General features: G+C 42.9%; 2 protein-coding genes across 2 annotated transcripts; one reads left to right on the top strand and one right to left on the bottom strand.

The window, feature by feature from the left end:
* The first annotated feature begins 42,045 nt into the window (after positions 1-42,045).
* HSP90B1 (heat shock protein 90 beta family member 1) lies at positions 42,046-58,266 on the top strand. The gene is made up of 18 exons (XM_058568544.1): positions 42,046-42,181; positions 43,143-43,245; positions 44,016-44,157; positions 44,701-44,817; positions 45,889-46,220; positions 49,973-50,084; positions 50,309-50,428; positions 51,206-51,322; positions 52,807-52,944; positions 53,042-53,119; positions 53,250-53,315; positions 53,567-53,836; positions 54,112-54,357; positions 54,886-55,022; positions 56,659-56,737; positions 56,829-56,984; positions 57,337-57,465; positions 57,974-58,266. Exons 1-18 carry the CDS (start codon positions 42,133-42,135, stop codon positions 58,001-58,003), a joined length of 2,421 nt encoding a protein of 806 aa, XP_058424527.1. The 5' UTR covers positions 42,046-42,132; the 3' UTR covers positions 58,004-58,266.
* Positions 58,267-61,229: 2,963 nt separating this feature from the next.
* On the bottom strand, positions 61,230-68,575 carry LOC131421743 (ubiquinol-cytochrome-c reductase complex assembly factor 6). The gene is made up of 2 exons (XM_058568543.1): positions 68,375-68,575; positions 61,230-62,342 (listed from the first exon to the last, which is right to left on the bottom strand). The coding sequence occupies exons 1-2, from the start codon at positions 68,480-68,482 to the stop codon at positions 62,211-62,213; spliced, it is 240 nt and encodes a 79-aa protein (XP_058424526.1). The 5' UTR covers positions 68,483-68,575; the 3' UTR covers positions 61,230-62,210.
* Positions 68,576-72,089: the final 3,514 nt, after the last annotated feature.

The raw sequence follows: 72,089 nt of genomic DNA, 5'->3' as shown, positions 1-72,089 counted from the left end.
CATTTTCTTATATTTAACTCACATCCTTCTGGAATTTGTTTTGGAGTAATGTTTCAGGTAATTTAACTTGTTAACAAATAGCGAACCATTATCACAGCACTATTTAGTCCCTAATCCACCTGACTGGAAAAGCTTCTACGACTCGCTAATTTTTTATATCTATACCTCAGTCTGTGTCTGAGCTTCCTATTCTCTTCCATTGAGCTATTTTTGTTCCCAGTAGTATTTTTAAAATTATTATAGCTTCATAATATGTTTAAATCACTTGACATGCAAATTGCCTTCATTATTTTAAATTCTTATTCTAACATATTTTTTCTCCAAGAACTTTAGAATCATTTTGAAAATCTAGAAATGTTTTCATAATTGTCTTATGTCTATAAATCAATTGAGGAAGAATTGATAACTTTACCACATTGAATTGCCCCATCCAAGAATATGGTATGTCTCCATATACACTGAAATCTTATTTTCTGTAATTCTGAAACTTTTTTTTTTTTTAGTTTGATCATCTTGGCCTTTTTTTTTTTCATTTTTTTGAGGAAGATTGGCCCTGAGCTAACATCCGTTGCCAATCTTCCTCTTTTTCTTTTTTCTCCCCAAAGTCCCAGTACATAGTTGTATATCCTAGTTGTAGGCTGAATCGTGTGTGTGCGCGTGTGTGAAAGGAAGATTAGACCTGAGCTAACATCCTTTACCAATCCTCCTCTTTTTGCCCAGGGTAGGGGGGGGAAGATGGCCCTGGGCTCACATCCGTGCCCATCTTCCTCCACTTTATATGGGACGCCACCACAGCATGGCTTCACTACCTGTGGGTCGGAGCGCACCCTGGGGTCGAACCACGAATCCCAGGCCTCCAAATCCGAGCCCACGCACTTAACCGCTATGCCACTGGGCCGGCCTCTGAAATTTTTTATAAAAATAAAGATCCTGCACATTTCTGGTTAAATTTATTCTCAGATATTTCATGTTTTCTTTTGTTCTTTTTATTTTTCTGTAGAGCTATTTTTAAAATTTTTTAATAAACGATTTTGTTCCATTTATCCAAAATATTTAGTTTTCTGAAGGCATCAAGAGCAAAGCTTCATACATCAGTCATGAAAAGCTAGTATTGTCGCATTTACCACAACCCTTTAACAAGATCCTGTACTGTAACGCATTTACCCTTTGCTCTAATAAGAAATCCTGCCTGTTAAAAACAAGATGACTCTCCCCACCCCACCACATCCGCCGCCTGGAGGGCAGCCAGCCATCGGTTAAGACGGAGCCATGCTGGGACCCATCCTTCTGCCACATCTGCCTTAGTCTGTCTCTTCCCGTCTTTGACATTGTCCGAAAATGCCACTGGAGCCAGAAACGAGTTTTGCTCACTTTGATGTTACCCAGAGCTCCAGCCAAAAACAAGAGTATCATGTCACAGAGAAGCTATAAAAACTGACCCGACCATAAAAGTTGTCCTCTCGGCTCAAAGACCTCTCTACTGGCCATCAATCAGAGATGCAGCTTCCCCAGATGCGTCCCGCAAGGAGCGGGAAATTCCGGCGCAGGGTACACCGGCAGGAAGCATCTGGGAAGAAGCGAGTTCCAGACTGTTTCCAACCGCGCGTCATTCCATCAACCTAAGAAAGCTAGGCTGCTCGTTCTCGTCGCAGCCACGAGGGGGAGCCAAACCACGCAGGCCGGCGGGAGGCACTGAGACAGCTGGGCGTGCGCTCCATCCAACAGCCTCCTGGAGCCGGGAGAGGTATCAGACGCTTCTGCTCGCCCCTCAAACTCGTGAGACTGGGCACCCTCGGAAAACTCTCCCTTTTTAAGGAACTTTCCAGAAGCAGGCAGGAGTCAGAAGGGTAAGTAGCCTAGTTATCTTTCAGGACAGAATGGGGATAATGAAGAATGAGACTCAAAATGGGAGTTGTTAATCATCTCCCTCACGGGGAGGGAGGCTAGGCTCTGTGGTTGGGAAGATGCTCCCACGGTCCCCAGGAATCCAGGCTTGCTTACTACTTCGAAGACTGCCTTTCTGGAAGGCTCCTCTCCACCCAGCAGGGATATGGCTCTCCCCTCCTCAGGCCTCTTCTTCCTGCCGGTGGATTTGGGGAAAGAAATTTCTGTCCTGCATCCACTTCCACTGGGCCAGTCCCGCTTCTCCAGCGATGCCCGGTCTACCTGTGCTCTCAGCCCTACACTGCTGCTCCCACCTGGACCCCACATCCCACCTAGGTTTGTGCTTCCCGTGGCAGCTTCCTGAGGCCGCTTGCTGTCGCCTCTCTGATCCACACTGCCTTAGATGGGGAACACCATGGATTCTCCTTCATGCCCCTAAACAATTTGTAACAGACTTTTACTCAAAATGTAGGGATATCAGAGGAGGGTTTTAACACAGCACAGAGAAGAAAATCATTTAAAATGGCATATTAGACATTTAATTAAATGCATGTAATTGAGATCCATCCTCGCTTTTGGGATTTCTAACTCCTTAGTCTCCTGGGTTTCCTCCTCCCCTCTGACTCCTCCTCCTCTGCTCACCCCTCTGAGCTTTGTCCTAGGCCCACCCTCTTCTTTTGCCCCTGGATGCTCTCATTCCCTGTCCTGGCTTCAGTCCCCACAACATGCATGTATCTCTGGCCCAGCTCTCTTTCTCAGAGCCCAGAGAATATCTCCTCCCAGCATGCTACAGTCACTCCAAACTCAGCCTGGCTTCCGCCCCCTAAACCTTCTTCTTTGCCAGTGTTTCCTGTTTTGGTCCATGGCAGTATCACCTACACAGTTGTTCAAGTCAGAACCACTGGAGGCGTCTTTGACTCCTCCATCTTCTGGACCCACCTGATGATCAAATCCTGCGGATTCTACGTCCAAACCTTCCTCTGCGTCCCCACTGCCACCCCCTCGTCTAAGCCAGCATTGCCTCTCACCTGCGTTACCATTAGCAGATCTCCTAGAAGCCATGCTTGTCCCTTTCCATTTCATTCTTCATACCACACCCACAGCGACCTTTTAAAACCTGTCACCATCTTGCTTAAATCCCCAATGGCTTCCCACTGCTCTTGGGATAAGGGGCGAATCCTTAGCATGACCTTCTGTACTTGAGCTCCCACCTGCCCCTGCAGCCACGGACTCCCCTCCAGTCCCCACCATCTCTTGTACCCATCCTGGATTTGTTCAGTCCTTCAGATTCACCCCTCTCGCTCTCAACTCTGGATCTTCAACCATGCTGTTCCCTCGGCCCTTTCTCCAATTAGCTCTCACTCATCCTCCAGTGAAATGTTACTTCTTTGGGGTGACGTCTGCTATTCCCGAGACAAGACCACCTCTCCCTGCTCTAGGCTCCGTGCCAGCACTGTGTACCACTCCTCTCAGGCTGAATTTAGAGTGTCTATCTTTTATACTCCACCACAAGCTACATTAAGGCAGGAACCGTGTCTGTCTTATCCACTGCTGCATCCCTGGCATCTAGCACCATGCTCGGCACAACGCAGGCACAGGAAATACAGTGAAGTAATTCGGAGGAGTGACAGCACGTGCCCAGACTCTTTATTAGAAAGGAGTGCAGGGGGGAACTGGAAAGCAACTCCTGAGACTGCAGATTATAAAACAGGATTTCTCGAAAACCTCTTTGAAAGGATATTCCAGTTAAGGGCCTTGACGCCAGCAGCACCCCAGGAAGACAGACTGACACAGGGCCGTGTGCGGCTACAGAACCATGGTAGAGAAAAAAATGTTGGGGAGGCCCAGACAGCCCACCAGACCACGGTAGTGCCTCCTGTGACTATTATAGGGGATGCTTGCTATAATTAAACAGTCCTGGGGGAACTTCAGGAAGGCCCCCCAAATGGCCATGGGCTGACTCTGCCAGCCGGGGGGGAGGTAAGACACAAAGGTGGACACGACAATATGCAGAGTGATTTGATCACAGCTTTGCTTTATGAAGATTATCAGAGAGAGGAAATGAGGGCCTGGGGGAGATGAGAGAATGGATGTGAGAGGCGTTATGGGAGTAAAATCTACAAGGCTTGGCCGTGACGGAACATGAGGGGTGAGGAAGATGGAAGGTGTCAGAGGCAGTGATGGAGGCCAGGACTCCCTGCTGAGGAGCCCCTGGGGGTCCGGAGTGACACGGAGACTGAGCAGCAGCATCGTAGATGATTGTGCAAACAGCATCGTGCTCGCAGAATCACCAGAAGAGCCCTATGGATGTCTCCAGCCTAAGGGACATATCCTGAACTAGGTCCATTTACACCCAGAAAATCCTCGCACACTGAAAGATTAGGAGATTTCCTCCCACTTTCAACCCCCAGCCCCCAGCCCCTTCCACCACCATAACAACCACATTGTGACAGGCAGTTGTGACATTATCAGGAGGACTTTACCCCCACCTGGGAGATCTAATCTTCCTCTGGTTAGCGCCCAGCTTCCTATGATGTACAGAACTCCCCCCACCCCGTCTCTCGCCGCCCTGTCTCCTTCCCCCGCCCTATATCCCTAAGCACTGACCCATTTCCAGACATTTCCTGACTTTATTCAACACACTGGTATCCTTACGAGGATCATCTGGTTCCTTGCACATAGAGGATTAGTGGATCAGACAAATTCCAAAACGACACGTATCATACATGGCAATAAGAATAAAGGCAGAGGCTAGTCTTTAAGGATCAAGAAGGACAGAGGGATGGCCCAAATCCACACCAAACTACCTGGAAGACCTTGGGCAACTTACCTCCCCTCTCTGAGACTTAGTCTCCTTAATGTCAACCAAGACACTAGTGGTATTATAGAGGCTTTATGAGAATTAAAAAAATAATACATGTGGAGTACCTAACTTAGAGCCTGGCACGTGGCAAATACTCAAACTCTGTTATTATGATCACTAGATGGTAAACCCCACGAGGGCAGGCATTCCATGTGCCGAGTTCACTGCTATGTCAGCAGTGCTCAGCAAGTCCAGGGCCCAGGGAAGGTGCACAGTTAGTATTAGTTGAAAGAAAGAATGAAGGTTATTACTGTTTGACAAGTCAGGAAATATAGGATGAAAGAGAGAGAGACAGGCAAAGAGAACAAACTATGGAGAACAAAGGGAAGAAACATTAACAGAATGCTGTCCAAACCCAAGCCAACAGGCAGATAGTCTAGAAGAGCTGTCCCAGTGTCAAATGAGGATCCCTCAACAGTAATTCCGTGTTTCCAGGACTGAGCGATGGAGAGAGTTAGTGGCAGCATCAGTAAATAGAGGGAACAGAGAAAGAAGAAGTTGTTTTGGGGGGAAATCTGAAATAATTTAGGGTTTGCATCTATTTAATTTGAACTGTCAACTGGTCACTCAGGAAAGCTGTTGGTAGAGCAATAATACTATTAGTAGCTCTCAGGAAATGGGGCATGTACCCCGATACTCCAAAAGGAGGTCAAGGCGGAAGTACAGATAAAGAAGGAAGATGTGAGGGGTGTGGTTGAAGCCATGGGAAAGTATAGAGAGAAAGATCGCCAAGGACAGACCGTAGGAAAACAGCCACAGCAGGAGGGTAAAGAGGAGCTGTTTCAAAATGAACACTTTTCCCCAATTTCCTATCTTCAGGAATTGTTGGCTTGAGTTGTGGGGAGGAGTATTCAGAGAAGTCTATTGGATTGATCAGAATTAGGTGAGTGACTCCTGGCCACTCTATATCCCACCAAAACGGACTATTGAAACATCACGACTCACTGTACCTGAGAGCGTATATTTCTTCCTCATTTTATGGCACTTACCTGCTTTGATCTTGGCCACTGTGAGTAAACAGGCCCCAGCAGCGTCATATCCAGCTTCCGATAATGCATTCCAGTAGTGGATGAGGTCAGCCTTGTCCAGAAGCTTTGGATTTTTGATATAAAGTCTGTGATACTTATAACACAATGTATTAATGTAAGTCATTTTAGTTTTTCACACCTCGAAGGAAACTATTCTATTTACCACAATCCATTAGCCTATTCGCAAACTTCTTAACTGACATGACTTTGGTGGGTCACTAGATAAATATGAACCTGTCACTCTTCAGCACTCAAACAGTGCTGCCAAAGGCACTGCCACTCATATGTCTAGCAGGCCCCCTCCTCCAGGCAGGCTCCCTGAATCTGCTGGGCAGAGCAAGCCCCTCCCTTTCCAAACTTGCACAGCTCTGTGTCACTGCTCTGGTGAAGCATTTACCACCATGTAGAGCAATTCTGTGGCTCCACATCTTCCCCACTAGATGCAAAGCACCTAAGGGCTTGGGCCTGTATTCCATTCACTCCTGCATCCCCAGGGCCTAGAACAGTGTGGGGGACAGACTGGGTCAATGAGAGATGTTTGCCGAAGGAATGCCTAGGAGGACGAGAAGGAAGGGGAAGGGAAGGGAAGAAGGTAGAAGGATCTAGTGTTACCGCCCAACGTGGGGCCTTCTGCTCGCCGCAAGACATGCCAATAGTCAAGAAGCAAGGTGGTAGGAGAAATAGGACTTTATTATTACAGCTTGCTAGCAAGAGGGAAGATGGCCAACTCTTGTCCAAAAGAACCATCTTAAGGGGGCACGAAATCTTACAGCAGTTATAGAGGCCATTGGGTTATTGGGGATGGGGTTAGGAATGTTGACCTTCTGGTGTTACAGACTGGGAGTGGCCACACTAGATTTTTGAGTTTTCCCTGATGATGGCTATCAGCATAGATTCTCTGTTCGGGGGTCATCACATTCCTAAGGAACTCAAAAAAGCAGTTATCATCTTATCGCAGCTGGGAGGTACATGCACAAGCAGGGGTTGTAAAATCTACAGAGCAGTTAGATCTCCTGGAGGGTGCGTATCCAGCTGCGTTAATTTGTCAGAGGTCATTCAAAGTTACAATAGAGTTTTTCTTTTCTACAATACGGCTTCCCTTACGTCAACCTTGTCTTGAGCCGGTATCACTAGCAGGAGAACATGGCCCATCCTTTATCCCTGCCCAACTACAAGTCCTCCTCTCTGTGGATGTGTCTTAACTTTGAGAGCAATCCACGGGGAGTCAGGAAGGGACAAGAACACTCTGCAGAGCCAGACGACCAAGTGGAGCAACCCTGGGGACCTGTCACAGCCATACAAGTTGATGCCCATTCCATTCCCATCAGAATGAATGAACGGGTGGTAGAATGAATAAATGAATGAATGTGTCTTGCTCAAGGGAACCCTGGGTATCTAAACACAATGCTTAGCAAAAGGAAAAGCTAACTCTGCCCAAACACAATGTAAAAACGACGAGACTTACCTGGGACTTGAGAGAAAGAAAGAGGCACCAATACCCCCCACGCCCCACCCCCACAGCCCCCACCCCCCACCCCGCAGCCGCTCATCTGCATACGCCCGCCGGGCAGTTCTCCATACGCTCTCCAGAGAGCAGTTTGCCGTTGGAAGTATGTGAGCCAGATTCGGTGAAAATGTGTTTTCTTGTGATTCATTGGGTTCTGAAAGGTATATGCATTGCTTTCTCTGACAGGAGTGATTACACCTATTAAAAATCAATTACAGTTGAACACATCTGACTTTTTAGTATATGAAAACACTATAGCAAACTGATAGCTCTGTGGTCATCATTAGAGAGGATAAAAGTCAAAGTAGCTTGAAAAAAATTGAAATATTAAAAATGTATCTTCTTATAAGTCAGTCTGAACTGACCAAAAAATTAGTTACAGTTCTGAACACTGACCTAGATTTTGAGAAGCTTGTGAACATGTTGATTTTTCATGTTGAGCCTTTCCCCTCCCCCAAGGAAATATTTGTAACCTACTTTTCTATTTTAAATATACAGCATGGTTACTGCTTAAATAAGCACTTTCAAATATTTGAGGGCATGCATTTTGGAGAAGTTAATCCGTTGCCTGGATCTCATCTAGGCCAAGGGCTAGCTGAGCAAACTCATGGCCAATTGGATGTTGGAGCCAAGATTACTATATTTTCATTTCCAAAGAGAAATGGTTCCAACAGATCATACTACCCAGAAACAAGCTTCTCAAAAACAGAAGTATTTTGTTTCATTAAATCTGGGAGATATCTATCCTTGAAAACTGAAATAGAAGTATTTTTAATTTTTCTGCTTGACACTTTTTCTTGCAAGATGAATGGGCCACACAGCTGGATGGCACACCAAGCCCAGCTCTTCATAAGAACTATAACAAAAGGGGACCCCATTGTTCACATCACCATTCTGCATTTCCGCTGAAATGATTTCCAGGTTTTCCACTCACTTGGAGAGACACCGCGCTAGCTGGTCTAAAGTGTGCGGATTTGTCCAGGTGACATGTGCTGTGCTTAAGAGACCCAGGGAAGAGAGAGAAGACTCCCCTCCCCCACTGTGGGTGGCTAAGGCATTTTGGTGGGTTGTAAATTGGGAAAGTGGGGGGTAGGAATGAGAAAGAGAACTGGGACAAATATTACCCTGAGTCCAAGATTTGGAGGGTTAAACACAATGCTCAAAGTGTACAAAACATTTTCATAGAAAACGCTGAGTTTAGTTTTATCTTTTTACAAAATAACCTCGTGAAGAGGATATGAAAATCCCTGTCATGGTTAGTTTTACATGTCAACTTCACTGGGCTAAGGGATGCCCAGAGAGATGGTAAGATATTATTTCTGGGTGTGTCTGTAAGGGTTTAGCTAATGCTAAAACATTAGCATTTGAATCAGTAGACCAAGTAAAGATCACCCTCACCAGTGCCGATGAGCATCATCCGATTCACTGAAGGCCCAAATAGAAAAAAAAAGGCAGAGGAAGGGTGAATTTGCTCTCTGCTTGAACTGGAACATCTACCTTCTCGGCACTTCTGGTTCTCAGATCTTTGGACTCGGATCAGCATTGGCTCCCCTGGTTCTCATGCCTTTGGACTTGGACGGGAGCTACACCACTGGCTTTCTCGGGCTTCCAGCTTACAGACAGCAAGATCCTGGGACTTCTCTGACTCCATAATCATGTGAGCCAATCCCTCATAATAAATCTTTTTCTATATATATGTGTCTATATCTATTGTTGTTAGTGCCATCCACTTGATTCCGCCTCCTAGCACCTCTGTGTACAGCAGAGCAGAACTTTGTCGCCATCCTCTCACCTCCCGGCGCTATATCAGACAATGCCCCACTGCTATTCATAGGGTTTTCATGGCCAGTTTTTTCAGAAGTGGGTGGCCAGGTCCTTCTTTGTAGTCCCTCTTAGTCTAGAAGCTCTGCTGCAACCTGTCCACCATGGGTGACCCCGCTGGTATTTGAAACACCCAAGGCATAGCTTTCAGCATCACAGCAACACACAGTATGACAAGCGACAGCCAGGTGTTGTGGTTTCCTGACGGGGAAATGAACCCAGGCTGCGGCAGTGAGAGCGCCTAATCTTAACCACTAGACCACCAGGGCTGGCATCTATATCTATATCTGTATCTATATCTATATCTCCTATTGGCCCTGTTTCTCTGGAGAACCCCGACTAATACACTCCCCATATGAAAAATAAAGCTACTTAAAATCAGAGAGACCAGGTGGCTGGCCTCTGGTCAAGCACATTACTGGAGAAGCAGGATTCAAACCTCCTGACTCCTTTCCAGAGCTCCTCTGATCCCACGCGGGATGTGAGGAATGGCTCACCCACAGCATCATCTGTGCATACAGCTCAGCACAGTTCTCACGGACAGACTCACTGGCTCACTACGTACATAGCGCTATCATCTCTCACAACGGGCTAGATTATGCTGTGTGGACAGAAGACCCCAAAATCTCAGTGGCTTCAAACAGCAAAGGTTTATCATGCCCATCACAGGTTGGCTGGACCTCCAAATCCAGGTCTCCTCACTCCAGGACTGACGGAGCAGCTGCCATCTTGAACACTGCCAGTCGCCTTGAACAACTCATTGGACAGAACTAGTCACAAGGCACCACCCAAGAAGAGGACCGGGAAGTGCTTCCCACGGTAGGGGGAGGGGCTGGAAATATTGGCAACTGGCTGTAATGGCCACCACAGTGCTTATTGTTGTGCCAGAGGCTGTATTAAGCACCTTACATTAAGCATACTTAGCATTTTTAATACCCTCAAGGTAAATACTGTTATTATCCCCATTTTGCAGGTGAGAAACTGAGTCTTAGAAAGTTAAGCACCTTGCACTAGGTCATGCCAGTTCTGTCAGATTCCAAAGCCCTTGCTCTTAACAAGAAATCATTTATAGTAGAAGCCGTGGTGATTGAGAAGGTGGACTCTTGTTTGCCAAACAGCATGCAGGCCTGGGAGTGAGGGGAGGGCCGGGTGAAATGAGGCTGCTCCTCTCCCATGACCACGGTGTCATGTGCGAGTGGCTCCCACCTCCTCTCCTGTGCTCAGCCCTCCAGATCCTGACTCTACTGCAGGCAGACACCAGAGGCTGAGGTTCTGTCCTGGCTCTCAAGACAGTGGATATGGAGGTTTCTAGAAATGGCAGGCCCCCAAAACCAGCAGCCAGGAATGAGATGAGGTTCAGCACTCATTCAGCAAGTATCTATTGAGTGTAACTGGAGTGGGTCCCAGGGAATTGGGGGGTGTCTGATGAAACAGAATAATCCTTAGGCCAACAGAATTCAGGATCACCAGTTGATTTGCATGGGTCATCTTGGGAAAGGTGGTGGGCAGGAGGCCACAGGGGAGACAGGAAAACAAAGAGGGAATTCATAATAGCTAATATTTCTTGAGAACATGCTATGGGCCAGGCCCAGTCTAAGTCTTGTAATTACATGAATGAACTCATTGAATGCTCACAAGTAACAACCCATTGAGGTTGGTTAGCTTGTTGTTTTACGAATGAGGGGTCTGGCTTAAGGTGTGGTTTGCTCACCAAGCAGGGGCGGTCACGAGGCACCCACATAGTAAGCAGAAACCAGAAGAGACTCTATGTGGTGACTACAGCCAACAGATGGGTGAGCACATGTGACACTGCCTGGGGACTCCCAGAGACACCTGGAGCAGGTGAGCACTTTCTAGGGGGCTGGTGGGAAAGAGAATTGATACGACCTAGCCTAGGCTGAGGATGTTCTGGTTGCACAAGAAATAAATGAAATAATGTATGTAAACTGCCTGGCACAGTGAAAGCACTAAAAAAAAGTGGTGGCTATCATGGCCAGTGTTAACAAGGTATGATAAAGGCCCAGGGGCCCTAGGAGAGCCTGTCCTAGCTTTTCAGCTCTCCTCTCTAAGGGTCCTTTTCCTTTGCAGCCCCACTGATATGCATGCATGCACACACACATACACACATGTGCGCACACACACACAAACTATAAGACCAAACAAGCCTCAGTTTGGGTAACAAAAGGAGAAAGACGCTGCTCCATCATAGCCCAGGAATCTGTGTCTCTCTAGATTAGCCAGTTTGGGGCAGGAGTAATTTAAGTTACAAATTGAATCCAGTACTAGACAGAGTATCAACTTCAATGGAAGGAAGTAAGCGGGTACATATGGCTAAGAGACCAGTTTGCCTCAAAGTAATTGATACGACATTTGGACAAAAGATAGCCGTTTACCAAAAAACGTCACAGCAGACTCAAGTCCAAGAGCTTCTGAATCTTTTCGTCCTTGTAGGATGGGCTTGTTTCTCATGCGTAGGCCCCATGAAAGTAAATTGTTGCCGTTACAATTCCTGGTGCCTCTAGCAAAGACTGGTATTCACGGCCTGATTCTGGAGCACGAGTTTTTTTTTTTTCCTGATGATAGTGAATATTGCCAGCAGTGCTTTATTTTGGGGCTCACAGTGCAGAGAAGGGGTGTAGCACGTACCCAGAATTTTAGCAGCCACACCACGACATTTTAGTCCCTGCACCTCCAAGACTGTTACTGTTTTTGGGAGAATGGAGAAACTGAGTGCGTTGCAAACCATCATAGACCAAGGGAACAGAAGAGCCGACATTACGTCTAAGAATATCCTCATTCCTCGCCCTGCTCTCTTCTCCGCGTTATGTAACTTACGAGATGGTGGGAATGATTACAATGCAAGAGGGAAAGAGTAAAAACTTTATCTTTTTAAAAAGAAAAGTAAGACAGAACATAGTAAACTTCAAAGGAAATTTGCACAGAGCTTAGAATCTTCCCAGAGGCTGTGAGTTAAAGGTTTTTAAAATCCTGACACCTGAAATTCTCTGTACAAGTAACTGTCCTAGAGTGCTCTGCTTCTAGGTCAGGTGTCTGTGATTGCCACAGTTTCTCGGATTCAGACCTGCAATCCTTTTCAGAAGGGGATAAGAATTTCATTTCAGAATTTGTACAGAGACTGCTAATTCCTATCCAATATCCGTTTCCCTCACCTTTGTTAGTAACAGACCCCACCTGGGTTTAAAGTAGCAACACAACCCGTTGAAACCTCTATTTCCCAACCTCCCTTGGCCAAATGATGAAGTTCTGGGTCAAAGAGACATAAGTAGAAATGTTGGTGGAAAACTTCTGGGAAAGCTCCTTAAAAGGAAATGCAAGCCCTTCTTCCTTCCTGTTGCCTGAAATGTGATGGCTGGAGCTCCAGCAGCTATACTGTTTCCAGCAGTCATAAGCATGAGGTTACCTTGAGAGTGCAAGCCAGTGTAGTGAACCAGGGGATAGAAGGAGCTGGCTCCCAGATGACTTTGTGGAGCCAAGAGAGCAGCCCTGGACTGACTGCTTCCAGAAGTCTTTCATGTGAGAGAATAAACCCTGAAGTGTGAAGCCATTGAAGTCAGGTCTCTGTTACTCACAGCCAAGTACAAGCCCTAATTTATATAACTATTTTAATACATGTTTATAGATTCATTTCTCCTTGAGAAATGCCAGCTACAAGCTTTCCCTTGTGTGCAACCTTCCCTCCCCCTAACTAGCAGGTATTTGCACAGACTCAAGCCTTACCAAGAAGCTCTACAGCATTTCTCCAGGACTGGTGTCAGAAATACAGGAAGTCATTGGGCTTCTAGATCCACCGTTTGGTGGCATTGCGGAAGGCAGCCCAGTGCCATGTGGTCACTTGGTAATGATTCCTGTAGCCCAGCATGTCCAAAATCTAGAGAATCTCATCCTTGGCCAAGCCTCAATGCGAGATGCTCTACAAGCACAGAGTGTCAGCTACCAGCCATCCAGCCCTATGCAGACAACATAATGACGACAATGACGAAAAGAAGAGCTCGCATGTGCCAGGCATCATTCTAAGTGCTTTATAGGACTGACAAACTTGTCTCCGTCAGTCACCCTACAGGCAGATACTATAACTGCCTCTGTCTTACAAGTGAGAAAAATGAAGTGCAGAGAAGTTAAATAACTTAGCCCAGGTCACACAGAAATAAGTGCAGAACGGGGATTTGAATTCAGACAGCCTGGCTTCAGAGCCCATACTCTTCGCCGCTAAGCTACCGCCTGTATTGTCCCAGCTAACACATCCGTGTTAGCTACGGTGACAAACTGGCAAGCTTTCTGATCATTAGACTTAGCACTTCCGCTGAGCAGCTTTATTAAGATTTCCAGCCGTCACATTTGCATTTATGGGTGTGAGTGGCTTTTCTGTACGAACGCTGTCCTGCCACACACTCACAGACACCACTGCAGCCAGCTACTCCTTACTAACCTGACCGGTCGATTTTTCCACCACAGCCGGATCTTCCACTGGCTTTACTGTCAACCAACACTAAAGAGATCCTTAAGACTCTGGAGAGAAATGACAACAAAGTCTATCATTCTAAATTTATTTCCTCTGCTAGGATTGGAGAATGAGCTCAAAATACCTGCAGTCTTTAAAAGCAGAGGCAGCTGTTCAGGCCCGGCTGTACCAGCTTCCTCTGAGGATGACCCCAGTTTGACCAGGCTCTTCCTGCCCTGTGGATGAGCCCCCGGGGCCCGAGCGGGGGTCAGTGGACAGTGCCCGGAAGAGGAAAGTCTCCTGGGAAAAGGAGCAGTTCTTGAGGGAGGAGGACCTGGGCTTTCCTGCACATCCGGAGATGTAGGGATAGCTGTGGGCGCGGCCATGGGCCACTTTGCCTTAGTGACTCTTCTTGGGGCACAGAGACCTTGTTTCCACCTACTTGTGGTGGGGGAGAGCCTACTAAATTTAAAGTCAATTTTCTTTGCAGAAATGCAAACTCTAGAGCAAAAATTAAGGGACGAAAATCATAGTACCAAGCAATGTGTCTTTCATTCCAAGTATTTTCTGCTTCTCTCTCCCCTCCCCCATGTCCCCATCCCTGCTCCATTCTAAATCATGCCCTTAAGAGAAGGTTATTGTAGAGCAGAAATGAAGAGGAAAAAACTCAAGTTTCAAAAGGGGCTTCTGAGGCTCACAGCAGAGACAATGGCCTGCGAGAACAAACTTTGACTCAAAAGCCCGATTGTTGCATTTCAAAAGACAAATTCCTGGCCAACTCATGGAATAAATTTTTGCCACAAACAGCAGACTCAGACAATTACAGAATGAGCTAAAGTGGTCATTTTTTCCTACCCAGGAAGAAGAGGGATTTTGCTAAACTGAGAAAGGTGTAGGAGAGAGTGAGAGAAGAAAGCAATGGAGTTGCTCCAGTGGGTTTCTGAGAGGGGGCCTGTGCCCTCTGCTGAACCCAAGCCGGCTTTGGGCAGGGAGGGGTCGACTCACCAGATGCACCTGGACCCAACAGCACGGGGGACCTGAGCTTGGCTTCCATGGGAAGCCTGGAAGGCAGCAGCTCTGCAGATTTCCCAATGCCACCAGGGAGAACCAGAGAGGAGAAATAGCTATGGGGACCACGGGGGAGCCCGATAGGGCCTGGGCCTCCGAGTGGTGCAGGGAACAGCCGACATTTTCCGTCAGGACTGTTGAGTACCTACAAGACTATAGGCTCCAGAAGAGTGCAGAAGTCAGCTGAGGAAAGGGGCCTCCTCACGTTAGGATGAGGGAATGTGGCAGCAGATGGCAGCATAGATCAAGCAATCCAAGAACAGATGGGAACACAGGCATTCAAGAGGATGCCAAAAATGGGGGGACATCCATGTCTGTGGACCATCTGGGGCCACGACCACCTCAGTGGAAGACAGCAGGGACAGATGACAACCAAGGGCACCCAGCATCAAGGCCCTCAGATCTAAGCTCAACCCGCTGGAGACACAGGAAGGACACAAATCCTCGCGTGACTGCAAACATCCTGAATTGATGGGAAACAAACTAAATTGATGGAATTAACCTGAATTAACCTGGTTTTTGCCATCGATTGGACTCTAGGCTCCAAAGAGAGATTAAATTGAGTTATAGAAATAATAAAGGCACATTTCTTAGACCCCTGAAAAACGTGACTGAAATTTGTGCCTAATACGGGTCTCCTAGCAGTCAACACAGAGAGATCCCTAGATAGGGTTGCCAGATTTAGCAAATAAAAATACAGAGAATCCAGTTAAATCTGAATTTCAGATAAACAACAAATTAATTTTTAGTACAAGTATGTCCCATGCAATATCTGCTTTATACTAAAAGATTCTTTGTTGTTTCTCTGAAATTCAGATTTAATGGGCATCCTGTATTTTCTCTGACAATCCTATTCCTAGACCCTCCTCCTCTAGGTAGGGTCCACCACACATCTTTCTCCTTATGGATTCGTACCAAGTTGTCAATACCGCCCGAGGCCTACCTTCTTCTGAAGCCACAGTGTCTGAATTTGCCTTTTTTTGTTTACAAGTCCAACTATAGTCTTCCCAGAGCTCCCGAATAGAGACCACCTCCAAGTCTTCCTTCAGACACTGATGGCAATAAATTTGCAATGAGGAGACAGCAAGTACGGCAGCCAAGAAAAATCTTCTGCCTGATGGAGAGGGTCAAAGACATTTGAAGACTTTAAAACTACTTTGCTGATGGTTTTTAAACTTAGAGGAGGGGGAATATAGGGAGTAGTATAGGGTAAGTGTTGGGGTTATGGTTATTAATAGAAACTTGGAGTAACAAAATACCAATTCACACTCCATAGAACCATAGTTGATGGACTCACTGATCTGTTATGAACTTGATAGTACAAATGTGGACTCTAAAAGAGGTTCCTATAAGCAAGCGATTTAACAAAATCACAGACTTCTGAAGAACAGCCTACAGTGATGACCGAAGGAAACCTAAGAGAGTGCAAATTGAGCCATTTAATTGAAAAAGAAGACAGTGTTTTATGATGAAGAGTGGTTGCTTTGTGCAGCAATACTGTCATAAGAGAAATGGTTTTATTTTGGAATAAAAGAAACACCTAGTAAGATCTTTCTAGATCCCTTTAACAGACTTTCCCAGCCCCCTTTGCCTAATAATAGCGACTATCATACACTGACTGCTTTCTCTCAGCCCGGCATGGTGCTGAGTGTGTCTCCAGGTACCAACTATATTAACTGTGGTTTCTTATTTTCTGTATCTTGTGATGTTTTGACATTTCTCAGGGGCCGTACCGACCGGGAGAGACTGTTCCTCCTAGACCAGCTAAGTCCTGGGTGCAGGGGGTGGTGTGGAGAGCTTGCCCTGAACGTGCCATTCACGTGCAGACCTGCCAATTTAAGACCACGCCCCCATCACCTCCTTATCTAACTCTCACCAAGCCAATATCTCCCCTGCCCTAAATCATCCCAGGGCCAGGTACCGGACAACTGGGATAGCCCCTAAGCCCCAAAAGCCTGCCAGAATCATTCAAACGAGCCAGTCCTAAACTGTTTCCTCTGCCCTGCCTTGCCTCTCCCGTGGAAACCCCAATAAAGACTCTGGCCTCAGCTCTCCCCTGGCTCCTGTCTCCTGCCGCCTGACGACCCTGACACTTCCCCTGGAGCCCTGTGCAGCGTGGTGTGTCCCCTTCTCTCAGAAAATATAAGTAATAAATTCTCCTTTCAATGGCATTGGCTTCTCCATGCCATCACTCAGTTGCCCCTCTATAAATTAAATCCCGGGTATAATTCTAATACTCGAACTCATTCAGTCCTCTTAAGAACCCTCTAGAAAGGCAGAGGGGGAAACTGAAGCACAGAGGGGCTAAATGTCTTATCTAATTCATTCTGATAGTCAGCAGGAGAACTGGGATTCACACCGAGTCTAGCTCCAGAGGCTGGCGCCAACCCACTGCACTACACGGCCTCAGGTAACTGCCCGGACGTCCCTCCTCTTCCCACAGAGCTCTGCCTGTAGCCTGTCTTCCAGGAAGCCTTCCCCAAAGGTCAAGTCCTTTCATTAGAGGCTCTCACGACACTACATACTGATCCTTAGCAGCGCTAGTCACAGTAATTTTATACTTATTTGTGTGATGATGTCATTAACATCTGCCACTCCCTACCAGAATGAAAGCCTCATGTCTTTGCAGGAACCATGTCTGTTTCTGCTCACAGTGCTTTCCCCATAGTAAGTGGTCAATAATTATTTGTTGAATGTATGGTGGTTGCCATGTATTATATTAAAAAGCAGGTTACAAAACAGTATGAAATGTAACTTCATTTGCACAAGCATATATGTGTGTGTATAGACATCCACAGGAAAAAGAAGGCCACACACCAAAATGTTTAACAATGGTGAGACTGTAGTATGTTTAATTTACCATTTTCTTTCTCATTTTTTCTATGAGAAACATCTTACATAATTTATAATTACATATATTTTTAAGTTTTAGAGAAAATGCTTCATAAAGTAATGACTGATACTAAGAAGTACTAGAGATTCCATTGATCCAGCATCACTTCAAACAGGAGAAAAACTAAAGACAGCAACCAGTCAATGGGATTTGGTTTGTGCAAAACCAGCGTAGATGAGGCAGATCAAAATATACAATATATATGAGGCCGGCCCCGTGGCATAGCGGTTGGATCCGCGCACTCCGCTTCAGCAGCCCGGGGTTCACAAGTTGGATCCTGGGTGCAGACCCATGCGCTGCTCACCAAGCCATGCTGTGCTGGTATCCCATATAAAGTAGAGGAAGATGGGCACGGATGTTAGCCCAGGGCCAATCTTACTCAGCAAAAGGAGGAGGATTGGCATCGGATGTTAGCTCAGGGCTAATCCTCCTCACACACAAAAAATACATACAACATAAAGAATGTAGTAGGCCCAGTAAATGCCTGATCAAAGTACAAATAAAGGGGCAGAACCATGCAGGGGTAAAGGCCACGGTTTCTAGAACCAGACTGCCCATATCTGAATTCCAAGCCCACCACATCTAAGGCCCTTCAACAAGTCATCTGACGTCTCCATGCTCAGTCCCCTCTGTGTAAACAGGGATGATGATCACAGTCTCTCTTCCATAAGGTTATTGTGAGAATTAAGTGCCTTACTATTTCTAGAGTTGCTAGAACGGCGTCTGGCCCACTGTAAGTGCTATGTAAGTATTTGTTCAATAAAATATATCGCAGTAACTATAAGCAATGCTGGCGATAACTATAGATATGCAATGCAATGGAAAGGTGTTATGTACATTCTAAATTATGGGATTTTCTTTTTATAAAATACGTATTATTTTAAAGAGCTTTCTGTCCTGGAATCCCATCAATGCCAATCATTTCTTCAATTCCATTACTAGTATACATGGCTTTAAACTGATAGAAGCCATGAACACTTCTAGAGGAAGTGAAAAGACCAGGATATTTGAGTCTTCATGAGAATATCAGTTTTGAGCTGAGTACCTACAGCATAGAAATTTGTTCAAATTAGGTGACAACGTTTCCATCATTGCTATAATATGCTAATGGGATGGGGAGGCAGAAGGGGTTGGGAACAGTGAGTGCTACTCACAGCTGTACAGCTGACACATATATGTATATGTGTGATTAGCAGTCTCAAAATATTTAACCCAAAAGGGATAATGATATTTACCACCAGGTGTCTCCTATACATTTCCAGGATTTTATATAAAAAATATTTTGTATGATCCAAAGCATTAATCTCATTTTCCAAAATGCAAAAATAGATCCTGTTACAAAGAGTTGGATGGGAATAAAGAGAAGTCAGGCTGTGCTATCCTTGAAGTTTCTGTGGCCCCTTACTATCAGGTACCTGTTTAGGGGTCATGGCCAACTCCCTGAGTGGTCCAGCACTGCACACATACAGCATCTCCCACCCACCGCCTAGTCTCTTTGGTCCTAGCCCATTTTTAACCTAACATAACCAATCTTAAATTACTTTACCCACAATATTGGACTCCAGACCTTGGATTATGGAAATTACCCAGGAAAATTAACCAGAAAAGGGTAAAGGAAGTAATTTGAGAGGACTAATTTTCAAACTGTGATTAAAAGACATAGTAGCGGCAAACCAAAATTGTAATCAGCTACCTAATATTCTAAGAGCATTTTACTACATACAACTTCTGTCTTGCTTTTGTTTTTCAAAAGTAATATATTCTGTAGAAATTTTGGTATATTAGAATCTAGAGGGCCGGCCCATGGCTTAGTGGTTAAGTGCGTGCGCTCCGCTGCTGGCGGCCCAGGTTCGGATCCCGGGCGCGCACTGACGCACCGCTTCTCCGGCCATGCTGAGGCCGCGTCCCACGTACAGCAACTAGAAGGATGTGCAGCTATGACATACAACTATCTACTGGGGCTTTGGGGGGAAAAAAAAAAGAATCTACAAAATCAAGTTCTGCAAAGAAGATTAAGTCTCTCAGATGCATTAAGATTCTGTTAGAGTCATTGAGAGTAATTATGTTTAACAAATATTTATCGGTTACCTATTATGTGCAAGGTTCAGTGCTATATGCCTGGGACAGAGAGAAGATAAAATGATCTATAATATAAAGTCAAGGATTAAGGGAAGTTCTGTATACCAATAATCACATTTTGTAGCAGAGTATGAGTCTGAAGGCTACTGGTGTTTGTTGCAGAACCATCACAATGAAGGAAAGCTTCGTGCAGAAGACATCTGAGATGAGCCTTGGAAAATGCACAGGTAGAGTTCAGGGCAAGAGCATATCAGGACAGACGAGGCACAGGGAAAGGCCCAGAGGTAGGAAAGCACATGAACGTTCGAGAAACGGGAAGTTGTGTAGAGCAGTGGAACTCAGCAAGTGTGCTCCAGGGATTCTGGACAGCCCACAGCACAGGACGGTCACACACAACAAAGCTTTGTCTCAGGGTCTGCCTGACTTCCAAATGTTCTGTCAGACGGCCACGTAATGGGGGAAACTATAATTACCTAGCCTAGAAACCAACTCCATTTTACATGTAAACGCAAAGGATTTTTTGCACGGGTTTAAAACACATTGAATTTTCTAGGACTGTCTATATAAACTGATAGAAGATTACATGTTGTTCTCTCTGAAATGATAACAAGATTTGTTCAGAAATTTCAGAAAATTACAACCCTGATAGCAATATTGCTTGTGATGTTTGAGCCTTGAATACAACACACCCACATCAGTCTACACGTATAGCTATTGCTTCCATGGCTGTTTTCCATATCGAGGCAGGCACCTGCCCACTCCACGGGGTCTTCTACTGGAATCACGTCTGCGCGTATACATGCTGAAATACATAATATTTTATAATAAGTTACTTTATCTTCATCTTTTATATTACAATAGAGTGTTGTGTTGATTTTTTTATTGAGGTATAATTGACATATCACATTATATTACTTTCAGGTGTACAACATAACGATTCTATACTTGTATACACTGCAAAATGACCACCACAATAAGTCTAGTTCCCATCCACCATCATACATAGTGACAAAATTTTTTTTCTTGTGGTGAGAACTTTTAAGATTTAGTCTCTTAGCAACTTTCAAATATGTAATACAGATACAGTATTATTAACTGTAGTCACCATGCTGTACATTACATCCTCAGGACTTATTTATTTTATAACTGGATGTATTGATTTTTAAAGATATTTTTGTATCAGAAAATCACCATAAAATCAATGACTTGAAAGTTATATACGAATACGGGACATAAAGGAGGAGATGGTATCAAAAAAGATAGAGTCTGAGCTTGTGTCACAATGAAAAGTATTTTTCAAGAACAAGAAGAGAAAAATTAATCTTGATGCTTCATCCTTTGAGGGTTTTTTAACAAAATCTTTAAAATATGGGCAATGTTGAGATTTCAGACCTTAAATGACAGAATTTCAGAGCAGAAGGGGTTCCTGGAGATCATCGAGTCTAGTCCAAACTCCTCATTTTGTAGATGAGGAAACTGAGGCCCAGACACGTAAAGGGACTTGAACACACAGATCATCAGGAGCTTTTAAAACAGTTACATTTTTTTTTTTTTTGAGGAAGATCAGCCCTGAGCTAACATCCATGCTACTCCTCCTCTTTTTGCTGAGGAAGACCGGCTCTGAGCTAACATCTATTGCCAATCCTCCTCCTTTTTTTTCCCCAAAACCCCCAGTAGATAGTTGTATGTCATAGCTGCACATCCTTCTAGTTGCTGTATGTGGGACGTGGCCTCAGCATGGCCGGAGAAGCGGTGCGTCGGTGCGCGCCTGGGATCTGAACCCGGGCCGCCAGCAGCAGAGCGTGCACACTTAACCACTAAGCCACAGGGCTGGCCCAAAACAGTTACTTTTTTAATAGTTTTTCCTCAAACAACAACAACTCATCATTTATAGAATACTACGTTTGAGTTTTCAAGCCGTGTGGGTCACCATTTCTTGGTGTATGAGGTTCATTAGGAGTCACATATGGGAGGCATGGATTGTTCACCTTTTTCATAAAACTGGTGTCAAGGTTAAGTGACAAAACAGATGTGAGTGAACCTCAAAAAGTACACACAGCCTGACGATCATAAAGCATAATATCACTAATAATAATCAGCAAAAAATAATCCTAGGTAAAAAAAATACTCAAAGATGATGCTTATGGGTTTATATCTTTGTATATGAAAGAAATGTTCAGGGTTTTTAAAATCACATTTTGGGTGATTAGAATTATTTTTCCTCAACATGATGTTAAAAATAAAGTCAGCATTACTAGCATTGCAAAATGATCCTAAACATTTCTCTTTATTCTGGCAGAACCAAACTGTCGCTACTAAATGACAGTGGCCCTTTGCCCAATTTAAGTGGTAACATCTCAAGTGTTTAAAACCCAGTGGGGACAGGTAAACTTATGGACAGAGAAAAAAATTGATATAATTCTATGATACTTTGTAACAAAATAACTTAGTGATTGACTAACTTTTTCACTTTTTGGCAGCGTTGTCTCTTATCATTCAACACGGATTTATTGAGAACTTTCCATGTGTCAGGCTCTGTGCCAGGCACTGGCTATGACAGTGGCCAATAAAATACACATGGTTCCCTGCACTCACGGGACTCTAGAGGGAGACAATGAAACGGATAATGACAGGACCATGTGTATGTGATGTGGACCAGGAAGGCAAACTTGCAGTATTGCTGGGAGACACCCACGTAAACTAGAATATGATGTGACTAGGACTATCCTTGCCACCTGGTCAAAGTTGGGGGTGAGGGAGAGAGATACCCATCAGCCCCTCTTATAGAGAGAGTGACCTTTAAATAGGGCTTAAGGGATGAGAAGGATTTCGCTGACCTGAGAAAAGGGAGGGGCGTTCCACGAGAAGGAAACTGAATGGACAGGCATGGAGGGACAGAAGTGACTGGTTGCTCCAAGGAGACCAACCTCATGAAGCAAAGGGTGAGAAACGAGGCTGGAGCAGTGGCCGGGCCCAGGGTGTGAGGCTTGGGAAACCCTGCCAAGGATCCCTGCTAGTATTTCTGCCCATTCCACACCACTGCCTTGAGTCCAGACTCTCCCGATAACCGACACTGGGAGAGCACCCTGATGGAGATTACCCCAAAGAGCAAAATGTCCCTCTGTTGGCTCAAGGAGGCAAGATAGTGCAGTCATGGGGACCAGGGACTTTGAGCTCAACAAAGACCGGGGTTTGAACTCCCTGCTCTGCCCACAGAAAGCTGTGTGACCCAGCCAGTCTGAGCCTCAGTCTCCTTATCTGGGACGATGACGCTGGATGTTGAGAGCATTAAATGAGATGCTGATAAAGCCCTTAGCACAGGGCCTGGCACTCAGAGAGCCAGCTCAATAAATGGAACTCATTGTCATTCAGAGCTGCCACCAGAGTACAGGGGGTAACAGGGTGAGGAAACACGTCAATAAGAAAGTCAGTGGCTCTACTCTGACCTTCTGTGAAGCGGGTCACAGAAGGGGTATCAGCTGCCCGCAAGGCAGTTGAGGGACGCAGGTATCGGGAGAGCTGGCTACAGGCAGTTCATGTCTGCAAGATCCCTTTATCCTGGCAAGCAGGGGTGAGGAAGGAGGGGCAGAAATGTGAGCTTCACACAGGGGTGTTTTGGTGTCCCGACTACGAAGGGCCCCTGGCTCCCAGCCACACGGGAGCTGCAGCTGCAGACAGCTGAGGCGGGCGGCAGGAAGAGGCTCTCTGCAAAGAGGCTGAGTCTGCTCCGAGTGCTTGACCTCTGGGCCCAGCTGTGCTCTCAGCAGCAGCTCCTCCTCCTCTGCCCACATCCACCTCAACCAGATGAAACCCAGCTTTGTGCTGAATGACCCTGGGCCAGCCTGCTGTGCTCACCCACCTCTTCCCGCCCCCACCCCGGAAGCAGTGATAGCTCCAAAAGTCTAGCTGATGAATAGGAGTTTCTTGTTTCCCTTCGCATTCCCCCCACTCTCTCTTTCTCTAGCTCAGTGAGGAATAATAATAATAAATAACAAAGAATAACAACAACAATAATACTAATGACAACTGTATGCCAGTACATTTTGAATTCTTTACATGCCTTGTCTCTTAATCCTCACACAGCCTTATGAGATAGGTACTATTAATCCCATCCCTATTTTACAGATGGGAAACTGAGGCACAGATTGCTTAAGTAAACTGCCCAAGATCACACAGCTTGTAAGTAGTGGAGCCAGATTGAAAATGCGGGCAGCCAAGTCCAGGACCACAGCCCTTCCCCTCAGCCTCTCGCCATTAATGAGGAGGGCTCCCCTTGCAGGGATGGAAGGGACAGCCTGGCTGTCGAATATTCATAGGCTGTTCCTGAATTTACTCACTGTTGTCAGCCTAAAGATCTGCTTGTTTGAAAGACAGCAGCTGTTTTTATTAGGAGCTTCCAGCATCTAAAAACACACATGAAAATAACAATTCACTTTGGGAATAAAGTCATAATGGGGCATATACATCATCAGCCTGGCCAGCTGGCACCTTTGGGATGTGCCTGAGTAGGACTGTCGCCTTCTTATAGAGCCAGTCACACCTGCTGGTACTGAATTTGATTTTGCCCACTTTATACACCCTGAGAAACACAACCATAGAGAACTCATGCCCACATGTTCACCCCGTTTACTCACAGACGCCCACCACGCACACGGAAAGGAGCTCAAATATCTGTCCCCTCACACGGAGATAATATACATCCATCAAAACTCACCGTGGGCCCCACACACTCACTCAGTACCCAGAGGCACGTACAGGTACACGCCCTGCGTGAGATGAATGAGTACCCCAAACTGATTTGAGGGATGAATTCCTCAAAGCAGGCAGAGTCAGACACACACAGACATGTCAATACAAGGAGGCACCTAATAATAATAATACCAGCTAATATTTATCAGTGCTTACTATGTGCCAAGCATTGTGCTAAGTGTCTTAGCTTTTCATACTTTATGTTAGTTAATTCTCTCAACTACCGATAAGGCACATTTTTTTTTTTTTATTACCCACATTTTGCAAATGGGAAAACTGAGCCACAGAGAGTTAAAATAACTCACCCAGGGCCAGCATGGTGGTGTAGTAGTTAAGTTCACGTGCTCCTCTTCAGTAGACCAGGGTTCACCGGTTCAAATCCCGGGTGCGGACATACTCACTGCTCATCAAGCCATGCTGTGGCAGCATCCCATATACAAAATAGAGGAAGATGGGCACAGATGTTAGCTCAGAGCTAATCTTCTTCAGCAAAGAGAGGAAGATTGGCAATGGATGTTAGCTCATGGCCAATCTTCCTCACCAAAAAAATAAATAAATAAATAAAATAACTCACCCAAGGTCACACAGATAATAAGTTCTGGCATGGGGTTTGAACGCAGGTGGTCAGGCTCCCCAACTGCTTCTAGAACAGACGTAGGCCCAATGCAGATCCCACATGATTGTTATCATGCCCTGTACACACCTTGCACCTTAAATATCACACATCTAAAGCAGAATTCTTGATTCCCCTCAAAACCTGCTGCCCTTGCCCCACCAATGTTGTCCCATCTCAGTGAACTCCCTCACCATCCATCTAGTTTCCTACAGCTCAAAACTAGGAGTTGTCCCCAATTCCTCCTTTTCCTTCAACCCCACATTCAATTCCTCAGCAAATTCTCAATCCAACCAAGGCCCTCACCTCCTCCGAGCCACCACCATCTCTTGCTAGGAGCATTGCAGTAGCCTCTAACAAGTGTCCTGCCTCCATGCTTGCTCCTCTACATCCATTTTCCACACATCAGACTGATTTTGATCTTTTAAAAATATCAATCAAATCACATCACACCCCTGCTTAAAACCCTCCACTGGCCTCTCATTGCACTCAGTAGAATCCAAACCCAATATTCTGTCTACAAAGCCCAGATATGAAGTGGCCCAGCCTTCACCTCCCACTTCCTCTGGTACAACTCTGCCTGCAGCCCACCTGAGTCTGGCCACCCTGGCCTTCTTTCCCTTCCTAACTCACTCAACTTTGTTTCTAGCTTGAGACCTGTATTAACGTTAGCTGTTCCCTCTGCCTGGAATGTTCTTTCTTCTGATCTCCACATGGCTGGCTCCTGCTTGTCCAGGAGATCTCCCCCTGAGAGTGTAGCAGGGATGGCTACCTTCCCTGCCAAAGTTCATGCTCCCCCTTCCAGATGGTGGGGTTAGCTTTCTATACCCAGCCGATTCCCAGTGTGGCCATGTGGGCCCAGGGTGGCCAAGTTATTGCCAAAAGAACAGGAGGAGAAGTGATATGCCAGGCCGAGACTTTAAAGGAACAGGTGTGCCTTTTCCACTCTTTTTCCTCTTCCTCTAGTCAAAAGCAGATGACTCTGAGGCCCTAGGGGATGACACAGTCTCAAAATGCAAAGAGCCTGTGTCCCCAAATCACCACATGGAGGAAAGCCACTTGTTACCCAATTAGGAACCCCATATTGGACTGTTCCATGAGTGAGAAATAAACTTCTATTTGAGAAGTCACTGAAATGAGATTTATTTGTTACAGCAGCTAGAGGTACTCTAACACAGAGACATAGTTCCTGACCACGCAACCTAAATAGCCACCCTGTCACCTTATCACATCACTCTGCATGGCATATATCATTATTTGATATGTCTCTTGTTTACCTGTAATCTGCCTTTCTCAACCAGAACATCACATGTATGGGAGCCATGACCTTATTTGCCTGATTCACTCCTATATCCCCAGAACCCAGACCAGCGCCTGGCACAGAACAGGCAACCAATAAATATTCTGAAATGAATGAATGAATGGGTGCGTGAGTGAATGAACATGCTCGATAACTAGTTATTGAATTAAACAGGGGGAGCAATAGTTGAGGGGCACGTCCTGCCTCGAGGCCTTGCACTCGTTTCCCTTGACTGGAATGCTCTCCCTGAGACACCTACCTGGCTCCCTCCTTCAGGTATTTACTCAGATGACCCTTTCTCAGTGAGGCTTTCCCAGGCTACACTTTTAAAATCCTAACAGTTCTTACAGACACACACTGCCTACCTTCTTTCTCTGCTTTATTTTTCTTCATAGAACTTACCATCATCAAACATTCTACATCTTCTATTTAGTTAACTCTTTGTCCTTCCCTCTCTCCAACAACGTTAAAACTCCATGAGGATGAGGGCTTTTGTCCATTTTGTTCTCTGTTCTCTCCCCACTGCCTATAATAGTGCCCTGGCACATAAGGGTACTCGATTAATATTTGGTGAAAGAATCAGGAAGGAAGAAAAGGAGGAAGGGACAGAGGGAGGGAGGGAGGGAGGAGGGAGGAAGGAAGGAAAAGAAAGAAAGAGAGGTAGGGAGGGAGGGAAGAAGGGAGGGAGGGAGGCAGGAAGAAGGAAGGAAGGAAGGGAGAGAAGGGGGGTGAGGGAGGAAGAAAGAAAATTTAACCCTGTGAGGGGAAAATGTGGGTAGATATGTAGGTGACATGATACGGGGTTTAGATTGGAACAAGAGAAAAATAGCTATGTGAGCAGAAGAAAGAACAACACTAATTCCTAACAAAAATTTTCTGAATTAATTTAAAAGTCAGATTCTATTACCATAGTTTTTGTCCTGTAATTCTGTGACGTAAAGCATCACGGACATGACATCACTACCTCACAGGAGCTACCCCCACTAAATGAGGGATCATCAACACGCTGGGATATTTCTTTTATTTTTGGAGAGGAAGATTGGTCCTGAGCTAACATACGTGCCAATCTTCCTCTATTTTGTATGTGGGATGCCACCACAGCGTGTCTTCATGAGTACTAAGTATGTCCGCCCCTGAGATCCGAACCTGTGAACCCCAGGCCGCCAAAGCAGAGCGCACAAACTTAACCACTACACCATCGGGCCAGCCCCTTGGGATATTTCTTTTTGAAATAATTCACCCAGGTGGCAATCAGAGTGGACATCCCACAACTACATTCTCCAGACAAGAGCAAAGTAGACTTGTAAGTTGGAAGAGGATTTATTCTGAAAAACAAAAGGAGTAAAATGTAGTCGAGAGTGTTTAGGAAATAAGGAAAGAAAGGAGGAAGGAAGGGAAAATTTTCCCGCAAATGTTTGTCCTAAGACATAAGAAATTCTAGTCTCTCAACTTTGATCTCAATTGGCTCCAAATAAGCCATTTTTCCCTCTGGTCTTTAGCTTTGCCCTACGCAAAATTAGGAGAGTAGAGAGACATAACCACGCAAGACCCTTCCAGCTACACAGATCCTAGGGTTGTCCAATATGAACCTGGGCCAACCTGCCCAAAGGCCCAGGGAGGGGTATTCTACCATACCAGTCCACAGCTCTTATATCTGCCCTGGTCATCCTTTCCCGGAGTCATGGCCACCACCACCGGACTGGTCCCCCATACAACATCATATTAGGAGAGAATAAGAAATTGGCACCAGTGATTGAGTCAGATAGAAGCATATGGCCCAGGTAAGGCTAATCAGAGACAGAAAGACTCAGTGCTAGGACTTTGAGCCATTTCTGCTGGACTTGAGCTTGGAGCTGCTACAGCCATCTTCCTTCCATGATGGAGCCACCAAGGAGTCGAGGCAACATCAGGATAGCAGTGCCACACTGAGAAATAGGGAGAAAGCAGGGCTTGGTAACATCATTTGAGGCACTGGAGGAAGCCTGAGCTGAACCAGACCTAATCCTGGGCTTTAAAGTTATATAAGCTAATAAATTCCTTTTTTGTTGAAGCCAGTTTGAGTCACTTGCAACCAAAAGAGTTACGATTGATACAATATTCTTTTCCAGGACTCCAAAATGATTTGGTTTATAGGCAGTTTTGTTTGATCAGCACAGGTGGGATTTCACCCCCACCCCCAACACAGAATTTGAATGACTTGAGGTGAGTCAACTCTATCCTGCTTACCACAGATCCATCTGCTCCCTATCATATTACAAGGACTATTGCCTGGTCTCAGAAAGCAGTTGAGAATGCACCACCCACCGTCATTTTGCATCCCCACATTAATTGAGCTCTTATGACAGTAATTCATAACCTTTTTTGGGTCATTGAACCTTTTGAGAATCTGATCAAAGACACCGGCCAACTTCCTACCCCCCAAAACACACATATGCATATAAATGCTCTATTTTTCATATAATTTTAAGGGCATCACAGATCTGTCCCAAAGTCTGTCTAGGTGAAGAATCCCTGCCATACTCTGATATGGCTCTTCCCTTTTTAATCTGGTACATGTCCATGAAACACTATTTTTAAAAATAAAGGTAATCATTTCCAGGCAATATGATGTCAGGCGGTGCCTCACAAACTTTAATGTGCATGCAGATCACCTGGACATCTTATTAAAATGCAAATTCTAATTCGGTAGACCTGGAATGCATTTCTCACAAGCTCTCAGGTAATGCCGAGGCTGCTGGTCCATGGATTACCCTCTGAGAAGTAAGGGTGAAGGAAAACGAGCATGGATTTTGGAGTCAAAGGACCTGGGTTCAAATCCTGCAATGATCCCTCACTAGTGATGTGACGTTAGGTAAGTCACTGAACTGCTAGACAGCAGCTTCCATCTGCTCGTCTGTAAAACAGGAATTATAGTGCCTGCCTTGCAGGGTTCAACCTTGGCGATTAAATGTGACAACATGCAAAAAGCACTAGAGAATTAATAAAAGTTCTCTTCCCTTTAGATCAGGGTGTCTCAACTTGGCATTATTGACATTTTGCGTTGGAAAATTCTTTCTTATGGGGGGCTGTCCTGTGCACTATGGGATGTTTAACAGTATCCCTGACCTCCACCTGTTAGATGACATAGCAGTCCCCCAACTGTGACACCAAAAATGTCTTCAGACATGGCCAAATCTCCCTTGGGGGCAAAATCAGCCCTAGTTGAGAACCTCTGCTTTAGATCTACATATTAACCGCCAGATATTTTAGGTCTTCTCTGAGTTCCTTAATTTCCTAAATAATCTTCCATGATCCATTATTTGCTCTTATTTTCAGTTTCAAAAACCTTCAAATGGAGAAATGCATGTTACAGGAATATGGTAACAGTTTTAAATGCTTAAGGAAAATTTCCAATCATTTAAAAATTCCTTTCACAAGGAAGACATACAAAACACATTAACTTTATGTTGATGCTAGACTTAGCTATCGCCATATTTACTAACCTATATTTTCAATCATTAAAGTGGCTGGGTACAGTTTTCCTATCATAACCCACCAGTCCTTGAAAAGCAGCTCACCCCAATCATGGAGATCTCTATCAAATCTGACAGGGAGCCCTTTGCTAATAATCTTGGCCTTAAGCTTTCCCATCCTTAATTTTTCCTCATCGTTTGCAGAGAAACTGAAAACAGCCTCTCCTCCTTTTCCTCACCTAAAGTCATCAGAAGTGTGGTTCCAGTCCTAAAGTAAAAATATTGAAATTGAGACTCATTCAGAAATGCTGCTTGGATGATCTCAAACTCCGTCAGACTGCAGCTGGGATTCTCCAGGACCCAAGGATAACCAGTTTTCACAGCACCATGGAGATTCTGTTCTACTGTGGATACACTTGACAAGTCAGTTGCTTTGGAGAACATGAAACGTGAGCGGTGAGGGAGAAAGTCCCAGATGTCTGACCCAGCATGCAGATGAAAAAGGGAAAGCAGCTGTTCACACAGTCAAGACAGAGCTTGAGATGTTGGCAGTGGAGACAAGGATGCTGTCTAAACAGGCTGGAGGGTGAGGGTGCCCGGGCCTCCAACGCTGACCACCTCACAAATATTATATTTGTTATATTCACAAAATATAACACTTAAAATATAACAATTTTCATCCTGGTGCAGCCACCGACGTCCACTGCTTCTGAGACTTCCTCCTAATCATGTTGGCTACAAACAGATTGAAATCTTTCCCCAGAATTGTTTCTTTCTTATCAACATTTGAAGGTGAGAGATGCCAACCAATGGACACATCAGAGTTGAAAAACAATCTAGTTTAAGTTAGGACTGAAAAAGGAAAAACACATTCATTTGAGGATTACAGGAAGTTCAAGTCTCCCCTCTTCTCCCCAAAGCCTTTGCTGAAGAGCTGAGAACCCCGAGGGGGTGAGTGGGCACTGGACACAGGCCCTCCCTCTCTTCCCCAGCCTCCCATTCCACCTTCCCAGTGTTCTTCAGCCAGCTGCTACTTCTGCCCACTGTGAATTTGGAAATTATGCAAAGGGACTTGCTGAGAGTGTGAAAAGGAAGCCAAATTCAGAAAAAGAGCCTAATGTATCTAGGAGCAGAATAAGCCAAGACCCATGACCGTGACCAGAAGCAAGAATGAAAATACGTATGATGTGGAGGTCAAGACAAGAGGAACGAATCATAGTATCACAAGGCCTAAGACCAGTAAAGCACCTGGCATCTGAGAGGCAAGGAAGTCTGGAGCTAAGAACCAGGTGGAGTTCTGTGATATTTTTAATCTTAAATTGTGCAGGCTCATACAACATTCCATTCATCTCCATGCACTGGGAATTCAATTCCACTGAGCTAATGGAAAAACACACGCTCTCCAACAATGATGTAGATATGCTTGCACCTGGCTCAGAAGCAAAAAATTAAATGAAAACTACCTAGTTTTATGAGCTTTTTCTTGATGCAACTTATTTCCATACCAAATATTGCTTTTGTGGTTATGTTTGCTGCTTTTTTACCTGTGGAAAAACATATTGTGTTATCATGTTTAGGGCAATTTTTCATCAAGATCACCTGACAAGAATACAATAATGCAGTACCTTTTCAAAAAGTGTTAATCCTTTTGCATTTAATTGTTACAATCATCCTATGATACATAATATTACCACTCTGCTTTATGCACGAAGAAACAAAAGTTCAGACAGGATAAGCAACATGTCAGAAGTCACTTGGCTAGTAAGTGAAGAGCCAGGATGTAAACACAGTCAGCCTGACTCCAGAACACATACATTATAACTGCCTCCATATTATAGAGCTAAGACTCCAGGCCATGAAGATACCACAGATCAATGGGCAGGAAACACCTATCCAATAAACAATATTGTAATAAGTAGATGGCAATTTAAAAAAATAATTTAAACCATAATCTCACACTATTGGACCCAAAAAAAAAATTCTAAAAGATGACAGAATAAGTATCATGGATGCTTTATTAATAGACTTCTCACCTGCCATGTAGGGGCTGGAATTAGATTAACAGCACTTGCAAATATCCACCTTCTCCTATTCCCATGTGATCAGAGGTCATTTCTATCTTGGTCACTATCATGTCCCCAACACCTCGTACAATGACTGGCTCAGAGTAGGTACTAGGTAAATATTTGCTGAAGGAAAGAATTTAATATAATTTTTTAAATAAAAAGAAAACATAATTAAAAATTTATCAAACCTAGAGAGGACTTTTAAAAACTTACAAGCTGTAGAAGAAATCACAAAAGAAAAGATGGACAGATATAACTACATTTTTAAAAGATTTAAAAGGCAAACAATAGGGAGCTGGCCCGGTGGCATAGTGATTAAGTTCAGCACACTCTGCTTCGGCAGCCCAAGTTCACGGGTCCAGATCCCAGGCATGGACCTACACCACTCGTCAGCCATGCTGTGGCGGCAACCCACATACAAAATAGAGGAAGACCGGGACAGATGTTAGCTCAGGGCTAACCTTCCTCACCAAAAAAAAAAAAAGGCAAACAAAAGACTGTGAAAAATATTTGCCACAAATAAATTTATCTTTATTCTAAGAAAAATAATGACAACCTAGTAGACATATAAGATACAAATAAAAAGAAAAACAATACAAGAATAAATATAAAAGCATATTCAACCTTTCTGGCACTCAAATAAATTTAAAAATAAGCAATGATGGAGATTTTTTTTAATCACAGCAATCTAAATATTGATGAAACTTTTATCTCATATATAGTTATGGAGTAAATTGGTAACTTTGGAAAGCAATTACAAGGTCTATTGGAAAGTAAATGGCAATACACTTCAAATTATATTAAAGTGTTTATAATTTTTTGACTCAATGATCCTACTTTCTGGGAATCATTCCAAGGAACTAATCCAAATAGGAAAGACTATAGACATGAAGATGTTCATTGCATTTTTTATTGTTTTCTTAGGAAAAAATAGTAAAAGAAAGAAAGGAAACTAAATGGTCTTCACAAAGGGAATAACTAAGAGGATAAAACCACTGATGGCAGGCTGTGCATCTATTAAGAGACAGTCATGGACTTCTGCTTCCAGCATGATAGAATAACAGGGACTAGACTTACATGCCCTCTTCAAAAGATTAGAGAACTAGATAAAATAGAAGAAGTAGCTGTTTTCAGATATTAATGCATCAGGCAGCACAGGTGCGCAATCCCTGAGAAGGAAAAAGGAGATGGATCTTCTGATCATGCCATCGTTCAGCCTGGAAAGCCATCCCAGATGATGGTGCAAGCAGAGGGATTTGGAGCAGAGCACAGTGGTCTTGCTAATTTGAGGAGACAGAGCTTGTGGTGCAGGGAGCCTGAGGAGCTATGCAGGAAAAAAGTTCCAGAAATCTGCATGGGGATCCCACTGAGTCTTGTCTGAATACCCAGCTGCATTGGGTGAAACTCCATAAAGCTTAGCAAGGAATGAATGGAGAACTCTAAACTCAGCAACCCCCAGGGCTTACAGGGGGCAGAGAGAATTGCCAGTTCCAATCAGCTAGAAAGGAGAGTCCTCATCCAAGGCATTTTGGTAGAGACCCAAGAAAGGTCACATCTTGGGCCAGCCCTGGTGGCCTAGTGGTTAAGTTCAGCACACTCTGCTTCAGCAGCCTGGGTTCAGTTCCCGGGTACAGACATACACTACTTGTCTGTCAGTGGCCAGGCTGTGGCAGCGGCTCACACTAAAAAAAGAAAGAGGAAGATTGGCAACAGATGTTAGCTCAGGGAGACTCTTCCTCAGCAAAAAAAAAAAAAGAAAGAAAGAAGAAAGGTCACATCTTAGGATTAAGGATAAATTATCCCTAGAGTAAAGGCTACTCTAGACCTTCCCTAAAAAAGCATAAAAACAAACCTCAAAAGGGTCGAGCTGATCCAGAGGTCATTTAACTGCCTGCTAGAAAAAAGCCCAATGCTCTCTAAAGGAAGACAACAAAACCTACACCTCAGCAACATATGGAAAAGGTAGATTAACAGGTACTTATTAGAGAGACATTTAAGACAAACTTGTACCAAACTGACAAGCTCGTGGCATAATCCAAAAGGCTGATACGGAATTGAAAGGGTCCAACTCCTGGCCAGCGAATCGAAGTTATTTAATATCTGTCCCCAGCCCACCTGATGAGCAGCATCACAGTGACACCTCCCACAGTGCCAGGTACACTCCCAGAGGCTGAGCGTGGGCTTTGGAGTCATATAAACCCTGCCTTAAGGTCTGAGTCTGACTCTAGTTTCTGCAGCTGTAAATCTGGAATAATGACCACAGCCATGTGGCAGGGACCTTGCATAATAAGCACCCAATAAACTTTTTTTTTTTAATTGTTTTCTTTTAACATTGCTAAGGTGGACTTCTCATTAAGAAATATCCTTCAACAAATTTCTTAATCAAATTATCACTGTTTAATTTATATTTTAGAATCTGCAAGGTCCATACTAAGCCCTCAATAAATGTTTGCTATTCCTATTGTTGTTGTCAATGTTAATATTCCCTCTATTGCAAATGTTTGATTTCATATTTTACAATAAAGCAGCCTCAATAGTATCACTGTGTTTATCACTGTACTTTATAACTAAAAGTTATGAGAATACTTATTAACTAGTCAAAAGTTCCTCTGACCTTTTTCAGAAATTTCTCTAAATATTTTAAGGCTTAGAAATTTCTATATTCAGATGCCACACCTCCCACTCCCCACCCCCAATGACCACAGCATCTAAGTTTAGTCATTTCACCCCCCTGACAGTCCCAGGCTGTACTTTTCCTTTTCTCTTCCTTTTTTTTTTAAAGCTTTTTATGCTTAAAATGTAAATCAGTGGGAATGTAAATTGGTATAAATTGGTACAACTTTTCTAGAGGGCAATTTGTCGGTGTATATCAAAAGCCTTTTAATAAAAAACAAGTCATATATTTTTACCAAGCATTCCAATTTTAAGAATTTATTCTATTTGTCTATAAGGATTTACCTCTCAGGATTTTCATTAAAGCAAAATTTATAATGGTTTAAAAATTGGTAACAAACTAAAAGTCTAAGAATAACAAATTGAATAATTATGCCATAGTCATGACATGAAATGGTGTACACCCATTAAAAGATATCTTGTAAAAATAATGTGTAAAAAAAAATGTGAAAATGTTTACCATATATTGGCAAGTGAAAAAGACAGTTACAATACAGTATTACTGTGTGATCCTAATTTTAATTTAAAAATATATATGCTAAATATTGATAAAGAAACCAAGAAGCTAATAGCAATATATCTAATTAAGGTGTGTGGGTTATTTGTGGGTGTGTGTATGTGTGTGTGTGGAAGATCAGCCCTGAGCTAACATCCATGCCAATCCTCCTCTTTTTGCTGAGGAAGACAGGCCCTGGGCTAACATCTGTGCACATCTTCCTCCACTTTATATGGGACGCTGCCACAGCATGGCCTGACAAGTGGTACGTGGGTGCGCGCCCGAGATCCGAACGCGGGCCGCCAGCAGCAGAGCGTGCGCACTTAACCGCTGCGCCACGGGGCCAGCCCTGAGTGTGGGTTATTTTTAATTTTCTTCCTTGAACTTTTCTTAATTTCCGAATTGTTTATATTACACATTTGTGACTTGAAATCATAAAAAAATAAAATTTCTTTTTTTAAAAAAAGCCTTTCAAATTCTTTCAAGTAGTCAAGTCTAGCCACTTACATGTGGTGGCTAGAACAATGTAAGAAATTTTTTAAATATAGTTCCATTTTGTTCTGCCATTACTAACTCTGAGACCTCATTTAATTTCTCTGGACCTCAAATTTCCTAAGCTTTTTAAAAAAGGGAGGCAAGGGAGGCTTGAGATAGGAGCATAAATTGGTATAGCCTTTTTTGTAGAGGAATTGGCAAATATCCATGGAATTTTGAATGGACATACTCTTCGACCTAACTATTCCAAAACTAAAAATTTATCCTCCAGATAAACCTGCACAAATACGAAAACCTGTGCCTATTAAAACATTCCCTGCAGTATTGACTATAGTAGCAACAAGCTGGAAACAATACAAATGCCTACCAAGTAGGCGAGCAGATAAAAATGAATGAGACATCCAAGATGTATTAACTGGAATAAGCTAATGCATAGAGTATTGTTCCATTTATCTTTAAAAAACTAAAAATTTCATTTCTAATTTTATTACACACACATATGTACATACACACACACACACACACACATATTTCTGGAAGGATGCATCAGGAACTTCTATCAGTAGTGACCTCTTGAGAATGGGAATAGTGGCGTGGGGAGAGTCTGGAACTTTTACCTTTGACCTTACACTTTTCTATACCAATCAGTTTTTTTTTTAACTATGAAAATATATTAGTTTTGTAATTTAAAACTTAAGGGGTGAGTTGTGGAACCACATGATTTCTAAGATTCCTTCCAGCTCTAAAACTCTCTTTAAGTCCCTAATGTAAAGTATCATCAACATGGTAGATTTGATCATGCAAATTATCAAATTTATTTACCACAATTTAAAATTTAACAAATCTCTTATTGGAAATTCAATTCCCCTGGTGCTCTGCTAGTCTCCAAAGTTGACAGGGGACACCTGGATAGATGTGTGTGTGTGTGTGTGTGTGTGAGGAAGACTGGCTCTGAGTTAACATCTGTGCCCATCTTCCTCTATTTTGTATATAGGATGCTGCCACAGCATGGCTTGATGAATGGTGCACATTGGTCCACGCCTGGAATTCAAACCTGCGAACCCCAGGCTGCCGAAGCAGAGCATGCGAACCCAACCACTACACCACTGGACCAGCCCCAGATACTTTTTAATTGAACTGTTTTTCTAAGGCAGACTCTAGAAAGATGTTTCTTTTTAACTAATAGAAAATAAAATGTAAACTACAGGACTATGGGTGACTTTAATTTATGACAGGTTCAAACTTTCTGATTGCATGTACGAGAGTCACAGCATGCAGAGGTTTTATTAACAAATGCAGGTAACCATTTTATAAATTCCAAGTCAATTCTCCAGCACAGTAATGTGGTGGAATTAGGGCAGGAGATAGGGAGAAGATCACAAATAATCCAAAGTTGCCGTTAAGACTATCCAAAAAGAGGGGCTGGCCCAGTGGCATAGTGGTTAAGTTCACGCACACCACCCTGGCAGCCCAGGGTGCACGGATTTGGATCCCAGGCACAGACCTACCCACCGCACATCAAGCCATGCTGTGGTGGCGTCCCACATACGAAATAGAGGAAGATTGGCACAGATGTTAGTTAGCTCAGGGCCAATCTTCCTTGCAAAAAAAAAAGAACTATTCAAAAAGAAGAGAATGTAAACTACAGTTACAATTACATTAAATGTTTAGAAACACATTTTTTTGTTCTATAACCAAAAATAATACAAGTTTCATAGTTTGGAAGCATTAAACATCATATAAATTGCTTGATGAAACACCACCAAAAAGTTAACATGAGAAAATAATTATAGTTGTTAAATGTCCTAGTTGAAACCTTATTTTTTTTGAAACCTTAAAATAGGACCAAGGACTTCCACATCTACTATGTAGTTCTACATCTACTTCTACATGCTACCACGATGGACAATTCGAGGGAGACCAACCCTCCCACCAAAACAACTAGAGAAGCTGGATAAGATATTTGAGAAGCTATTTAAAGGCGTCAGATAACTACCCAGGCAACCAGGATTTGAGGAGACAAGATTCCAGAAAGAAAGGAAGCTTTGAGAAGTGAGCTCTACATTTTCTAGTGCTTTCCCCCTCAAAGTACTTGCTGATTCTTATGCCACACAGAACCAATATTCTTAGAAGGTGCAAGGCTGAGAAAGCTCTAGCACCTCACAGTGCTAGCAAGACAAAAATTGTAGTTCAGGGCCCACCAACGAGGAGGCCTGATAAACAGCCTAGGCTTTCCGTTATATTTTCTGGATGCTCGATCTTGGTTAAGAAGGTCTTCCTCGTCCCTAGTGTGTGCTCACAGGCTCTCTTATTTTCGTCTAAGCTGGATTTATTTTTTATATGGAGTAAGATTAGAGTCAATTTTATTTTGCTTGAGACGGACCACCAGATCATCCTTTATGAAATAAACTATCCTTTCCCCTCTAAACTGAAACATCACTTTTGTCATGTATTAAACTAAACAATCTACTTCTGCATTCTCTCTTTTGTTGCACTGATCTGTTTGTATATTCAAACATGTAGTGGATATTTATCATTCTTTTCGACTGTGCAGCATCTGAATCCTCTTCCTATATTTGGGAAAATCCCCACCTTCTGATTCTTATCTCCACCTCGAGCCCATCCCTCACGAAAGAAGCTGAAAATATCAGACAGAGGCTTTCTCAGCTCCCCGTGAAGCTAGGGTAACGGCCAGCTCCTAAAATGGCCCCAGTGATCTCTGACTTCTGGCACTCACATCCTTGTATAATCCTCTCTCTCATCGAGTAGCGTCATTGCAGAAATGATGGCGCGTGATTTCTGAGGATGACCACGAGTTACTGTGGCTCCTGCCTTGTTTTCTGCCTCACATCGCCCACTCTGGGGAAAGCCAGCTGCCAGACCATGAGCACCCTCAAGGTCTGGAGAGGTCCATGTGGGGAGGAACTGAGACCTCCCACGCACAGCTATATGAATGAGCCATCGTGGAAGCAGATCCTCCGGCCCAATCAAGCCTTGGATGACTGTGGGCTCCTGAAAGACCCTGAGCCAGAACCACTCAGTGAAGCACTCCTAGATTCCTGACAGACACACCCTGTGTGAGATAGTAAATGTTTATTGTTTTAAGCTGCCTAGTTTTGGGGTAATTTGTTACACAGCAGTAGATAATACATAGGGTATGGCACCTGACCCAAGTTCTCCTTTTGTTTTATATTCTTCAACAAGATTTTATAGTTTTCTTCACAAAGGAACTGTCTTTCTTCTCAAGTTTATTCCTAAGTATTTTGTGGCTTTTGTCTCTTATATGAATGAAATTTATTAAAAATGTCCATTTCTATGTGTTTTTTGCAAGATTAGAGCAAGTCTATTGACGTTTATATATTTATCTTATAGTCAGTAATCTACCAGTTCTTATATTCATTACATATACATTTTTTTTTCTAACTAGACTCTCTTGGGTTTCCAGGATATACAATCATTTCACCAGTAAGAAGGAATTTCAAAATAAAAGACTTCAACTTTTCTAAAATTAATGCCAATTACTTCTTTTACTTGTCTTACTGTTAAATCCTCCTAAACAACGTGGCACAATACTGACAATAGTGGGTATCTCTGGTTCCTGATCCCTACTGAAATGGGTTTTAGTGTTTTGTTGTTTAGAATGATAGTTGCTATTGGCTGTTTTGGTTTTTTTTTTTGATTGAGGTATAATTTACATATAACAAAATTCACTCTTTTTTAGGTGTACAGTTTGATGAGTTTTAACCACCACCAAAATCAAGGTTAAGAGCATTTCCATCACCCCAAAAAGTTCCCTCATACTCTTTTGGGGTCATTCTTTTATATCTCTGCTTCAGTTTAAATAAGATATATGCACTTTTGATGGAACTCCACTGTTAATATTTGTTCAAGCTCTGTACGAACAGAGAACATATCTATGTTGCTCACCTCTATACTGCTAGCACCTTGCATAATACCTGACACATACCAGGTCCTCAACACTTGCTGAATTAATACACGAGTGAATGAATGAACCAATCAACCAACCAACATATTCGCCTTTGTGCTCAGCCCCATTCTTTAGTGTTCCCTGATGCCAGCTCCTTCCTGCCTTGATCTCCCCAGTCTGCATCCTCCCTGACTCCTCACTGCTGGACTACAACTGCCTACCAGGTGAGCTATCCATTGCCCCTAATGGCACCCCTTTACCTCTCTGGTTTTCTCTTCCAAGAAGAAACTTAACAACAATAACAAAAAACAACAAAGGTGGCTGTTTCCAGTAGCGTCCATGGACATACAGTTTCAAAAGGGAAAAACTAAAATTAGGAAGCAAGAGACTCAGATCCAAAGATAGGGAGCTTAATAATCTGGAGTGTAAGTTTTGGAGGAGCTAGACCAAGGGGGCATTGAGGATCAAAAATGGGTCAAAAGTCAGAAGTGGAGGCCACAGGGGAGAAACAGCGAGGCTGGGAACCGAGTAAGCTGCCTACTTCTTTTACAGGGTGCACAGCCAGGGATCCTGTCTTAAAGAGGCAGAGTTGAGCCAGGCAATGGCCAGCCATCTTCTTCTGCCAGGCCACTGTCTTGCGTTCCGCCTGCCTCATAAATTCCCACCATCATCTGCAAAAACATCTACCCACAAGCAATGGATCTATTTTGGAGGGCAGGTCTCATTCTCAGTTCCCTCCAGGTGCAGCACAAATGACCCACCACTGACCAGTGAAGATGGAATTTGCAGTTTCAGAACTGGTTGCTTACTTGTTCAGAGCTAGAGAAAAAGCTGAAAAAGCTGAGCTGTGAAACGCAGAAAAGTGAAGGAACTCATCTTTTTCTAAACACACACAAAAAAAGAGTTAAAATATTAAAAAATGCGATTGAGATATCTGAGGGTAATTCACACGCTAGTATACTCTAAAAAAATGCAAGCACAGAGGCATAAAAAAAAGCTTTGTTAGCTAGTCTTTGCTCACCAATGACAAATGTAGCTAATTTGGGCAAATGTAAATAAGGCACCACCACAATGTGTAAAGGCCAACCACAGATTTAAGATTGGCATATCTAAATAGGGGAATTTATAAAGATTATGATAGACTGTCACTGAAAAGCTTCTCTTCAGAAATTCGGGAGATTATCTGAAAACAAATTCGAAGTTCAATTTTTCTACAGAAAACAATAAGGAAGGGAGTGTTTTTTGTTGAAAACGGGGTGCGGGTCGAGGTGGAGGGCACGTAAACGTTAAGTTAAAGAGACATAGAAAGTATCTCCAAAGGCGCAAGCTTTAGTAGGGACTTCCCTCACAGGAAAGACACCTGGCGTTTTATGTGACTTTCTAAACGCTGCGTATTTCTATGAAGTTACAAAGCTGCACTCCCTCTCTCGTTTGCAGCCCCATAGGTTTTGCTTTCAAATATCTGCAGGTGTATCCTCCTGCACCCGTTAAACTAACAGTTTTTCTCTTTTCTGTGCTAGATCGGACTCGACGACCATGCTCTCCACCTGACTTAGAGCAGGGACCCTAGGACCGCCGGGTCACCGCCTTTGAACTTTACGACGGAGTCGAAGGAGTCAAGGTTACACGCCATTTCCCAGACAGGAAAAAAAAAGCCCCACTACCCTCTTCTGTAAACCGAATCAGAAAGGCCTCGGGATTCCGGCCACGGAACGCGCAGAGGCAGTGAAGGCGCAGACTGCCCAAGGGTCACGCGAGAAGCCAGATTTCGGAAACGCGTGTTCACCAGCCGGAGGCGGGAGCCCAGACTCGGGGAGGCCGACCCCCAGAACTTAGGGCGGCCTTGGCCAAGGCGTGATGGCTTTCTAAGCCCGCTTCTAAAGGCTGTGTACACTGGAGAGTCCTGGAATTGGTACAGATCACTATTGCGATCAGAAAGCGACGTCAATTCTGAAACACGCAGCTCGGAGTTCCCGCAAAGACATGCTGGGAAAATGCGGAAGATTGGGCCAAACTACGCAGCTGGTCAAGGATCACGATTCCCAGCATTCAATAGTGTACCCCCTAGTACGTTGCATGCCGGGAACTGTAGTCCCTCACCACCCTCATCTAAAGGCTCTCCGGGGACTTTTCAACCTCTTACGTGTTTCTCTTTCCCGTGAAGCACTACCAAATAGAAAGTAACTGCGAAAAGTTGCTGTGGACTAATTCCCAACGTGACCCCAAGCGTAGACAGCCGAAAAGGTGAAGAATGCGTTGCCATGGCTACCGTTTCCCCTGGTCACGGAATAAACGTGCTCCACGACCCGGAAGTAGTTCCCCAAAACGAGGGATGGTTTCTGTGCTGACGTTCATTGGACGGTTTCCCTTAGAGGCCAAAGCTTCCCAGGCAAAGGGGCGGTCCCGCGTGAGAGGGGCCCGCGGAGCCATCTGATTGGAGAAAGGAGACTACGAATGACCAATCGGAAGGAGCCACGCTTCGGGCGTCGGACACCGCACCTGGACAGCTCCGATTGGTGGACTGCGGTCCCCCCCGCGAGTCCTCATTGGGTACAGGGGGTGCGTGGTGCGGCATGATTGGTGGGTTCGTGTTCCCCGTCCCCCGCCCCCGAGAAGTGGGGGTGAAAAGCGGCCGGACCTGCTTGGGGGGTAGTGGGCGGACCGCGCGGGTTGAGGTGTGAGCTTCGGGGCCCGGGCGTGTGGGGGCGGAGGCGGCTCCTGCGATCGAAAGGGACTTGAGACTCCCCGGCCGCGCGCCATGAGGGCCCTGTGGGTGCTGGGGCTCTGCTGCGTCCTGCTGACCTTCGGTGAGTGATTTGGAGGAGGGGGCACCCCCGGACGTCCCCCTCCTGAAGCGTGGCCACTTCTCGAAGGTTCTGGGGGCGTTGAGCCTGGGAGGGGAATAACGGGGCCTGCGATGGCCCGAGGGGGTCCATAGACTTTCCTCGAAAGAGGGTTCGGGGATTTCCTGTGCTCTCTCCTCCGTTTGGAGAGAAAGAGAACGGAGTCGCTTAAATCCCCTGCAGAGCTCGTGGACCCGGCTCCTGGAGGTCTCCACTGCCGCGGGGTGGGGCTCCCCCGGGCGCTCGCCCCCCGGGATCACTGCGCGTGCACCCCCCGGAGGACTTCGGTCGGACGCCGCAACCTTTGGCCGTCAGCGTGGGGGCCCCCGGTCCTCCGACCCCTCGCGAGCGCGCGTTTCCTTTCTTAGGCGCGAGTCTGGGAGCGCGGGGCCCTGGGTCAGCGGAAAGGCAGTGTCAGCGGGTTTGATTCACTCTTGCTCGAGCTCCCTAACATCTTCCAGTCTCTTACCATCTCTTCCCCTTCTCAGCCCCCTGGGCCCAATTTCAGTTCCCCTCGCCAGAGGTTGCAGAAATCCTGTTTATATCCGACCTGTGATATTGAAGGCCTAAGTTTTGGCAGGGTCAGTTTGGAGGCCTTGTCTCGGTTGCGCGCAACACGTGTGAATGTGGAAGGGGCCTGGTGTCAGATCTGCTGGACGTTATTTATAAAGGATTCGGGTTTAGAAGTAATGGCTGCCTCCGAATCTACTGGGGGACCTCAGTATCTGGACTTGAAGAAGAAATATGCGGACTTGGGTTAACCTTGGGCCCTTAAGTCAGTGGATCCGTTCTTCCGTCCCCACCTCCCATATTTACCAGCTGAATTTTTGGAACCCCTGCCCTTGCTCTGTTTGATCATATTCCTGCTGAGAAGTACGTGAAGCGATGATGCTTAAGAGTTTTCCGGCGTTAAATGTTCCTTCAGGGTCGGTCCGCGCTGATGATGAAGTCGATGTGGATGGTACAGTCGAAGAGGATCTGGGTAAAAGTAGAGAAGGCTCAAGGACAGATGATGAAGTGGTACAGAGGTTTGTGTTCCTTTGAAGCTATACTTACTGATAAGCCCTTGTGAACAGTGGAATCCAGTAGCTTCTTTTGTGTCTCTTCTCCCAACGTGCAGATAAACTATAACACCTCGAATTTAAATATCTAAAAAATGGTCAGAAAAAATATTAGATGTAGCAAGTGTGTGCATACATAAGTACCTCCTAACTTGCCCCTAAGAGTGACAGATCAAAATTGAATGAATTCCTTTGAAAACTATTTTGATAACTATATTTCAGAACATTAGCACTGTAACCTTCCAAAGACCTTAGAAAAGACTTTGAGTTGGTTTTATACTTAGTAAAGTACGTACACTTAGTGATTTTTAAAAAGATTTCTGTCAGTTGAGCGATGTTTTAAAATTTGGTCTCTTAGAACCTATTGACAATTTTATAGGTCCTTAGAGGCCAAAGCTTCCCAGGCAAATGGGCAGTCCCATGTGTGAGGGGACATAAATGTGTGTGTCCCCATGTGTGAGGGGACATAAATGAATATGACTTTACTTTTTAGTAGAGGAAAGTTGGGTTTGTATTTCTGACAATTTTAAGAATTGAACATTTCCAATTCGGTGTTAAGGGTAACCTACAGCTGTGGTAAAATAATAATGAGACCAGTAATATTTTATAAAGGTTTCCATTTTACCCTTTTAACCCTTAAGACAGTCTTAAGAGACTACTGTGCTCTCATCACAGATCCTGTATTTTTGGAGGGAACTAAGCAATGCAGTATTTATTTATCAAATTTATTTCCGTAGAGAGGAAGAAGCTATTCAGTTGGATGGATTGAATGCATCCCAAATAAGAGAACTTAGAGAGAAATCAGAAAAGTTTGCCTTTCAAGCTGAAGTTAACAGAATGATGAAACTTATCATCAATTCCTTGTATAAAAATAAAGAGGTAAGCAACACGTGGTTAGGATAATATTATTTTGTTTCTGTATGGTTGCATACTTGTTTACTTTCACAGTACATGTACTTGCATAGTAATACCAAATAGTTAGCGAAGTTTAAATACCCAGCATGTACAAGAATTGCTGCTAATACCTGTTGTGTGTGTGTGGGGTGGTGAGGGGGAGGGTTGTTAGATATTTTCTCTCCTTTGTTTTACCTTTCCTCTCCACATATGTTCATGGCCTGCTGAACAGTTGTGAGACTTCAGAGCAGTCACACAAACTGAACCTCGTGTATTGTATACATAAAGATCGCTAGCAGAGTAGTGTTACTGCTCTTACCAGTTCAGGTATTCTTGTAGTTTCTATAGTCCCTTGTGTAAAGAGCTGTACCTCCTTTTACCAAGAGAGTAAAGCCACTTCTGTACCATAAGAAGGCTTTATTTTTTAAAGAGTGCTTTTTCCGAGTACGGAAGAGAAGTAAAATGAGTTTGACATTAAATTTAATGTTTTGCTAATGTAAGTGTGTGTTAAATCTGGCTTCCATTTAGATTTTCCTGAGAGAACTGATTTCAAATGCTTCTGATGCTCTAGATAAGATAAGGCTAATATCACTGACTGATGAAAATGCTCTTTCTGGAAATGAGGAACTAACGGTCAAAATTAAGGTAAGCTTAAAACAATTTTCTTTTTCTTTTAAAGTGAAAAGAATCCTTAGAGATAGGGAATCCATATCAGTCAAGTTAGGCTAGCTTATGCTGCAGTAACAAGTAGCCCACAAGTCTCAGGGGCTTAAATCAGGGGTCAGCAAAATATGACCTGTGGGCCGAATCCAACTTGCTGCCTGTTTTCTTATAAATAAAGTTTTATTGGAACACAGCCATGCCTGTTTGTGTATTATCTGTGTGACTGCTCTTGTGCTACCTGGCAGAGTTGAGTAGTTTTGGTAGAGACCATAGGGCCCACAAAGCCTAAAATATTTACTCTTTGGCCCTTTTACAGAAAAAGTTTGCCAACCCCTGGCTTAAATCATCAATCACAGGCTGCCTGTGGCCTTTGCTTTGCGTCATCCTCCCGCCAGGACACAGGCTGATGGAGCAGCGCCATCTGGAGTGTAGCTGGTTGCCGAGTGCAGGGAGAGCTTGGAGGGTCTCAGGTCAATTCAAGGCTCCAGCCTCAAAGCCACACTCCTGACTCCCACTTGCAACTCGTTGGCCAGAACTAGTCACATGGTCTTACCCAACCACAAATCGAGAAAGTATATTCCTTCTGTGTTTCTGGAAGGCAGAGAGCCAGGAATATTTGGTGAAGAACACTGATCACCACAGATTCCAAATACAGAAGTCATTCAAGTTTTGAATCCTTTTATTTTCTATCAAAGAAATAGGCAATATGTAAAATTTTATTTTTCTTGAATTTTTTCTTCAAAAACAACTTGTTTTGTTTTGGTCTCTCTCTCCCCTTTGACATTTAGACCAGTCTCTGCCTCGTTTATATTGATACTTTCTCAGATACACTGAACTTAAAATTCTCTATAAAGAAAGAAGCTTGTACTTAAGATGTGCACTTTCTGAAAAGGCCATAAAATACAATATGGAGAAAAATATCTCAGGTTCATTTTCTGTATTGGAACTGATGTGACCCAAACCTGGTAGTTTCTAAACAGATAGCTCAGTAGTTGCTTCTCAAACTGTGAGTCCTGAGCAAGTATGACTGTCTTGTTCGTGTCTTGCTTTTAGTGTGACAAGGAGAAGAACCTGCTGCATGTCACAGACACGGGTGTAGGAATGACCCGAGAAGAGTTGGTCAAAAACCTTGGTACCATAGCCAAATCGGGCACAAGCGAGTTTTTAAACAAAATGACTGAGGCACAAGAAGAAGGCCAGTCAACTTCTGAATTGATTGGTCAGTTTGGTGTTGGTTTCTATTCGGCCTTCCTTGTAGCAGATAAGGTTATTGTCACGTCAAAACACAACAACGATACCCAGCACATCTGGGAATCCGACTCCAATGAATTTTCTGTAATTGCTGACCCCAGAGGAAACACTCTAGGACGAGGAACGACAATTACGTGAGTATTACTAATTCCTAAGAAGAATTAATAGTCGTAGTGAGGAGCTTGACTCTCCAGTTCTGGCTCTCCGAGCAAATGGCTTATTCTGGGCCTTAATTGCCTTGCTTATAACATGAGGAAATTGAACTGTTCTCATCACTTGAAGAACTATTTTAAGGTCCTGCTAAGGGCCAGACACAGAGTTAGGATGGCTGCTGTATGTGGAGGGCATAGAGTAGGAAGGGTTAGCTCTTCCAGGAGAGAAGGCAAATGGGAGGCCTCACAGAGAAGTGGCTTGGTCCAAGTTTTCCAGTTGAGCAAGACTTAGAAAAGTCGTGTCAAGTCTGTGGAGCATCGTGGATGAAGGTGCGGGGGCACCGCCTGTTCACAGGATTAAAGCAGTTACTCTCAGGTGGTGGCAGTTACTGATGGAATTGTTGATGAACTTTTTTGAAGTTTTCTGAAGGTGGTGTGGAGGATGACAGGTCTGGATGAGGGGAGACTCTGGGTGACCATTGAAAACATTGAAGATCTGTGATAGTAACGAGTTGGGGGCAGGTTGGAGAGAGCAGGTACAGGTAAGGGCTTGAAGAAAGTTATGAAAGTTCTTTGGAAGAAATTGTCTCATTTGAGGATATTTGCAAATTACGAGATTCGAATAGGAGTTGATTTTTAAGGCAGTAACTCTTGTTGGTACAGAAGAGACAGATCTTATGCCCTGTACCTCATGGTGCTTATTGCACTGTGAAGTAGGTGGGGCGACAGGGCAGCTTTTTGCTTCCCCTTCACCCCCCCATCTCAGAGGTAAGGAAATTCCATTTCAGAGGTCACTTGACTTACCCAGTCCTGTCAAGTGAAATGTGCCTACAGCCTCAATTTTTTTTCTTAATTCAGTTTTAAATTTTCTCAGCATTAAGGATTTTGGAATATTCAGGTAGGAAAGAAGGATATATCTATCATTTTGACCAATTTTCTTCATCCCAGAAGGTAACATTTCCTGTCTTCGTTGTTCACAGATGTTCCTTTAATGAAGACTAATTAGGTGACTGCACTTGAGTACTTTTACTAATTTATTGTTCCCAGTTTACCCTTCCCTGCCTTTGTTATTAACGTGCACATCTCCCGTTAGGAGGCATCACTAAGAGCTATACCTGGTGCCCTCTCTTGTTAGGTGTTAGGGGAGTTTTAGGTAAATCACGTGTCTTAACTAGAAAGAGGTAGAAAATGATGTCCTGAGAGGTGCTCGTGTCTTAGGGTGCTAAGAGACAGGCAGATTATCTAGATATAAGCTCCATGAAAGCAAACGTTTTGATGACTGCTCCGTTCCCAGAGGCTGACACTTGATTGGCAAATGTTTGTATGTATGAATAAGGTAATCAGGACAGTTTCATGCAGGTGCAATGGGTGTTGATCAGTAAATGAAACGTTACAACAGGTTCTAGAAGAAGCCTTTGTTCTTCAGGGCCTCCTACCCCACCCACCAACCCCAGCAGATCCCCATTTGAGTGCCTGTTACCTGCTGGGTAAGGCTACAGTAGAGAATACATGAATGAGGTTCCTGCTTTCACATGGCCCATTCTAGTAAGGGAGAAAAACATGAAAAAATTTTAGAGTAGCAAATGCCAGCATGGAAGCTAAGGGACACCTCCCTTATCAGAAAGCCTTTCTGAAATAGTGATAGGTTAGGTTCAGATATTCCAGGCAGCAAGCGCAGCATGTTGCAAGTTCCAGAGGCAGGAGGCTCATTTGAGGAACTGAAAGTGTAGTATGGTAAGAGGAAAACGGAGAGCGAAGGCAAGGAAGTGACGAGACCAAGATCCTGCCCTGTATATATGACTTCGTCTTACATTTGACTAATAAAATAGAAGCTGTCAGACAGTTCAATTTCCTACCTACTCCTTCTGTTTGTACCCCCATATTAAGTCGTTGCTATACCCTTATGAGAGATTTTGTGAGGATTGAATGAGATGATGAAATTAGCATCCACTAAATGTTACCTGATAAAATTGCTTCTGTCCCTCCTACAAGAGGGAGGTATTCTACATTTTTCCCCTAAAGCTAGTCTCCACTTCTGATCTGTTGTCTTTCTCACCTTACCTCCTCAGGCACTAAGCATAAATTAATTCCTACCCCATCTTTTGAAGTCTGCCTTTCCCATACACCTCCCTTTTTCCCATGAAAGTGTAAACATGTTCAAGTCTCTGGGGGCAGGAGGGAAGACAGGTAGTGCCATGTTCCCTCCTACTTTCAGGCACATATACTCTTTCTCCTCCTTCTACGGTTGAGCTTAGAGTACACTTGCCTTCCGTTCATGCCTCAACCCACTGTATTTTGACTTTATCCACCACCTTTCCATTGAAATAAGTCACCAGTAATCCTTGTCGCTAAATCCAGTGGATTTGGGTTTTTTTTTTTTAATTGACATTCCTCCTAGCAATAGATTCTTTTTAGTTTTTCTCTTACTTGTGTTTTTTACAGGATTTGCTTTCTACTCTGCACTCCTTAAAGCAATCTACCAAGTACCTAGATTCCATGACCATGCATATCTTTTTTTTTATTTCCTTTGTCCGTTTTTTGAATGTTGGTATTACCTTTCTTTTATTGAAAGTTAAGTTTCAGCCCTTTTCTCATTATCCTGTGTTCCTCATGCAGTCTTAGCACTGTCATGGATTCAGGTACCAGCTTTTTCTCAGGGCTCTCAAATCTATATTCTTAGTCTAGATCAGGAGTCAGCAAACTTTTTCTTAAAGGGCCAGCTAGTAAATATTTTAAGCTTGTGAACTATAAGAATAAGCAGTGCTACAACTTTTTCGGTATTGGAATTATGTAAGCCAGTGCTGTTCGGTAGAACTCTGGTAGAAATATTCTATTTCTGCTCTGTCCAATACAGCAGCCACTGGCCACGTGTGACTATTGAGTACTTGGAATGTGGCAGTGCATCTGAAGAACTAACTTTAAATTTTATTTACATAGTCACATGAGACTGGTGGCTACTGTTTTGGATAGTACAGATATAAACAATAATTCAGGGGCCGGCCCGGTGGCGTAGTGGTTAAGTTCGCACATTCTGCTGCAGCGGCCCAAGGTTCACAGGTTCGGATCCCAGGTGCGGACCTACACACCGCTTATCAAGCCATGCTATGGCAGCGTCCCATGTATAAAGTAGAGGAAGATGGTAATGGATGTTAGCCCGGGCCCAATCTTCCTCAGCAAAAAGGAGGATTGACAACAGATGTTAACTCAGGACTCATCTTCCTCACCAAGAAAAAAAAACAAAACTAACAAAAAAAACAATAATTCACGTTAATTTTCGAGCTCTTTTAAGGACCTTAAAATGTTTTATTAGGGAGTTCACTATCTACAATAATTATTTGATTTCTAGAGTAACTATCAGAGTGCGTATAATTCCACTTTTCTCCAGAATGTTTCAGTGCCTTCTTACCTTAAGCTATCTTAAGATTTCAATTCTTCAAATGAAAAAACCCAGCGTGTTCAGAAGATTGCTAGCATTTTCATTTTCTACTTGTAACTAAGGATATCCTCCACTTGAGGGAACGCAAGTAAGATTCTTCCCTTTATTATACCCAAATTTGGTATATTTAGGTCACATTCCTTATTGGTGATGAGAATGCTTAACATGAATAACAGGACATCTTGAATTACACAGAATGGCTGGCTATTAGCGTTGTCATGAAAGTATTTAGATGAATTTATAATCAAATCTTCTAAACCATGGATGTGTCTCTAAAAACATCTTATTTTCTTTGCAGCCTTGTTTTAAAAGAAGAAGCATCTGATTACCTTGAATTGGATACAATTAAAAATCTCGTGAAAAAATATTCACAGTTCATAAACTTTCCTATTTATGTATGGAGCAGCAAGGTAAATCTATTGATAAAATTCATTTGTATTACCCTGGCATATATTTAAATATTTAACACTTAAAGAATGAAGGTTGTGTGTGGTTTTTTCCGTTTAGAATATTCTCGGGGTTTCCTTACTGAAGGCCTATTTTTTGAGCTGTAGTTTTGTTTCGTATTCTATAGACGAAGTCAGAATTATTAAACAAATGAGTTTAACCATAATTCTACTTTCTACTTCAACAGACTGAAACAGTTGAGGAAGCCATGGAAGAAGAAGAAGCAGCGAAAGAAGAAAAAGAAGAATCTGACGATGAAGCTGCAGTGGAGGAAGAGGAGGAAGAAAAGAAACCAAAGACTAAGAAAGTAAGTCTGGTTCATCTCCCTGCTCAAAATATTATTCAGGATATGTTAGGAAACCTAAGTGTGCACGGACTGACTTGAGGTAAGCTTCAGTTCTTAAAGGTCGTCTTTTTCCAAACGGTAACTCGATAAGCCCAACTTTTACAAACAAGGACTTAGATGATTTGTGTGTGTGTGTGTGTGTGTGTTTTTCCCTTCCAGAAAGTGTTAAGTAGCAAACACACGTCATTTTTATGGAGAGTTTTTTGAATTCTGTATATTGCCCAGGACTGGTGGCTTATAATATGTTTTCAATTTTAAAATCTTAAAAAGCTTTCTGCATCTTCTTATGTTGTGTACGTATGAACTATAAAATTAGTTCTCTGGTCTGTTCAGGTAGCAGAATAGGTAGACGTAATGGTGGTGGGTTTTAAAGAATATTTATTGTAAGATGTTGGATTTCTATAAGTCATGAAATAGGAATGTATAATATCCTTCTAACCTCAAAACAGGTATTTTCAAGAAATAACATTTTAGCTGGTTAAAAACAATAGTGAAAAGAACCTTAATTGGCTTTTTATAAATTATGATAACCAATTGCCTTTTTTGTTTTAAATATCAGGCTTAAATGTTGAAGGAAACACTTTTATTTTTAATTTTTGATCCACTTGGCAGGAACTGTACTAGATTAGAGATAACCTTTGATGCTTCTCACGTTCTTTTGAAATGTCCTAATGCCATGTTACCACTCGTATGACTGTTGATGAGTGCTAGGAGACTAATTAGATACTGCAACTTCAGGTTGAAAAGACTGTCTGGGATTGGGAACTTATGAATGATATCAAACCGATATGGCAGAGACCATCAAAGGAAGTAGAAGATGATGAATACAAAGCTTTCTACAAATCATTTTCAAAGGTAAGTATTATTTGAGAATAATGTGATAATGAAACATCACTAAATCAAAAAATATGCTTTAAAACAGTTTTATAGCTATTTCAACACAATTGGTTCCTTTTTAATCCTGTGTGTTTTATATTATGCATTAAAAAAAATTTACTCAGAGAATCTTGAGGCTTCACCAGATTGCCAAGTGGCGGCGGGGGAGGGGGTCTGTGTTACAAAAAAGATTAAGAACCAGTTACATAGGTAGAAGTTTGATTTCTACTGTAGAACCCATAAAACAAAATCATATTATTGAATGGTTTTTAACATAATCTTTAAAGAGCTTGTTACAATAATATCCAATAATTATTGTGAGGTCGTATGCCTGGAATAGTTACTAAATCTGTGTTTCCTTGCATATATTTTTTTCTTTTATTGATCCCTTCTTGTAACTCTGAAGAATCCCAAACTAGCATTGATTAAGATTGTTTCAAGTTAATGTTTCCCCAAATAGCGGTTTATACAAAATAGAGTAGTTTAATGGACTTTAATATTAAGTTTTATCTAGCCATGCTATGATTGTATTTGTTCTTTATTCGTTATTCTATCTGTTGATTTCCTGCTTGGCCTTTGTTTTCCTTATGTGAACATCCAACCATTCTTGAATCTTTACTTCTAAAAACTATCCCTTGGTTCTGCCTCCATTTTTATTCCCATGATCTCTAAAGTCCTAATGTGTATAAATGTCCTTTCCTTTGGGGCAGTTGTATTAGAAGTATAATGTGAGCCACATATGATCTTAAATTTTTTAGAAGCCATGTTTTTTTTAAGACAGGTGAAGTTAATTTTTTAATATTTTTTTAACCCAACATACTGAAAATAGTATCATTTCAACATGTAATTAACAATGAAAAATTAATAATGAAATATTTTACTTTTCTTTTTTTTTTTTTTAGTACAGTGTCTTAAAAGTCTGGTGTGTGTTTTACACCAGCACATCTAATTCAAACGAGGCACATTTTAAGTGCTCAATAGTCACATGTATGTATAGTAATGGATAATGCAGATATAGGGAATTTCTGTCTTCATACTTTATAGCTGTTTACATACCTCCTTATACTCACTGCTATAGTCCAAATTCCATGGAAGAAATTTCTTCCTGAGACTTTTTGTGGTTGATCAGTACACTCATAAAGTGTTGTATATTATTTTGTCATTTAGACAAGATGATGGTGTTCCTATCTTGTTCTCTCACACATGTGGAACCTATGCTCATCCATCCTTCCCCGAGTTAGGAGATAGAATGTTGACAGTCATCATCAAAACAACCATGTCTAACCAGTTAGAACTGTAATCTTTGACATTTCTTCTTCCCTCCATGCCCCTCTCCCCTTTTTTGATAATCAAACATTTTTGTTAGTTAAATGCTAAACTGAATGTGGGCCACATAATAAATTGCTTCGTCTTTGCACTGCCTTCTTGTGCCTTTTGAATGACTAAGTACCAACTTCCCATAGGATAGTGATGACCCCATGGCTTATATCCATTTTACTGCTGAAGGGGAAGTTACCTTCAAATCGATTTTATTCGTACCCACATCTGCTCCACGTGGTCTGTTTGATGAGTATGGATCTAAGAAGAGCGATTATATTAAGGTGAGTTTTTAAGTAGTATAAACCGAGTTCAAAATTTGAAAGTTTAATTTCCTGAAAGTGACTTTTTTGTTTTGTTTTGTTTTTGGGCTCTCCTTAGCTGTATGTGCGCCGAGTATTCATCACAGACGACTTCCATGATATGATGCCCAAGTACCTTAATTTTGTCAAGGGTGTTGTAAGTATCTGAAGACTGAGGGGCAGGGGGTTAGAGTCGGGGTCTGGAAGTGGGGGCTCTTTTGGGCAGTGGGTTTGGTGTTTGGAGTGTTTTTATTGCTAACTGAACTACTTTCTTTTGCCATCTAAAGGTGGACTCAGATGATCTCCCCTTGAATGTTTCCCGCGAGACTCTTCAGCAACATAAACTGCTTAAGGTGAGTGTCTCCGGAAAGAGACTGGCTGCTTTGCTCTGATTGGGCTTCAGAGGACAGGCTATATTAGTAGAGTCACCACATGTTGAGACTAGTCCTTGGCTCCTCAGATGAAGAACTTAATTTTACTCTGGAATTATCAAATATGAGAATCTGATTGTTTTCACCACTGCTCCCCTGCTACCTTACATATTGTAGGTTCTCAAAAGTTTGAGATGAAGTTCTCTAATCAGTTATTCTTTAATTTTGTTCAGGTGATTAGAAAGAAGCTTGTCCGTAAAACTCTGGACATGATCAAAAAGATTGCTGATGAGAAATACAATGATACTTTTTGGAAAGAATTTGGTACCAACATCAAGCTTGGTGTGATTGAAGACCACTCAAATCGAACACGTCTTGCTAAACTTCTTAGGTTCCAGTCTTCTCATCATCCAAGTGACATTACTAGTCTAGACCAGTATGTGGAAAGAATGAAGGAGAAACAAGACAAAATCTACTTCATGGCTGGATCCAGCAGAAAAGAGGTGAGGTGAACGCCAGCTGTCAGGGATCCTGGTATGTAGCTGGGAATTTATAGCCAACTCCTGAGAAAAAAAGAAAAACTTAATTGTAGCTGTGAACTGGAGTAGTTAGGAGGCCTGGTCAGTCACTGACAGGAAAGTCGTTGATATTCTTTGCACCTTTTAATTCTCCACCTGTAAAATGGGATTGTTACTACTATATGAACATAGCTACTAGGATGAACAAATACATATACCCAGGCTAGACTTGGACAACTTTACTTCCCTTGATTTTGTAGGCCGAATCTTCTCCATTTGTTGAGCGACTTCTGAAAAAGGGCTATGAAGTGATTTATCTCACAGAACCTGTAGACGAATACTGCATTCAGGCACTTCCTGAGTTTGATGGAAAGAGGTTCCAGAATGTTGCCAAGGAAGGAGTGAAGTTTGATGAAAGTGAGAAAACTAAGGAGAGTCGTGAAGCAATTGAGAAAGAATTTGAGCCTCTGCTCAGTTGGATGAAAGATAAAGCCCTCAAGGACAAGGTATTCTTCTGGAAATTAGAAATTGTGAAAATTTTAGCCTCTGCATTTTTTGGAAAAAAGTGTTTTGTCAACAGATTAAACTTTGCAACTGGTTACTTTGTAACCGTTAAAAGTTGTGCAGGACATTTAATATTGTGGTTAAATTATTCGGAGGTTGAGAAAATTTATGAACTACAAACAATTGAAAAGATGATAGTGGTTATTCTGTGTGTGGGTACTGGGTTCGTTGGTTGGTTTTTCTTTATAAATGAAACTTTTCTGTGGTTTAATATTGCTTTCATAATAAATTTTTACGGGTTAAATTTAAGTTTTATCTGTTTTTAAAAGTTGATGTTTAAGTATTTCTGACTGAAAAATTCAGATTATTAAATGACACTGTCTCCTAAGGATCTGAATGAGAGGTACTTTTATGACCTGCCTCGGTGTATGATCTTAGGTGATGAATCCTTAAAGAGTTGAAATGCAATTACTGAATGACCTTAACTATTGATATTTATATGTATCTAACTTTTGATTTCTTATCCTAAGATTGAAAAGGCTGTGGTCTCTCAGCGCCTGACAGAGTCTCCGTGTGCTCTTGTGGCCAGCCAGTACGGATGGTCGGGTAACATGGAGAGAATCATGAAAGCTCAAGCATACCAAACAGGCAAGGACATCTCTACCAAGTAAGCATCCTCGGGAAAGCCCCTGCCAAGGTGGTAGCTCTTGTCCAGCCTTCCTTGAGAAGATAATGCCAGCTTCTCTACAAAGAACTCAGGTGTTTTAAGGGTCCACACTGTCTAGTATGTATTAGGTAGACAAGTTTACAAAGGGATTCCTGCTACATTAGATTGATAAAGAAAACGTCTTGGACTCATGATATTTTATAGTATTTTATATACAAATGGAAATTTTCTTAATCTGTTACACATATTGTCTTTACTTTTGCATTAGATTATATGCTTGGCCTGGTATCTGGATTTCTTTTACATTTTTAGAAAATAGTTATAGATGAGGTTAGTGACAGTTACATTTCTCAAATGAGTTAAGTGCTTTTTCACCACCACCACCACCCAACAGTATACTTCACAAAATAAAGGGTAAAGGACCCTTGTGTTAAAAGGTCCTTGAGTTATTTGAACTCAAGGGCCAAGTACTGGAGGTACAGTGGGTCTTTGGTACCCTTTATTTTCAAGAAATATATATTTCAAATTTATATTTTAATGTCACAGCAGTGGCTTGAAAATTACTTCTTCCCTGCTTTTATTCTCTCTTCTTCTACCTGAAATATCTTCTGTCTTATTTACCACTTAATCGTACTTTTTTTCCCCAATGCTTAGCTTAAGGATTCTTCTCACAAGTATAATCCATTGTCATAATTCCAAAACTCCATTAAATATATATATATATATATATATATATATAGTATTTCATAATTAGTTTGACTCACCAATGTATAATGTATATACAAAAAATGCTAAAATGCTGTTTTGCTTGTCTTGTTCTCTGTCTAGATAATAAATTTCAGGTGGAGAAAACCAAATTTCTGCTTATGTCCCATTGCAACTGTATAGTAGCCATTTAATAGATGCCCACCTATTTGAATCATTAACAGGAAATTACCTTCCATTCAACAAACATTTGAGCACCTACTGTGTCTATACACTAGTGGTCTAAAGTAAACATTGCTGCTGTTTTTGTGACATTCAGACTAGTCAGGATGACAAATCAAGTCATGATCTTCTGAGCCTGGCATAGATAATGGATATACCAAGACAGAGATAGATGTGGTTCCTCCCTGTCCTCAGCATGCTGCTGTAGGAGGGAGAACAGTCACATCTGACAGTCAAATGCTCAAGATCATGAAGGTATGTTCAGAATGCATTGGGAACTGAGCTCAGATAAAAGAAGCAATTTTTCTTGGAATTATATTGGTGAAGGCATCACAGAGATGTTATTTAGCAGCAGCCAGAGGCTGCCTAGACGTTTCACAACTCTGGGAAACAGAGCTACAATTAAGGTAGTGAGAATAAATTAAGAGGGGATGAACAAAACATTAATTCAGTTCATCCACTCAACAAAATGTTCTAGGCACTTGGGCTTCATTAGTAAATAAAATAATTCTCTTTATTTCATTCTTTAATCTAACCATGTCCATGTCCATCCCCCTTTAAAAGGGAAAGCATGATGTAGCAATATAAGCACGTTTTGATTTTTTTCCAAGAGTTATTCTCTGTAATTATGAAAGTTAGTAACAGAATAAGAGAAATGTATGGACCCCCAAATTGATATGTTTGTAAACGTTTGTTTTTGCCCTAACAGTTATTATGCCAGCCAGAAGAAAACATTTGAAATTAATCCCAGACATCCACTGATCAAAGACATGCTTCGACGAGTTAAGGTGAGTAATATTATAGCCATACTCCTCTGTCTTTTAATTTGAATACTTTCTACCTTTTAATATTAATCAATTGTGACTTCTTCCATTTCAGGAAGACGAAGATGACAAAACAGTTTCGGATCTTGCTGTGGTTTTGTTTGAAACAGCAACGCTGCGGTCAGGATATCTTTTACCAGACACTAAAGCATATGGAGATAGAATAGAGAGGATGCTGCGCCTCAGTTTAAACATTGACCCTGATGCAAAGGTTTGTATGCTCAACCTTCCCACATAGGTTTATTTTTGTTCTTCCTTTCTTTAGGAATAGGCTTCCCAGGATTAAGTGATATAGCTCTGAGAAGTTTGACTGATTTCTACTTTTTTTAAATAATTTATTGAATTTTGAGTCCCCATTGACACACTGTGCTTGAAATTAATGAGAAATTCCCCTTTTACATCCTTTTTTTGTGTGTCTGTCTTTGTTAGCTTGACTATTAACTCTAATTAGAAGATTTACTTAGGTTCTGGATTAACAGGAGTGAAGTTCATTATGATCTTATACATTTAAATGAGCAGAGTGAAAACAGATCCATTAATGGGCTCATAAATGTTGCTCTTAGGTGGAAGAAGAACCAGAAGAAGAACCTGAGGAAACAACAGAGGACACCACAGACGACACGGAGCAAGACGAAGAAGAAGAAGAAGAAGTGGACGTAGGAGCGGATGAAGAAGAACAAGAGGCAGCAGAGGTTAGCAAATCAAGAAGGGGACTTGCACTTCTGGTTCTGGCAAAGTTAGGGCCGTGGGACTTACAGCAGCCAGACTTACAGACATCTGCCTGAAAATAGGCATCTGATAGCAAATTCAAAAGCTGGAGCAAATCACGTTTTTCTTTCAGTAAAGTGTATGCTTTGCTCTTCCCACTTCCTTTATTCCAGCCATCCGTTCTTCAGATATTTTTAAACAGACCTCCTTAGCCCACAGTGCTTTTGTACTCTTTGCCACTTGCTTCTGCCTTGCTATATAGCAACATTAGCCTTTTTAACATTTTTGATTGTGTTCGGGGGCCATTGATCTTGTTGGTGGGTTCTAAATTATTTTGCAGATTAGCAAGGTGTGAGGTTCTAGCCTACATCTGAAATAATGGAAATAGGCTGGGCCCATTTCAGTTGTTTTTTCCATACATGAACCTTCTCTGAGCTAAAGTTTTTTTCTGCTAGCTTTTAATGTCTTCTGATTTTTTTTTTGTCTTTACAGAAATCCACAGCTGAAAAAGATGAATTGTAAATTATACTCGCACCATTTGGATCTTGTGTGGAGAGGAAATGTGAAATTTAAGTCATTTCTTTTGGGAGAGACTTGTTTTGGATGCTCCCCCCACCCCTTCTCCCCTGCACTGTAAAATGTTGGGTTTGTGGGTCACAGGAAGAAGTGGGTTTTTTTAGTTGAATTTTTTTTAACATTCCTCATGAATGTAAATTTGTACTATTTAACTGACTATTCTTGGTGTAAAATCTTGTCGTGTATAAAAATAAAAAAGGTCCCAAATACTCAGTGTCTTGCCTGTCTTTTCATAATGTGTTGTATGAAACTACCTATACTTGGCTGATATTTTTTTAATCATGTGCCTTGGGTTTTTTCCCTCATAAAAGTAATTCATACTTAACGAAGAAAAGTTTCTTAAAAATCAAGTATTTTTAAAAATCACCCAGAGATAGGAGAATCTTCCTTACAGAAGAATCCCAGACAATAAATGTAGATGCTCCCCCTTCCAGGTGGAGCTTAATTCTCCTTTCCTTTTTGAGTGAGGGCTGCCATTGTCTTCTAAAGAATAGAGTATAGAAAGGAGAAACTAACTTTACAGCAGAGAAACGTGGCAGATGCTACTGTAACCAAGTGATCAAGATTAATATTACCAGTGATGTCATATGTGTGTGTGTGTCCCCGGCCACGATATGATATGATTCTTGCCAAAAATAACCTAATAAAAAACATTAGACAAACCTAGACTACGTGAACCATACTCTTAAAAGTTTCGAGGTCAAGACCATAGAAAGAAATAGAGACTGAAAGAGACTAAGGAGACATGGCAACTAAATGCAATGGAGTGCCTGGGATTAAAGCTGGTGAAATCCAAATGACGTCTGGAGGATAACTGGTTCCTTAGCTTTGGCATATGTACCATGTATGACAGCATTCGTGGAAACGGGGGGAAAGGTATACGGGAATGTAGTACTGTCTGCAGTTTTTCTGGAAATCGAAACTTATTCCAAAATAAAAAAGGCTATCTTTAAAAAAATCACCCATGACCCTACCACGGAGATAACTATAGAGATTGAGGGAAGATCCTCATTGAGCTATCATTTAATTTCTTTTGAAATGTATTCTTATGGGAGAAAGTTTCTCTAATTTCACTAATTATATAGCCATCCGAAATGAGAGCCTTTTTCGATTTTTTAGCTGGCTAGGGGGAGAAAATCTTACTCAGCTGTATATTTAGAGTCGTGTGTGTGAGAAAATTCTGTGGAACCTAATTTTATGTACTGTAAGTTTTGCTAGGGACTAAACAATTTTCTTGATAATCTAGGATTCCTTTCTGGGCTTCTCATATCTGTGTTCATCATATGCTTCCCACCCTTTCCCCAAAGCTCTTTTTCCAGGGTTAGCTTGCAATAATCATTTTGAAATTACCAGCTACTCTACTTGAATGTATATCTTTTTAAAAATCTGCCCTGCTTTTCTCTTACAAGAAATAAAATAGCTCAGTCATAGAGAAACATGCTGTAATTAAGGTATAGCTTCCTTTCATAATACAATGTTACATTAGCTATTAGCTGTAATTTGTTTCCAATTTTTTGGCCACTGTAAAATTACCTTTTTTGTGTGTGTGAGGAGGATTAGCCCTGAGCTAACATCTGTTGCCAATCCTCTTTTTGCTGAGGAAGATTGGCCCTGGGCTAACACCCGTGCCCATCTTCCTCTACTTTATATGGGACATCATCACAGCCTGACTTGACAAGCGGTGCGTCGCTCTGCCGCTCCGTGCCCGGTCTGCGCCCGGGGTCTGAACCTGCGAACCCCGGGCTGCCGAAGTGGATGGAGCACACGCACTTAACCGCTACGCCACCAGGCCGGCCCCATATAAATTACCATTTTTTTTTATTGATGTTTTAATGGTTTCTAACATTGTGAAATTTTGGGTTGTACATTTTTCTTTGTCCATCACCATATATATGACTCCCTTCACCCCTTGTGCCCACCCCCCACCCCCACTGCCCCTGGTAACCACAGTCCAGTTTTCTCTGTCCATGTGTTGGTTTATATTCCACATATGAGTGAGATCATACAGTGTTTTGTCTTTCTCTTTCTGGCTTATTTCACTTAACATAATACGCTCCAGTCCCATCCATGTTGTTGCAAATGGGACGATTTTGTCTTTTTTTTATGGCTGAGTAGTATTCCATTGTATATATACCACATTTTCTTAATCCAATCGTCAGTCGAGGGACACTTAGGTTGCTTCCACTTCTTGGCTATGGTGAATAATGCTGCAATGAACATAGGGCTGCATAAGCCTCTTTGGATTGTTGATTTCAGGTTCGCTGGATAGATTCCCAGTAGTGGGATGGCTGGATCATAGGGCATCTCTATTTTTAATTCTTTGAGGATAAATTACCATTTTTAATGAAGATTGTTATGATATAGAAGTTAAAGTGATCAGATTGCATTAAATTAGTGACATCTAAAACTTTTGCTCTTCAAAATCCTCTGATTACAAATTTCCACTGTTTCCAGCAGGAAGCATAAAAAGTATCATACTCCCTTTGTTTTTGGTAAAAACAAGCAGATATGTCTTAAATGCCTTGTACTATAACTTTAATTGACCTACTGTAATTTAATTACCAAACAGGTTGCAACTGGTCTATTTTGGACTTTTTTCCCCCAACAGCTTAATAAGGAATAATCTAATACTACTTTAATTTTTGGTTTGTTTATGTCACAGATTTGGTTCTCCAGGAAGCACTGGGATGGAGTTTAGTATTCAAAATGTTTATGAAGGAGTGCCCTTGGATCAAGCCCTGTGGAAGGAAAGGAAATGGGATTGAGCAGAAGTTCAGCTGCAAGGCAGGTCCAAAGACAGCCTCAGTCACCCCCGTGGGGAGTTGAGCTCCAACAGGGCCCCTCAGAGCTGCCCTCCTCCCATCTGTGTCATGCTGAATGGCAGAAGGTGTGGCTTCGGAGCAAGGTGCCGCTCGCTGAGGCAGTCCCTGCAGGAGCTGACAACTGAAGGCTGCTCGCCACAGCACTCAGCCTGGGGTGGCAAGCCTTTCCTTGGGGAATCTGGATGACATGTTTCCACGCCTGCCACAATGTGTATTTTTCACAATAGCCCTGAACAGAATGCCAACTGCTCTATCAATTACTTTTGTCCTGTATTTATGGACTCAGAAAAAGGTTGAAATGTTTGTTGTTAGCTTCCTAGGGCTGACATAACAAAATACCACAGACTGGATGGCTTAAAACAACAGAAATTTATTCTCTCACAGTTCTGAAGGCCAGAAATCTGAAATCCAGGTGTCAGCAGGGCCATGCTCTGAGACTCTGGGGAGAATCCTTCCTTGCCTCTTCCAAGCTTCCGGTGGTGGCTCTCAATCTTCTGTGTTCCCTGGCTTCTGGCTGCATCACTCCAATCTTTGCCTCTGTTGTCACACGGCATTCTCCCTGTGTATCCGTCTTTATGTAGCGTCTTCCTCTTCTTATAAAGACACCAGTCATATTGGATTAGGGCCCACGCTAATGACCTCATCTTAACTTGGTTACATTTGCAAAGACCCTATTTCCAAATAAGGTCACATTCACAGGTACTAGGGGTTAGGACTTCAACATCTTTTGGGGGGGGACACAATTCAACCCATTATAATATTTATCAGTTATTTATAAATATGTTTTATAAGAAAAATTAAATGCCAACATGATTTCTCAAATTTGGGGTAAAGACGTTGTGACAGTCCAAGTCACAATTGTTATAATTTTGTTATGTACACAATTCCAAAAGAATTCAAACTTTAAATATTTCAATTTAATTCAGTTTAGTACAAATAGTACTTTCCTATATTTAGAGAAATATTAACTTCATACCATAAGCATTCATTGTCAATGTCACTTTTATTACAGTTTTTTATAATGTCCATTTGCCATTATAATCAAGCTTATTCAGAGAAATAAACCAGAATTATAAGGGCAGGAGTCAGTGCAAATACTCTATTTCACATGATTTTCAAGACTAAATATCTATCAAACCACATTCGGGAAGCTGACGATACAAGCTTTGGCAGTTTTCAGGAAACACTGGTCAAACCATAATTAATCCTCAGTGCATCAGTTAATATCTACTGAGCACCTTCCCTGCAGTTAGCAATGTATTAGGAGCTTAAGAACAAATACTTTGACTCAAAAAATTTTAAAAATACATATTTAAGACTTAAAATACTATTCACAGAGTTCTTGGCAGAGTTGTATCTTGAGGTTTCTTCTCCTGAGAAATTTGAGGTTTGTGTTGTCTCTCTTTCAGTCCCAAAAGCTCTGTTTTGAGTTCTCCACGCTTTGGTGGAATTTCAGGTATTGTCTATAAAAAAAAAAATTAGGTATCAGTGCTTTCTTAGACTGTAGTTAAATGTGACCTGAAAGACTTCAAAGAAAGTAAAGAGTAAAAAAGAACAAGAACAAAAAGTCCCCTGCCATTCAATGATAAATCTTTATTGTGAGATAAAGGTCGATCTGAGTCCCTTTCTAGCCCTATATTTATATGACTCTGTCCTCGGGCTATGTCTTAAGAACTACAGGACTCACAGAGGGAGAGTTTGCGTCAATATCAATTGACAGATCACAAATTTGAATAAGGCTTTCCACGTTTGGAAATTCATTCCTGCACTATTTACTGACTCTCCACCATGTGCCTGGCACAGAAAACAGTTATCAGGAATCAATTCATTTATTCAAAAACAGTAAGTGCCAATTATGTGCAAAGCATAACGCAGTGAGCAAAAAAATACAAAACTGCCTTCAAGAAAGGTGGTCGGTAAAAGCCTGAAGGTGACTTTTTTTTGGTAACAGCTTTAGTGAGAGAGAATTCACATACTCTACCATTCACCCATTTAAAGCGTACAATTCGATGGCTTTTACTATATCCACAAAGTTCCGCATCCATCACAATAAATTTCAGAACTTCTTCCTCACCCCAAAAAGAAAGCCCATACATACCCATTAGCAGTCACTCCCATTTCCACACCACCCTCCCCCTCACCAAGCCACTGCCCTAGGTAACCATTAATCTACTTTTTTCTATGGATTTGCCTGTTCTGGACATTTCATACAAATGGAATCATACAATATGTGGTCTTTTGTGACTAGTTTCTTTCACTTAGCATATTTTGAAGCTTCATCCATGTTGTCACATATATCAGTACTTCATTCCCTTTTAGGATGGAATAATATTCCATTATATGGATATACCACATTTTATTTATCCACTCATCAGTTTATTTATTTATCCACAATTTATTTATCCACTTTTTGGCTCTTATGAATAATACTTCTAAGAACATTCATGTCCAAGTTTTTGTGTGGATGTATGTTTTTATTTCTCTTTGATATAAACCTAGAAGTGGAATAACTGGGTCATAGAACTCTATGTTTCACTGTTCGATGAACTGCCAGACTGTTTTACAAAGCAGCCGCACCATTTTACATTCTTAACAGCACTGCATGAGGGTTCCAATTTCTCCACATCCTCACCAACATCTGTCATTAGCTGTTTTTTTTTTTAATTATAGCCATCATAGTGGTTATGAAGTGGTATCTTATTGTGTTTTGATTTGCATTTCCCTGATGGCTAATGGTGCTGAGAATCTTTTCATGTGCTTATTGTCTGAAAAGGTGACTTCTGAACAAAGACATGAAGGAAAATGAGACAGCCAGCCATGCAGATATTGAGGCATGTCTCAGGCAGATGGAACCAGAAACGCAGAGGACCTGAGGCAGGAATGTGCTTTGTGTTCAAGGAAAAGCGAGGTGGTCAACACAGCTGGTACACGGTGCTCCACGAGAGGTCAGGAGGGGAAAGGGGGTGCGGAGATGGGAAGTCACCGGAGAGTTTTGAGCAGAAAAGTGACATGACCTGACTCGAGTGTAATAAGGTGACAATGGTGGCTTTGTTGAGAATGGACTGCAGGAGAGCAAGGGTGGAGGGCAGAAGACAGGTCACGAAGGTAACACAATAACTGTGGTGAGAGAGAACTGACAGTGGCTTCAATTGGGCAGTAGTACAGGAGGTGGTAAAAAGGGTGAAATTCTGGATGTATTTTTCAAGTTAAGCCAATGGGATTTGCTGATACGCACAGTATGAGACAGGAGCTGAGGATGACGCCTAGGTTTTGGCCTGAACAACCAGAAGAATGGAGTCACCATTTATTGTGATAGGGAATACTTCAAGGAGAAGGGCAGGTCTGTTGGGGGAAGACCAGGAGCTCAATTTTGAACATGCTCACTGCACATGCAAGTGCAACTGTCAAGTGTGCAAGTAATAACCAAGTTTTAAGCTCAAGGGAGCGGTCCAGGCTGAAGTATATTGTTTTTGTATATAAATAATAACTACTGTTCTGAGCTTAGATGAGATCATGGAAGTGAAGGTAGACAGAAAAAAGGCATCAAGGACTGAGCCCTGTGGCCCACCAAGGCTGGGAGGATAAGGAGATGAAGAGGAACCAGCAAAGACTGAGAAGCAGCAACCAGTGAGGAAGAGGAACCAAGAGAGAGTGACGTTCTAGAAGCTAAGCGAAGAAAGTGTTTCAAGGAGAGAGTATTCTATTGTATCACACGCTACTGACAGGTCAAGAAAGAGGAAGACTGATAACTGACTCACAGGATTTAACAACATGGAGGTTATGGTGACTTTAAAAGGCATTTCAGTGAAGTATTCACATGCCTCCATCTCCAGGCCTTTGTGCATCCTGTTCTCTCCATCTGGAATGTCCCCTGCAAGTAATTCTTCCACATGGCCTCTCATATTGGCATTACCAAAATTCTTCTCCTTAGCCAAGGCCCACCTCAGTGACACCTCAAGGAAGATGAAATGTGTCACTCCCTCCATTCCATTCCTGCCACATGTTGTTTACCCATCTCTGACCAGAGTTAACCCATGAGGTCCTATATCGTAATGATTAGAGGCATATCTATTTCTATCAGTTATCAGTGTATACTGCAAGGTCCCTGAGGAAAGGGACCACACCTTAATCTCCTCCTTATTTCTTACAACTCTATGAGAATGCCCCTCATTATAAGAGGCAGTCAGAAAGTGTGCTGAAGGAACAAATCAACAGACTTTGCTCAGGACTCTTATAAACTCATAAGATTAGAGAAATGAAATCTTGAGTCAAATTACACAAAACCACAAGATTATTCTGGCATAGTTTCAATCATATCAGAAAACTTCAATAGCTTCTCAGCATCTAAGTTCGAACACCTTAACATGGCTCATGTTACCCTTCTATCTCCTAATGATTAATTAACCCTAAAGAAATAAAATAGTTTAGGAAAGACTGTGGGGTTTGTGGTCAGGATAACAGGAGAGGTAAGGAGGTAAGTGATGTGCTACACAGCACCATTCTCATTTTGAAATGAAGATGACTTTCTAAGAAATCAGTAACGGGAACTGGAATAAAAGCCAGAGTAACCTGTATGACAATTCCCTCTCTTAAAACCAGTCCTAAGATTTCGACATTTCAATCCCTTACTACAAGAAAAGAATGTAGCTTGTTTGATGTTCATTAAACTGTGCAAACTAACTAACTTAGAAGGGCCATTTTTTTCCCCAGGTCACAACAGGAAATTATGTGAAATCACAAAGCCCTATAAAATATAATCATAACATGTTTCAATTTTCTACAAAGTATTCACAACTACCCACTTACACACATACAAATTTGGAGTAACCTGAATTTCCAATACAGTATAAAGCTAAAATGACAATTTAACTTTTATTAAAAGAAAGATAGCACTTTTATTTACATACTAAATAAATAACCAATTTTTAAAAGACCAATAAGTCTTTTGGCATCAAAAGTTATCAATGTTGTTAGCTCAGGGCTGGTCCTCCTCACAAAAAAAAAAAAAAAAAAAAAAGTTATCAATGTTCTCAGAGGTTCTACGCAGCCTGTTATGTGTATATGGGCGTGTTTGGAGACAACTAAAATGAATGCTTTAAAATGAGTCCAGAGACTGTCTCTTTTGACCTACTATGCATTCAATAATAATAAGATTATAAATTAAAATAGAACAAGTAAATTAAAAATAAACTTTACAAGCAATTATTGACTGGCTAATAAACTTAAGACCTTGGTCACTTCTTGCCAGGAGCGCCCGTGGCAGGGTTTCTCATCCTCTGTCCCTGCTGCTTGAGTGCTTTAGACAGGACGCAAAAGGGGAGCTCAAGCAAGAGGCACACTCTATTCCACGACAGAGCATCCGCCTTGAGTCCTCGCCGCCTTTCCCATTCTGAGGAGCTGAGCTCGACAACTAGAAAAAAGCGCCCTTAATGCTCCTCCCTTAGGACAGCACTGAGCACAAGCCCTGGGCAGCCGTCTCCTCTGCTCTGGACTCCACTCAGACCTTCCAGCTGTCCGGACTGAGAGACGCCTGGGAAGACCGGTGGTTGTTCACAATTACCAGCAGTGGCAGTAATTACTGGAACAACACCAGCAGACGTAGGTGAAGAACACAAATTCCTTAAATGTGAGTAAGGCACACAGCATCCTACACACAGCCAGCCAGGCCTGGCCTTTAAGTCCCTACAGAGGTGGCACCACCTATGTCATCCCCCCATCAGGATGAGGTGGCCTGAGCCGCTTCAGTATGCCCGTTAGAGATTCTGGCTTCATGCTGCCTCCTCCCAAGGTCCCGGTAGCTGCTGGTAACAACCCTTACGCAATCCCACTTACAATGAGATGGGTGAATCAAAGGTCACCTTCCCACGGTCAAATCACAGGCATTCCTTCCTTCGTGAGGCCTGCCTGATATCTACTCCTGTGCCAGCTGGAGACTCAACTGTGTTTCTGCGGAAGGTTCTTACCCCTTTCTGTCTCCACTAAGTATCCTTGATGCTTCCCTAAAACTCAAAGAAGCAGTCTGAAGTGGTAAGAAGCAGCTACTGCAACCCTGCTGCAGCCCATACCACCCAAATATCAACAGGGGATTGATTTATATATGGGACATCTATATTATGAAAGACTATGCACTGGTCAGAAAGAAAAAAGACGATCAATATCAACAAACATCTTTTCATACAGATGTCACCAAAACAAGCAAGTAGCAGAGAAATGTGTATATGAACTCCTATTACATGGGGGAAAACACCCCAAAAATGTATGTACGTGTGTGTATTTAACAACAGTAAAAATCTGGAAGGATATACACCAGCCATCAATGGTAGTTATGTCTGAGGAGTAAACTGGAGAAAGGGGGTTGTAAGTGGGGGGATTTTTCACTTTTTACTCTACATACTTGAATTCAATTTGAATGTTTTACAAGGGTGTTGTATTATTTTATTAACGGAATCAAAAAAGAGAACACACTGAACAGAAAGCTTGGGCTTCAAATCCTCGCTAAGCTACGTGAGCTTCGGAAATCACCTTCACTCTTCAAAACTCACTTTCCTCATCAGAAAACAAGAATAAACACCTCCAAAACTGTAGTGACAATTAACTGAAATTAGTAACACAAATGGTTAGTTCTCTGTAAGTGTTGCCTGTGTAGAGACCAGGCAGAAATGACTGTTTCTTACACTGTGCTCCAAAGCACTCTATTCCCCTCTAGAGCACACTCTTGTAATTATTTGCACCATACTTCCTCTCCTCCACCTCCCCAAGAGTCTAACTCCTCAAAAGCACCTTTAATTCCTAGTTCCTAATTCCATGAATGCTTATTAAGATCAGTTTAAATGTCTCCCTCCTTTAAATGCCTACATTCACTCATTCTTCATTCAACACATATTTACTGAGCATCTACTACAGTCTAAGCTCTTTTCTAGTGGTTGAGATACAAGAGTGAACCGTACAGGCACAGTTCCTTCGTGGAGATTACATTCTAGTGGAGGAAACCTACAAGAACTAAACAAAGGAATAAAATAATTGCAAATTGTGAGAAGTGCTCTATGAAAACAAGACTGAGGCAGAATAGCAGAGGAGGAATCCTTTAGGAGCTGTCTAAAGGACTCTATTGCTGGAGGAGATATTTGAGCAGAGACCTGAAGTTGTGAAGAAGGAAATCAAGCCAAGATCTGGGAGAAGAGCATTCCAAGAAGGGAAGAAGCATGGCCCTGAGGTGGGGACAGGCTTGATGAGTTTGGGAAACAGCAAGGAAGCCCGTGTGGCTGCAACAGAGGGAACGAGGTGGGGCATGGCAGAAGATAGGGCCAGGGGCAGGCAGGCGCCAGACCGTGGAAGACCTTAAGACTGTGTGAGAGCAGGCCATGCACTGCCCTAAACGCAACGGGACGCCATGATCACTTCTGGGCCAGCGCAGACACGCTAACCGCGTCGGCAGCTGACTTCTGCGGCCGTGCGGGGACCGAGCGTCCCGGCGGCCAAGGCCCCGCGCACTCACCAGGTCGGGCCGGTAGTACCTGTGCACCGCCTCGGCGCCGGCGCACATGGCCAGCAGGCTGGCGGCGAACATTTTCAGGTAGGCGGCCCAGGGCACGCCCGCGGGCATGGTCGGGGCTGGACGGGCAGGGAAGCGGGCGGCGTGAGAAGGCTCCGCGCCGGGAAACGGGCCGCACGGCAGCGGCGGGGCGGAGTCGGCACGGCCGGGCCTCCCACGCCCGCGCCCCGTGTCCCCACTCAGGAAACGAGGGCGCGGAGGACGGACGCCCCTTCTCGGCCTAAGGTCAGCCTCAGGCCTAAGGCCAGCCTCCACTGGTCTCTCTGGGCGGGGGGGGCGGGCCTTCAGAATTTAAAGGCAGCTCTTGCGGAGCAAGCGGGAGGCCGACACCGGGTGGTTTCCCCGCGCCCCTTCAGTTCAAACTCTAGGAGGAGGAACCGCACTCCCCACTGGCCCTACAGGCACACCCCTGGAGAAGCTGTACCGCGGGGAGCACGGACGCTCGGCAGCCGCTGGAAGGCCGGGCGGAAGTGCGCTCGGCAACCGGAACGGACCGCCAGCGGGAGGGACCGAAAGAACAGGGGCTGGGGGCCGCGCCGGACGCGAAAGCCAGGGCACTGCCGGCGCCGGGGCGGGCACGTGACCCGGGCGGAAGTGGGACTTTGGGCTGAGCCAGTGTCTATTTTTTTAACCAAGTCTCAGTCTCTTCCCCTCCCCGGGCTGTTGTCGCGCTCATCTCTCTCCCTGCGGTAGGAGTTCCCTGGCAGAGGCCGAGTCTCGGGCTCGGAGCTGGCTGGACGATGGCCGCATTCGTCGTGTGGCACGCACTAGGAGACCGCTCGCATTTACCACCGTTAGGAGCGGGGGCAGATGGGACGCCGAGCCGTGCCGAGGTGAGGTCACCCCCGGCTGAGGGACGTTAACAGCACTCTCTGTGCTCGTGCCGGGCGTCCTCTGATACCTGAGGCAGAGCCACACCTGGACGGCTCTGCCCTCGTGCTGCGGAGCTACTGGAAAAGAGGGAACCTGAAATCGACGTCATTGAATCCATGCGTTTTTAGACTGTGCGTTGATTATGGAAGAGGAAACTGGAAATCGACGTCATTGAATCCATGCATTTTTAGATTGTGCGTCTTGTGTCTCTCTTCTTAGGAGGACACTGGCCGTTGAATTTAGGGCCCACCCTAATCCAGTTTGACTTCATCTTGCCTTGATTACATCTGCTAAGACTTTACTTCCAAACAAGGCCACATTCACAACTGTGAGGTGGACATGACTTTGGAGGAGACAGTATTTAACTCAGTACAAGCCCTTATGACCTACTCAAAACTTTTAAAAATATATAAATAAAAATTTAAACACTCACTGGAAAAAAAATGTTCAAGGGCTTATAAATTTTAAGAATAAGAAAAATCAACTCTTTTGAAGTCCAGAAAATCTTGTATGCACCTCTAAAATGAATGTTCTTTAAAGCTCCCTGACACAGATTTCTTCCTAAATCATTTGTTTGAAACATGTAGCTATTCCCCCATGCTGACAACACAAGGCCCCCTTTTACAAAATATAGGTTAAAGTATTCAAGACCTGTAATAAAAGCAATTAACTGAGTAGATACAGGAGAATGCTTGAACTACAGGTCTCCTCATTTGCTCCCTGTCACTTGGAAGAAAAGCCCTATTACAATGGCTTTTCAAACTTTTTTGTTCATGATTCACAGTAAGAAATACTTTTAACATCAGGATCCTATCTGTACACGTGTACGTGTGTATGTGTGTGTGTAACAAAAGTCTTACAAAACAATAGTTACCCTTATTACATATAAACACTCTGACACTTCCTCTTCTGTTCTGTTTCTTTTTTTATGCTTAATAAATTTCAGGACCCACTTGTGGATGAAAATATGCAGTTGGAAAAATCCCGCCCAGTCACAAACCTTGTTGACACTAAGATGTAACTGACTAACAGCATATTAGTTCAGAAGGAAGCAAGCTTACCTAGGTTCTTGAAAGGGAGAGGAGGTACTGGGAGGAAGAGGAAAAAAAGGTGAAGTGGCTTGGCCCTTCTTCTCTTGTTGTCCTATCATACAAGGTCTCTTTGAGGTACAGACATATTTGGCAAAGATAAGAAAAGGACATTTCTCCTAGACTTCCCCAAGCTCTGGTGGGCAAGGCTCACAAGCAGAACAAGTTTGTCTTCTAGACTCAGATTCAGGGTGGGGACAGAGACCCTGATGGGACAGGAGGCACCTGGCTGCGACTGCTTCACCATTTCCACGTTCAATCTCCTGCTCCAACTCTTCCAGTGAACTCATCCTTTTACAAGGCAAAACTGAACAGAGGCTCCTGGTCTGCAGAGATTATGAATGGAGCTGGCTGACCCAGAACGCCCAGCACTCCATGGTTAGGGAGGTCCTTGCTGCCCAAGGGTATCTCCTCCTGAGTAAACACTTCCTGAGAAAAGTTTGCAGCTCTTTACACACACTTTCAGTCACCAGAATCCTCTCAGAAATAACTGAGGGGGGCCGGCCCCGTGGCTTAGTTAAGTGAGCACGCTCCGGTACTGGTGGCCCAGGGTCTGATCCCAGGCGCGCACTGAGGCACCGCTTCTCCGGCCATGCTGAGGCCACGTCCCACATACAGCAACTAGAAGGATGTGCAACCATGACATACAACTATCTACTGGGGCTTTGAGGACAAAAAGGAGGAGGATTGGCAATAGATGTTAGCTCAGAGCCGGTCTTCCTCAGCAAAAAAGAGGCGGCTTGGCATGGATGTTAGCTCAGGGCTGATCTTCCTCACAAAAAAAAAAGAAAAAAATAACTGAGGGAAGCTACCTGCTGTAAAACTTTTCTAGACTGTGGTCCTGAGTGATTAGAAAAACCAGAGAGAGAGAGGATGGGCTGTTTATTCATTCACTTCAGCAAATATTCACTGAATACCAACCATGAGTCAGGTTCTGAGGAGTATCTACTAAGGGAGAGTATTTGTAAAAGTTCTGAAAAGTTTAAAAATATTAAGTTTCATTTAATCAATTGATAAGAATGCAAATAAATCATTCTGTATTTACTCATGAAAGCCGTTTCCTGGATCCCAGAATGAAGACACTTGAAGCACAGAGCCACAGCCCTCTCCCAGTCCACATGTTACATTACTGAGAAATAAACCTTTGTTGCTGTAAACCACTGAGATTTGGGCAGTCATCTGTTACCACGGGTTAACTAGAGAAAGCTAAGTAATACAGCAGCCATGTTTTTCATCACGCAAACTAGAGCAACAGAAAAGCCTATCTCCATTAAGAGTTATTTAATGAAGACACTGTACAAAAACCAGTGACAACTTGAGAACTAATGAAACAAAACTAGCTGTAAGAGCCACTGAGAAACAAAACGGGCTGGTCTGGAAAGGTACAAGGAGGACTTGATGCCTGAAGCGCATCTATTTTAATCGACTTCAAATCTTAATATTTTTATGCATCCAAAGTAAAGCAGACAATGCTTTACCCTTTACAAAGCAGTTTTACAATCACCCTCGTTTTACAGATTAGGAAACTGAGGCCTCGACTCCCACTTTTGATTCCCCGATATCACACTTGATAATTAATACCTGATTATTAACGCAAAACACTGCTTTTAATCGGGATAAAATTTGGGGTGGAAAGGCCTGATAATGCTGATAAGCATAGCCGCCCTATCTACGGAGCACCCCCACACGACACCACC

The sequence above is a fragment of the Diceros bicornis genome, chromosome 25, assembly GCF_020826845.1.
Source record: "Diceros bicornis minor isolate mBicDic1 chromosome 25, mDicBic1.mat.cur, whole genome shotgun sequence".
Lineage (NCBI taxonomy): Eukaryota > Metazoa > Chordata > Mammalia > Perissodactyla > Rhinocerotidae > Diceros > Diceros bicornis.
Note: the sequence above shows the minus strand (reverse complement) of the source record. Positions and strands in the feature narration are given on the sequence as shown.

Bases quoted from the DNA above. Each gene is read 5' to 3' on its own strand.
- LOC131421743 (XM_058568543.1), bottom strand. From the start codon at position 68,482: ATGCCCGCGGGCGTGCCCTGGGCCGCCTACCTGAAAATGTTCGCCGCC. The intron at 62,343-68,374 runs GTGAGTGCGCGG...TTTTTTTTATAG, and splicing joins GGTACTACCGGCCCGACCTG to ACAATACCTGAAATTCCACC.
- HSP90B1 (XM_058568544.1), top strand. From the start codon at position 42,133: ATGAGGGCCCTGTGGGTGCTGGGGCTCTGCTGCGTCCTGCTGACCTTC. The intron at 43,246-44,015 runs GTTTGTGTTCCT...TTATTTCCGTAG, and splicing joins GATGATGAAGTGGTACAGAG to AGAGGAAGAAGCTATTCAGT. The intron at 51,323-52,806 runs GTAAGTATTATT...AACTTCCCATAG, and splicing joins TCTACAAATCATTTTCAAAG to GATAGTGATGACCCCATGGC.